Consider the following 72,089-nt stretch of genomic DNA (forward strand, 5'->3'; position numbering starts at 1 on the left):
CAAGTAAGGGGATTACTGTACTGGCTGGGGTGATTGATTCTGACTATCAAGGGGAAATAGCACTGCAACTACACAATGGAAGTAAAGAAGAGTTTTCCTGGCATACAGGAGATCCCCTGGGGCGTCTCTTAGTACTACCATGCCCCGTGATTCAAGTCAATGGAAAACTGCAACAACCCAATTCAGGCAGGACTACCAATGGCCAAGAAACTTCAGGAATGAAGGTTTGGGTCACCCCACCAGGCAAAGAACCACGGCCAGCTGAAGTGCTTACTGAGGGTAAAGGGAACATGGAATGGGTAGTGGAAAAAGGTTGTGATAAATATGAACTACGGCCATGTGACCAGTTACAGAAATGAGGACTATGATGATATGAATATTTCCTCCTCGTTTTGTTATGATTATGTTTGTATTTGTCTGTGAAGAAAATATTTTTGCTTTCTTCTCTGTCTTATCCCCTTATCATATGGCATAAGCTGTAACGTTCATTTTGAAGATATGGTTTTAGGTGATGTGTACAACTGCCAAGTTGACAAGGGGTGGAGTGTGATGGTTGGGTTCATGTGTCAACTTGGCTAGGTGGCCTAGCTGTCTGGTCGAGCGGGCACTGGCCTGACGATTGCTGTGATGCTATTTGAGGCTGGTTAATAAACCAACAGGCTGGTTTGTCAGATCATCAGTCAATTGACTGCAGCTGACTGATGACTCATCAAGGGGCGTGCTTCCACAGTGAGAGAATGCAATTGGCTGGATTTGGTCCGGGTGATCAGTTGGAGGCTTATAAGCTGGACGGTTAGAGAAACCTTCACTTCTTCTTCAGCTGCTCAGTGAAGCTTTTCCTGGGGAGCTCGTCGAAGTTGCCAGTTCGTTTCCTGAGGAGTTTGTCAAAGTTGTCGGTTCGTTTCCTGAGGAGTTTGTCAAAGTTGCCGGTTCGTTTCCTGAGGAGTTCGTCAAAGTTGTCGGTTCATTTCCCGAGGAGTTCGTTGGACGTCTTCCTTGGAGTTGACAGCTTGTTGATGGCTCTGCAGAATTTGGACTCGTGCACTCCCGCAGTTGTGTGAGTCACTTTTACAATTTGGTAATAAGAGACATCTCTCATTGATTCTGTTTCCAAGGAGAACCCTAACTAATACAAAGGGTTTGAATGAGGCATATTCTATAAGAAAAATAACGACAGCGGAGTACACTGGGGTTTCTTAGCTTTTGTGTGTTTTAGAACAGTGTCACACAAGCTCTCTGCAAATCTCCCCTGCTCTGTTTTATTTTGAGCAATGAATCAAACTGACTTTTCCTCTTTGAATCAGCCACTCATGAGAGAAGCAAATGCATTTCTAATTGAATAAAACCAAGTTTTATGAACACAAATGAACTATACAACTCTGACAGTCACATGACTCCATCCCTAAAACATATTTTTTCTTTAATTATCTTAATAAAAAGTTGTTGACTCCAAGAAAAAAAAAAGAGTAGCTAATTTTTAATTCATATTGAAGAGGAAAGTTATGAAGGAATCCTAGGAGGAATTGAATCAAGACCCTTAAAGGAGAATTGGGAAAGAGGAGAACCAATTCTTTCCAGAGATAGGAGGTATAGAGGATTTTTGTTGCATGTTGACTTCATAGTATTCATTTTCCCTACTTCAGGGCACTCTGATTCCCTTTTGAGAGATATTGCTCCTCTGTTGGTTATAGTCCAATGGATCTGATTGGAGGTCCTTCTTCCACATAGCCCAGAAACAACTTCTGTAAACCAAGCTTAAGTCACTTAGTTACTCTCACCCAGGAAGTTTAATACTGGGCAGAGTGACAAGAGACTGAAAACAGCTTAATTCATCCCAGAGGTCAGGCCTGGAACACCAAGCTGTTTTTGCCATCAAAGAGACTGTTTTTATAATTTCTTCTGGGCTTCCTTGGTTCCTGCAAATTCCGAAGTCTGCATCTCCAGGATTCTTGTTGATTCTATGATCTCATAATATTCTTCTGATGAATTCCTATATTCTTACCCTGAGTCCATTTTTGTTGTCATAGCTACAGAACTTTTATACAGAGGGGAGAGAGAAAGATGATGAAGGAATATAATATGCTTGAAAGAGTAGATAGTGAAATTGGGGAAGTTCCTGCATGGTATACAAATTCAAGGTTATGGAAAAACTAGGTTATCATTTTTTGAGAACCAAAGTCTATGAATAGGATTGACAACTTGAGGAAAACCATAAAGATTATTATCTGTTTTATTTTTCTAACTGTCACTAAAAGGAAATGTGTAACAAAGTTACTAAGAATGATTAGAATAATTGATACCTCATTGAGGCTGAAAAACAAAATTTTAATGGAGCCTACCAACATCACTGTGCAATTTTCATTAATATTACTTACAAATCATGAAATGAGATTAGAGAATACAAATCATAGATCTAGATTTAGGGATTAGTGGAATCTACACTCCATTCAACAGTCGAGAGAGTGAAAGAATGAAGTGGGTAGTGAATATATACTTTACATGATGAGTCCTGGGATTCTGTCTAAGTAGCTATCCAGATCATATATAGGGGAGGGTGGAAAAGTAACAGCTTAACCTATAAAGAGTGTAGCAAGGAGAGGATTCAAGATTAAGCAATTCCAGTTTGGGTATTTACTTAGATGCCTATAGGCAGCACAGACCAAGGGAGAATCCAGTCTATGATCCTGGAGGGAAAAGAAAACTGCAATCCCAAACACAATGCTGAGCCACAAGCCCAGAGAGTAATACAATAAAATAAATGTGAAAGTTGGTGATGAAGTCAGAAATCTAGGAGAATTGGGGTAGGCTGAGGTCTAGTGTGATCCAGCTGACTTGTTGGAGGATGTTATGGCATCAAGGCACATGGCTTATTTAAAGGCGTCAGCCAAGGGTTTGGTAAGAAGCAAATGAAGCAGAGTCAGCTAATAAATTGGAAGATAAGGAAGGTCACAATAAGAGCAAAGAACAAACTTACTGAAACTGAGGAAATAGAAATGGAGGGAGGAGATCTCATTCAGAGAGAGCAATTCCAGGATTCAAGATACTAGAAGTACAGATAGCCCTGTGAGTAGGGTAGAAGTAAAGGCTATTACAGTAAAATAGATCAAGGAAATGGACCTAGAGTATTGAATCAGTCATAAACATAAAAATTGATTATGGTGCTTGGGATTTATTAAAAGGAAAGGTGAAAAGTGTCAACAGCTTCAATGAAAAATTTTTTAACAGATCAGTTATTCATGACGAGACAAGCTGACAGATAACTGAGAGGGAAATAATAGAAACCAACTAGAATGTAGACTCCTAAGGCAGAAGGATTTTACTGAGAAGAATCCTGGTTTTGTAGTAACTGTGTCTGTTCTCACTCTGTGTTTCCTTTCCTTCACTGGACCTTCGGGTCTGCTTTCTATTTCTGAAATAAAATGATTTCCTAGCTCATATGAGTCTCACATCATCAGGGTAAGAAACAGATCTCCTTTACATAGGTTCTTTTCCAGGGTTAATTTCATCATCACATTTTTCCCAAAGGGCCTAGGCCACGGAGGGGAGGACATTGAATTCTCTGACCTGAGATATGGTCATAAGCAGTAAAGTTCCTATGATAGGTGCAGCCAAGGTGTTGGGCACTCCAGCTGCATAAAGGGGACAAGAATCTTGAATGGGGTGCCTGGGACAATGATAAATCACATCTTGAGGGCATAACTCTGATGCTTCATGGGGAAAAGATTCATTGGAAAAATAAATTCTCAGAATGACTCATAATAGTCAAGAGAGTGGACTTTGGAGTCAGACAAATCTTGATTAAAATATTGGCTCTGCCAATAATTGTGTGACCTAGAGCAATTTCTTTACCTCTCTGATCCTGTTTCATCATCTTTAAAATTGCTAATACTTCCTAATTACACGAATTAATCTATGTATGTAAAATAAGTCTAATAGTTCTTCCTTCACTAAATATATCCAGTATGTAAGCAGACTGTTGAGCACATAGTGAGTACCCATTAAATGTTAGCTTAAAAAAAACTAACCAATTGGCTCTACATAGCTTTGGTTTACAATTCCTATCCCTTTATATCTCAACCTTGTCTTTTTCAAAATAACTTCTAATTTCTTATTGCAGTGTCTTATAGTATAGAGTATCATCTATAGTCATAACGTTTTCCTTAACAATGGAAATTCAATGGATATTATATATTATGTATTGAGAGAAAATTAAAGAAATAAACCATATAAAATCACTCACTTTCTCTCAACCCTCCAATGAATTCCTATCATACTAAGCTTGACATTGGAAGTTCCTACCGTATACTACAAGCCTCCCTTTGTTTGCCCTTTCTCTAATGTAGTTTCCTCCAATCCTTCCCACCACCATCTCCATTCCTGCCCCAGATTACACTGTTCCAGTCTTTGCTGTTTCTAGATCTTTCCATTCTTGTCTCAGAGTACTTGATCTTGCTTTTCTCTTTGCCTGGAATGCTCTCCTTCAGATCTTTGGATGGCCAGTTCCCTTCACTTGGGACCCTCCCAAAATGTCACACTCTTTCCATAACGGCCTTCTCTAATCAACCTATCTAAAGAAGCATGCCTGCCTCAATAGTCATTCCCTTCCCTTTTTATACCCTCTCAAATCTTACTCACTAACAGACATTATAGGTCAATTCATGCATTATCTATATTTCCCCTTAGAAGGTAAGCATTATGAGGGGTGGGACTTTTCTATTTTTACTGATCAATTTCGCAGTGCCTAGATCAACATTGTGCATAGCAGATACCCAATAAATATTTTTTCAAATGAATTATCCCTTTCTTCATTGTTCTAGGTAGATTAGATCAATTTCCACAAGCAAACAAACTAAAACATTCAGGAAATAAGCAGGTCTTAGAGATTAAAATAAATTCTCTTATTTATAACTTTATCACACTGTCTAGAAGATTCACTGCTTAATTCAATTAAAGTTCACTAGAGAAGTTGAAGAGAGTTGTATATACTCTGTGAAGATCAAATATAAGGAACCGATTTCAAAGTGCCTACAATTTTGAAATGTGACTTTAACATTTCTGATCCTTAAGATTGTAAAATATTTGGCACACCAATACTTCTCAGAGAGTTCTTGCTAACACAGTAATTTTCCACTGCAAAGTTTTAGAGTTTATCAAAAGTATTTATCTATATGGATATTTCAGACTTTTGGAAAATAAAATCAAGACACTTCCTGGATACCAGTTAACAAAGCAACATCATTACAAGAAAATACTGGACTCTGTTATTCACATAACTACTAATAAGCACTTATTCAGTGATTATTATGTGACAACCAGTATGCTGAGTACTTCATATACATTGTATTTATTTATATTCCAACAATTCATGAGATAGTATTATCTCCATGTCACTGTTCGGGCATAAAGAAGGTAGGTTACATGAAGTTAAGTTCAAACTCAATTGAAGGACTATCTTAAATCCGTATCTGTCTGAATTTAAAGGCTGAATTCTCACTCATCTTACTCCTTCAATCTCAGAATGTCTTGTATATATCTTTATTATATTACCAATCACCTTTTAAGGCAATTATTTGTAACCAATGTTAGGGAATATGTTTTATTCATCTTTTTACCCCCAGGCCTAGTATGATGACTGACACATAGCAGATACAATCAATAATGGGAAAAAAAAAAAAAGAAATGAATACTCTTTCCTTTAAATGGATGAACTCTCTCTTCCTATCTAGTTCTCCCTTTCTTTACATAAAACAAGTTAATATAAAAAAAAAACAATGAATAGGAGGCAGGAAAAGATGGTGGCATAGGGAGGTGTGGAATTTAATTAGTCCCCTAGAGCAACTGGTAAATAGCCAAGAACTAGAAAACAGTCTGGAACAACTGTTTGGAGGACATCCGTGACCAGAAATACAGTGTACACCAGTGGAATGGGTGGAATGGCTGAGATCATGGCATAAAACCTTAAGGAAAGCGCCCAAACTGCAGAGCCAGCACCCCTCCCCCATGTGCATGGTAGACTGCATTGGAACACTTCCCTGTGGGAAAAAGAAGCAATCTCTGCTGGGAGGAAGAACTGAGAGCATGGACATGAATGGACATTTACACACTGATGTTTATGGTGGCAGTATTCATGATTTTCAATGGATGGAGGTGGCCTAAGGGCACATTGAGCTCAATGAAGCTCTAATCACCATTTTAGTTTACAAATTTGGACTACTGAATACAAGCTAGGAGCACAGATAAACCCAGAGCAAGTAGGAAAGGAACCCTGAGGTTTCTCCCGACAGCAGAGTTCATGGAAAAAAGTAATAATAAATAAATACAGAGGCTTTTGGAGTCAGCTAAGCTCACTGGAAAAGGACTGTGTCCCAAGAAAAGGGGCACATAGAACCAAGTACCAACTCCAGTTAACCAGTGAAACTGGAGGGGCTGGGACTGGCTCTGAAAATGGGGTATCTTTCTTTTTTCTTTTTTTTCCTCTCATTCTAAGTAGCTCATTAGAGAAAGCCTCAGGCATTTTCAATTGTCAGCACTGACCAAGGCAAGGGTGGAGTTAAGATAGTTAGAGAGACAATGGAAGAAGTCAAGTGAAGGAAATAATTCCCTAAAAGGCTTATCTTCCATAAGAAAAGGGGGAAATGAGGCCAAGCTCAAGTGGCTGCCCTCCCTCAGAGAATTCAGACCCCAGGGCCTGGGGAAAAAGGAAAAAAAAAAAAAGCAAAACAAAACAGAAACAGCTTAAGTTTGGCTTCTGATTCACCCTCGGTCCCTGACAGGGACAGGGTCTGCTGAGAATAGAAGGCACTGCACTTCTTTATGCTGAAGGGGAGCTACGGGCTGACAATCACCACCTGCTGGGCAGGATAAGAAAAGCACAGCCTAGAGGCATTACAGGAAAGTCTGACAATCTGCTGGGTCTCACCTCAAGGAAACTTGATACTGATTACACTCTCCTCCTGAGACCTGGGCCTGTCTGGTCTGGGAAAATCTGATTGTGGTAATCAACAAAACTGATGCCTAGACCACCACCACAACAAAAAATTACAATTCACACTAGAAAAAATAAAGATATGGCCCAGTAAAAGGAACAAGCTTATACCTCAAGGATACAGGAGTTAAAACAACTAATTAAAGATGTTCAAACAAATCTTCTAAATCAAATCAATGAGCTGAAGTAAAATGTGGCAAAAGAGATGAAGGACATAAACAAGACACTGGTGACTAGAAGGAATAATTTGTAAACTTGAAAAAACAAATGGCGGAAATATGGAAATGAAAGGCAAAATAGAAGAGATGAAAAACACAATGAGGACATAAAACAGCAGATTTAAAGAGGCAGAAGAAAGGATTCATGAACTAGAGGACAGAATATCAGAAATCCCAAACACAAAAGAACAGATAGGGAAAAGAATGGAAAAATATGAGCAGGGTCTCAGGAAACTGAATGACAAAATGAAGTACACAGATATATGAGTCATGAGTGTCCCAGAAGGAGAAGAAAGGGAAAAGGGACAGAAAGAATAAAGGAGGAAATAATCACTGAAAATTTCCCATCTCTTATGAAAGAAATAAAATTTCAGATCCAAGAAGCGCAGAGTACCCAAAGCAGAATAGATCCAAATAGACCTATCCCACAACACTTAATAATCAGATTATCAAATGTCAAAGAGAAAGAGAGAATTCTGAAAGCAGCAAGAGAAAAGTGATCCATCATATACAAGGGAAGCTCGATAAGACTCTGTGCAGATTTCTCAGCAGAAACAATGGAGGCAAGAAGGCAGTGGTATGATATATTTAAGATACTGAAAGAGGAAAAACTACCAACCAAGAATTCTATATCTAGCAAAACTGTCCTTCAAGAATGAGGGGAAGTTTAAAATATTTTCAGACAAACAGATGCTGAGAGAGTTTGTGAACAAGATACCTGCTCTGTAAGAAATACTAAAGGGAGCACAACAGGCACAACAGATAGGAAAAATAAAGACAGAGAGGTTTGGAGAAGAGTATAGAAATGAATACTATTAATAAGGGTTAAAAAAGAGAGAGGAAAAGAAAAATAAAATAAGATATGACATATAAAATCCTAAAGATAAAATGGTAGACAGTAGAAATTATGTTGAGTGAAACTAGCCAGAAACAAAAGGACAAATATTGTATGGTCTCACTAATATGAACTAACATTGATGAGTGAACTTGGAGAGTTAAAGTTGAGAACACAGGTTATCAGGAGATAGAAAGAGGTTAGAGACTGGGCATTTGATGCTGAAGGAGTACAGAAAGTTCAGCAGGATTGAGTGTATAGATCCAGAAATGGATAGCACAATGCTGTGTGATGGTAGCACAATATTGTAAGTATTCTCAACAAAGATGAGTGTGAGGATGGTTGAAAGCAGAAAGCTAGGGCATGTTTGATACCAAAAGGAAAGATAGAAGATAAAGACAGGGACTGTATAACTTAGTGAAACCTAAAGTAGTCAATAATGGTGATTAAATGTACAAATAGAAGAATGTTTTTACATGAGGAAGAACAAATGAATGCCAACATTACAAGGTGTTAAAAATTGGATGGTATAGGTAAAAAAATACAATCAATGCAAATTAGAATCTATAGTTGACAGTAACATTGTAAGATGCTTCCATTAATTTTAACAAAGGCAATATACCAAAGCTAAATGTCTATAAGAGGGGAATATAAGGGAGTGGTGTGGGATTCTTGGTGCTGTTGTTGTCTGACCTTTTGATTGTATTTTATTTTATTTTTATTTTCCTTCTTTTTTTTTTAATTCTTCATTTTTTTCTGCTCCTCCTCTTTCTTTGCAGAAGAAATGGAAATATCCTCATATACATTGTGGTGGTGAATGCATAACTATGTGATTGTACTGGGAATCACTGACTGTTTACTTAGGATGGATTGTGTGGGGAGTGACTAAAACTGGTTAAAAATAAACAGAGGGACACAAGTGCTGGAGAATATGTTGAAAGAGGGATATACCTATTCCCTGTTGGTAGGGAATAGAATGGTGCAGCCCACCTGTAAAGCAGTGTGGTGGTTTCACAGGGGTTGCCATATGGCCTTGCAACCCTGTTACTCGGTTTATACTTGGAAGAACTGAGAGCATGGACATGAATGGACATTTACACACTGATGTTTATGGTGGCAGTATTCATGATTTTCAATGGATGGAGGTGACCTAAGGGTACACTGAGTGATAAATGGAATGGTGAAGTGTGGTGTATACATACAATGGAATCCTGAGCAGTGGCAAGAAGGAATAAAGTTGTGAGGTATACAGCTAGGTGAATGGACCTTGAAGACAATATGTGGAGTGAAATAAGCCAGAAATGAAAAGCAAACATTATAATGCCTCACTAATATGGACTAACTATAATGTGAAAACTCTGAGAACTGAATCTGAGAGCACAGGTTATCAGTGGAAGGCTTATTGTAAAGATCCCTAGACTGTAAGCTCTTACAGCTGTCACATCCATTCATGAGTTGTAATGGGTATTTCTAAATTCTGAGATGCTGAGCTGTTTGTGTATAACCTCATCGGTCCCCCTAACTTCAGGTATCTCTGTGACACCCGAGACTCAGAGCTAGAGTTCAGCAGCTATGAATATTAGCATTACCCCATATAGCAACTGTTAAAAAAGCTGAAAAAGAAATCAGAAGTCAATTAAAGATATGAGCAAAATTGACTTGGTTGGGACTAAGGTAAATCAGACTAAAGGGCAAAGGATAATATTGGCTATGTTTTAAAACTGCAACTTTTATGTGAGACCAAAGGAAGAGATGTTTATTTGGTGCGAAATCTGTGTTTTCTGTAACACACGATATAATTTACATCCCAGAGTAATTTGGGCAGAAAATAAAAAGTATTTGCAAAGTCCCCTTGAGGGGCTGGGGAAAAAATATGGTAATATTAAAGTTTCCCACCAGGGAATTCCTGATATTCTCATAAGCATTGGGGACTACTGATTTAGAATGCCAAGCCCTTGCTCTTGGGGCTTGCCATTATGAAGCTTGTTATTTCAAAGGAGAGGCTAAGTCTATTTAGAATTGTGCCTAAGAGTCACCCTCAGAGAACCTCTTTTGTTGCTCAGATGTGGCTTCTCTCTCTAAGCTAACTCAGCAGGTAAACTCATGGCCCGCCCCCCCGCCATGTGGGATATGACTCCCAGGGTGTAAATCTCCCTGGCAACATGGGACATAACTCCTGGATATGAGCCTGGACCCAGCATTGTAGAATTGATAAAGCCTTCTGGAACAAAAAGTGGCAGAGAAATGAAACAAAATGAAGTTTCAGCAGCTGAGAGATTTCAAACGGAGGCAAGAGGACATTCTGGAGGTTATTCTTCTGCATTATATATATATAGATATCTCTTTTTAGTTTTTAGTATATTAGAGTATCTAGAAGGAAATACCTGATACTGTTGAACTGCAATCCAGTATCCTTGATTCTTGAAGACAATCGTATGACTATACAGCTTACACGTTGTGACCATGTGATTGTGAAAACCTTGTGGCTCATACTCCCTCTATCCAGTGTATGGACAGATAAGTAGAAAATGGGGACAAAAAATAAATGAATAATGGGGAGTGGTATGAGATGTTTTGGGTGTTCTTCTTTACTTTTATTTTTATTCTTATTTTTATTTTTTGGAATAATGAAAATGTTCAAAAACTGATTGTGGTGATGAATGCACAACTCTATGATGATATTGTGAACAATAGATTTTACACTTTGGATGATTGTATGGTATGTGCATATCTCTCAATAAAATTGCATTTAAGGAAAGCAACGAAGAAATTACAAGTTTCATTATGTTGTTAAATACAGTTCTCTGGTATCTTAGCTCATTATTTTAAGGTAATTGCTCATTTTTTAAGTCATGCTCTGACAGTGAAAGAATTTATATTTGCATTTTTATTTCATTCTTCAGACCATGCCTCGTTATAGGAAAGATTTAAAGTGATTACTTCACAAAAATAATAAAATAAAATAAAATTGCTTATGAAAATAAGACAAAATACAGAATGAAAGAAAAGCTACGTGAAGTCAGGAGTGAGGTTTGAACAGAAACGTCTTGATTTTCTTAGAGATGGGCACAATTGTTCATTCAAGAATGCTAGAATAAGAAGACATGTTCAGAGTGGTCCCTGAGTTAAAATACATTGCTTTTTCATTTGGAGACCTGGAATGGATATTTCTCTCATGCCTCTACATAAAGAAAGGAATTTCATACCGAGGATCTTAGGCTGTGCTGTTTTTGTGGGGAATAGGATTCTGTCATCGTGTGAACACAGACTTCAGAGTTATACAAAACTGGATTAAAATCTTGGCTCTATCATTTACAAATTATATGATCTTAGAAAAATTCTTGAATTATTTCCTTTTTTGTTAACTGGGGATAAAAAACATTACCTCACAAGATTCTTATGAAGATTAAAAGACATTCTAAGAATTGTAAAATGCTCAGCAGGGGCACATGCTCCATAAACATTAGTTTCCTCCTCCTCTTCATAAATGATTAACTTCACTGTAGACCTCTAACCAATCCTTTGTGAATTTGTTTATCATCCTTTCCTGCTCCAGATCAAAATAAGTGTTCCTTTTTAGCAATCTACAAGTTATTGAGTTGTAATTTTAGACTTGCATAGTCATAAACACATTGTTTTATGTTTAGCTGCCATAGAAACATACTTAACTTATATGTATTTTATTAAAAAAGAATTTAAAAAGAAAGAAAAATTAATAGCAATTTCAAAAGTGAGAGCAGTTCCACTTACTATCCCACTCAGTGAGCACAGGCCTGTTTAATCCTTCAAATCTGCCTTGATTTCTACTTGTCCCATTGTATAAGTGTCTCACAGTGAGTGTGATTTGAGTGTTTAAAGATACATATTTGTCAACAATCATGGCCCTTAAAGAAAAGGCAACTGCTTCATCTAATGCTAATCTAAGAAATCAGAGGAAAAACTATCTGCATTGTACTTATTGGAAGACAGCTGATTTCTAGTAGATAGTGAATAGTAATTTGATTCTTTGTGTTCATAGGCAAAATCAAGAAGCAGATTTGAAAACCTAGCTTGCACAGAAGACAGGACTTCACTTAATTGTGCCAGGTAGAAAATAGGGGCTGAAAAAATATATTTGGAAGAAAGAAAGACGAGAGAGAGAAGAGAAGAGAAGAGAAGAGAAGAGAAGAGAAGAGAAGAGAAGAGAAGAGAAGAGAAGCTCAAGCTTAGAGTTTTAAAGTTCAGGGTTTTAATAGGCTTGCTGGTTACATACAACTAATTATTCAGGGATATATTATTTCTATCTTCATTCGTGATATCAGAATCATTCTGTTCTAGTTCTCTCTTCTTAGCTGGAAGTTTAGACTCTTGAGAAAATATCTCTCACTTCCTGTCTCTTCTCAGCAAGAATCAGGACAACTCTCTAGACGTTCCTTTTTCCAGCTTGTTGTACTGCCTCAGCCTTGGAAGGATTGAGATAAAAGAACACCAGATTTGGGGTCAGAAGATCTGAGAGATGGGCCTACCTCCCCTAACAATTGTGCAATCTGTGGAAGCATGCCTAATACTTTCTCTCTGGGACTCAGTTCTTTCATATTTGCAGAGAAGGAGCTGGACCAAATGATCTCTATAAAGTAATAGTGATGAATAATTCTTGGGTTTGTATCCTACGCATTTTAGGCTTTTCCCTGATTATGAAGCAGAAACAGTCTCCTCTCCTTAAAGATTTCATCTTTTCCATACAACAGAAAACTTTTCTTCCTTCCAAATTTAAAAGTTTATAATGCCAAACTGGAACTAATTTAATAGTTTTTAGCCCATCTTCAATAAAAGAGGATTCTGTGTGTTTTTGTTTTATTTTCACATCTGAACAGTTTGCTAACAATACACAAAAGCCTCTCTGTGTATTTTACAATTGCTTAAACATTAAACAAATTAGAACCATATTTTACCAGTGTGCCTTAGATTGATTTTTTTTCAGGAGATGGTGATAAAGTGATAAATTACATTTTGAAAAGGTTGGGATTTCATCTCTGAAGATTGGCAAAAATCCTATGGCTAATTATGACATAAAACTTCCACTGACTCCACATTTACATTCTCCTCCCCTTCTTCCCTTCAAATAGAACCCTGGTATGTTCAAATATCACTGACAATTACTCCATCTCTGGGAGAGTAGATTCTTATCCCAGTTCTGGAGGATGAATCATAAACAATCTGATCTAATTACTGTAATTTCACCCCTCCTTGGTCAGTGATTGATCTCTGAGGTCCGGTAGCTCAGTTCTGACCAAGGTGATGTTAGACAAGTTCTCACAAGTAGAGACTTCTAGGAAATTTTGCTATCTTGCTTTTTTCAAAAAAAAGAATTCATTTAATATGATCCTTTGGGGTGTTTGTACTCCTCTCATCTTCTGTCTGATGAGTAGATATAAAACCTTGAAGCACTATAACCCATCTTGTAACACTGAGGCAATAAAGGTAAAGATGAACGCTAACATGTCAAAGATGGGTCTTGGCTGACATTGTAGAACCACCTCTCCAGCCTTGGGGCTGCCTACTTTATGACTTCTTGTTATGTGAGACCAATGAATCTCTATTTGTTTCAGCCACTCTGATTTTTCATTATGTTTCTTGTAGCTGAATAGATTTCTAAATGATACAACCACCAATATCACATGAGATACCTACCCAATTATAATGAAAAGGCTGGAATTCTGGGAATCACCAGATATTTGAATGACTATATTAAGATAGTTAAGGGGCAAAATGCCACTAAATTCAAGTCTGAGATGCCTGGCACAGCTAGTTGCAACTATAAGAAAGAAAACAAGGATGTCTGTTTTTGGTAAACTAGTGTATGGAGGACAAATCTTACTGGTTTGCTAGATTCAAGAATTTTTAATCAGGCTCAAAGCATATCTCTGAGCTTCAGTTCTTATACAGAAGCAAAAGTTAAATCACTTTATTGATGTTAATAATGATAATTATATTAGTTAACTTTTATTAGCTCCTTACTAAATGCTAAGTAGTTTGCTAAGCTCTTTACAACCATTAACTCAATTATTCCTCACAAACCTATTAAACAGGTACTATTATTCCCATCTTATAGTCAAATGAACTGAGGTTGAGATGGGTTAAGCCATCTGCCCAAATTCACATGGCGAATAAGTGGTGGATTTCAAACCTAGATAATCTCACTCAAGTCTGTGCTCCTAACTGCTACACTAACTCAACAAAGCTTATTCTACTACTTTGTTTTTAATTTTTATAATTTTGAAACAGTCTCAAACTTACAGAAAAATTGCCTTGTTTGTAGGAATCGCACACTAAAGTATTTGAGGATGATCAGAACATCATATTGGCAACTTATTCTCAAATGTTTCAGGGAAAACAAAGCTGTTTGAAGGATATTGCCCTACAAAACCACAATACAGCCATCAAAATGAAGAAATTAATGTGGATACAACACTACAATCCAATCCATTCAAATTTCACCAAGCGTCCCAACATCATCCTTTATTTATAGCAAAGGATCCTGTTCAGAATCACACTTTGCATTTAAGTGTCATGTGCCTCTAGTCTCCTTCAGTCTGCAATAGTGCCTCAGCTTTTCCTTGAGTTTTATGACTCTGACATTTTTAAAAATTATCTACTAGGTATTTTGTAGATGGTCTCATATGAATTAGATTTAGGTTATGCATTTTTTGTGAGAATATCACAGAAAGGATGCTGTGCTCTTCTCATTGCATCCTATTAGGAAGTGTAAAATTCAGTTTGTTTTAAGATTATGCTGTTATTCTCTGATCACTCGGTTAAGATATCTGCCAGAATTCTCCACTTTAAAATTACTCATTGTTCTTTTGTGGTTAAAAGTACTCTGTGGAGTGTACTTTCAAGACTATAAATATTCTACTTTTCGTCAAAATACATGGGCTTATGGTTTCTCATTTTATCCAAACTTTATAATCCATTACTGTCATATAACCCATTACTGCATTTTATGATTAAATTGTCCCCCATTTGGCCAGTGTGAGACCCTTTAAACTGACTTCTCAGTCCTTTTGATGTGTTGGCATTACTCTTTTCTTCCTGTCACGACAAGATGTCCCAGAATCATCTTGTTTTTTCCTGTCCCCTTGGAATCATCCATGTATTCCATAGTATTTAAAAATCATGATCTGTATGCTTGTATCCCTGTGGCGATTGGAGTATAGTTATTCCTAGGCCCTCTAAACACACACACTTACACATACACTCACTTTAGTATCTTTATATTTATATATCTATTTAAATTGAAAACCATGAGTTCACACTGATATTTCTAATTCCCAAGAGCTCCTTCTAGTTTTCTCCCTTTCCATACTTGGAATTCCCTACTCCAATAATGAGAAGCCTGGCTCCCATTATCCCTAATGTATTTTCTTATTTGCTCAATCTCTTAGTAGGTAATTTATCTCCCATTAACACTGCCACCCACTTTACCACATGGATGCCCTCTTCACCCCACTCAAGCTGTACCAGATTCCCTTCCTGTGTGGATTCTGCCTCCCTGTGCTCATCTGACTGTGCTCCGACACCCCTCACTGGACTGCCTCGCCACAGAGAAGATTCCATGCCTTGCCCTCCTCACCTTGCTGGAGTTCGACTGCTGTCTTGTAAGGATTCCCTCCTCACTCTGCTTGGGCCTTGGCACCCCTGCTGGCCTGTCTCTGACCCCCTTGCATAGACACCCTTGATGCAATGAACTGACTCCAACACCCTACACAGAATTGCTTCCATGTGTGGACACCCTCTTCAGCCCACCCAGGCTTTGACACCCCTCTGCTGGGTTGACCCACCTTGTGGATGCTTTTTTCACCCCACATGGGCTCTGACTACCTGCACAGGGTCTTACACTCCCTTCTGGTCTCTGGCACTGCATTCCAGCCCACCCTCTGTGTGGACACCCTTCCCACACTGCTTAGTTTTGTGAGAACCTGTTTTGATAACCTGTTCTGGGCTGTCCCGTTGTGTGGCACCCACCCACATTGGCTCTGACCACCCACCCCAGGTCCTACACTCCTACTTGAGCTCTGGCACGTTGCATCAGACCACCATTCCATGTGACACACTTCTCATCCCACGTGGACTCTGAGATGTTGAGAGTCACATCACAGAGTCACATCACAGCTCCCCCAACAATGGCCTAAACATCTATCTTGCTTAATCTCACTTTATGTCTTTAGGACCAATTTTTTTCAGGAAGTGGGTAGGAAGACGAAGAGGAAGAAGAGTTTACTCGTTTATTATAAAAGTTAAAAATCCTACGTGAAATCCAATTTGTAATACTAAGATAGCCTAATAAATCTGAAAGGTGATCATTTGAAGCCTCTATCCTGGTACTGAATCTGGGATGTGAGGGGAGTTTGGGGAACACTTGGGATCCTACATGCTGTTTCCCTTATCATTATTTCAGTGTAATTTTTTGAGAGGGTTCTCAACATATTTTTAGTACCTTTGATTTATATTTTAATGATCAGAATAATCAGAGATAACTGCCTTGTAAAGCTCTTACTCTGGCTACCACATGAGCTATTTTAGACAGCTCTACCATTTTCACTTTCCTATTGCCACAGGTGGTGGGGATTGCTGACCAGTTTTCAATGGTGCACCATATTGAGCTTCAACTTTACTGTCCTTTTAGTTCACTTTTCCATATTCAGCTGTGGTGAATTGAATTGTGTGACCCAATTTGGACATGTTCTTGGTCTTGGTCTACATTCTGGTGGGTATGAACCATTCAAGATGTTACTTCAGTTATGGTGTGGACCCACTGAATCAGTTTGTGATTCAATCTGGATTACTGGAGTCTATATAGGCAGAGTGACAGTCAGATGGAGAGAGAAGCCAGTAGAGATGCCCATGTCCATTGCCATGTGACAGAAAAGCCAAGGACCAAAGATTGCTGGCAGCTAGCCCCAGAATGTCACAGTCTTTGGGAAAAAAAGTATCGCCTTGCTGCTGTCTGGATTTTGGACTTTTCCTAGCTTCAAAACTGTGAGCCAGTGATTCCTATTGTTTAAACAAACCCATTGCATGGTATTTGTTTTAGCAGCTGGGGAACTAAAGCAACAGCCATCGTTACTCAAATCACAACCACTGAGCCAGGGTGGCTGAAATCAAAAAAACTTCCAGCATTAGCTGTATGTTATGTCAATTTGAATTTAGGGAGATTTGTTGGGGTAGACAAAGGCAATTTGGGGCCAATTGTAACCCAGTTGCAGAAAGGAGAATACGGATTCAGAAATTTTTAAAAAAAGCAACAAGTGAAAATAAATACATTCACATAGTCACACACTCACACACTAAACTTCGGAAAATGGAGAGCATAGGCAAACGACCCAGACTCAAAACAGAAGCCTGCATATTCCCAACCAAATAAAAAAGAACATACAGAAAGTTAGTAGTTCTTCTCTAAATCAAGTGTTTTCCAATGTTCTGGAAATTTTAAGTACCTCAACTGTGCCTCAGCATTACCCCTAAATAGCCATGAATTTGTCAAGTTTATAGTCTATATTTCATATTGCATTTTACTTTTCAAAATATAAAATTAAACTACATAGTGAGTCTGATTTTTCTAAGCTTCCTGGAGATTCAAAGACTTCTGCCTCACCCCATGCCCACTCAAAGGTCTAGTACTGTTTTTCCATCTGTTGAGAATCAATGCTGTGATTATCAAATGAAAAGCAGAATTACTTCCATTCTTCAGCAGCCAAATCTATTTGTTAATTGAAAGTAGAGTATGACCATTTAAGAAAGAAGTTTAAGAATTTGAGATGCAACTGTTCAATACACAAGTGAATTCACAAAGAATAAGTACATATATTTAAATTAATGGTGCTTACTCAGATCAGCAAGTGTAACAGTTACATGGCTCCTAGTTATCCATGACTTGCTAAAAGATGGTGCCTAACCCTCACTCAATCCCTTATCCACCACAGGGTTGTTGGTGTTTTTAAAATCATTCTTCATTTACTCCTACTTTCACTCCTCACCATACCTATTCTGATTCTTACTCTTTCCTTCAATCCTTCAATTCTGCCACTGCTTATCTCACTCTCACCTAATGATCTAATTTCTTATTTCATCATGAAAACAAGCTATTAGACATAAACACTGAGGTTAGCAAAATAACGGCCTTCCAAGGATTTCCAGAACCTGTGAATATGTTAGCATAAGGAGTAAAAGGGATTTTGTAGATGTGATTGAGGGTACAGACCTTGAGATGAGGGAGATTATTCTGGATTATCTGTGTGGATCCAATCTAATAACTTCAGTCCTTAAAAGAAGAGAACATTTCCTGGCTGCAGTCAGAGAGATGTGATGGCAGAAGATGCTGGAGAGATTTGAAGCTTGAAAAGGATACTCCCCATGTTGCTGGCACTGAAGATGGAGGAAGGTGGCCATGAGCCAAGGAATGGTGTCCTCAAGAAGCTGGGAGTAGCTCTTGCCTGACGGTCAGTAGGAAAATGGGTACATCATTCCTGCAACTGCCAGGAACTGAATTATCCCAACTACCTGAATGAACACATAAAGGGATCTCCCCTAAAGACTCCAAAAAGGAAAACGTTCTTGCCGATAGTCTGATTTCAAACTTGTATCACCAGAGCAGAGGAACCAAATGAGCCCATCAGACTTCTGTCCTACAGAGCTATGAGATAATAAATTCATATTGTTTAAGCTGCCAAATTAGCACTAATTTGTTATCACAGTAGTAGAAAACTAATACAAACACTTAATTCTATTCCCTATGCTTTTGGTTTCATGCTTGAATATTTCTGGACAATACTGAGAATGAGAAATATTGATCATTTGATATCCACTATTCTTATAGTTAACAATAAGCACAGAATTCTCTCTCCAATCTCCAATGACACTTTTCAGATCCAATGTTCTGTAGAATAGTTTATATGAGGTTCTAAACCTCAAAGAGGCTTTCTTAAAGTTAATTTTCTTCATCTCTTCTTGACGTTCTTTGTGATAAGGAATATTGTAATGTTTGAGAGACTGATTTTTTGATAACCAAAGTGTTGCCAGCGCTCTTCCCTCTAAATCCATATGATTTTAACTAGTTTATTGAGCTACACTCAGTAGGGTTCAAACAAAAGACAACTTTATTGTTTTTCAACATTTTCCTATTAGGCTTATTCTATTAGCTCATTCTTTCTCATTCCTGGATAAAATCTTCAGAAGGTGCCATAGATTTTTAAAACACTAGCAGGTATGAAAAAACATAGTCTTCTTTTTCATGTTAAGCCACAATCAAAACTTACATTTCTCATTCTTATCCATTTAAATCTTTTCCCTTTCCTCAGGGCAGACCCACCCTAGGCTGCAGAGAAAGAAATGATAGGCTTCTTCATTAAATCCCTACTTGCTCTTCTACCCTTGTTCTTTAATACAGACTCCTTCAGAGCTGGAGCAGGTAGAAGGAGGAGATATGAGGAGGTGGACAATTTCTTATTTGACTGGTTCAATTGTAATGAGATGTTAGTGTCTTCTGGATGTGTGAGATTATCAAATGTTTCTTTCAAGGGATGCCTCTGTGAGTACCTGGGTCTCTTGGAGACCGTCTTGCTGGAAAGTTCAATTGCTGTTGCCTGGTACTAGTGATATTTCTCCCAGCCAGTCAGGTACAACTGCCCTCAAGCCTCTGGCTTTTGGCAATCCAACCTCCTTCTGCTGATGCTCAGCCTTCCAGCAGAGCATGGAAAGGGATTCTCCCCTAGAGCCTCCAGAACGGAATACAGTCTTGTGTTCCTTCCAGGTGGTTTTTTTGGAAGATACTGTCAAAGGGCCTCACAGTAGTCTACCTACCATGGGTCCAACTCTGATCCGTGGAAAAGACATACCTTTGCTCCATGGAGGTACACCCTGTTCTCACACAAATTCTCTTCTCTTGGCTATTGGCAAAACTTGCCAGTACTTGGATTTTCTAGATGTGAGCCAGGTTCTAGTCTCTCTGTTTTCGTGAATTTCAGAGCACAAAGACCAAACAATTGAGGGGCTTTCTTGAGATCTGCCTCTTTTGACCGTTTAAGAGTCTGAATTCAGAGAAGCCCAGGACAATCTCTTTTTAAATTGTCATTATTCAATCATTTACCACCTACTCAAATATTAGCCTTCATTGATATAGTCTGGGCCAATGCTGGCAGAACTGTTTTTTGCCTCTTCCTTTATAAACCCTGCCTGGTCTACCTTGCTTTAACTCTAGAAATGCTTGGTACTTGCTGTTCTCAGCTTTTAGGCATTGGCCTAAACTCCCAGACAGGAAGAATCATATTTTGATATCCTGTTACATTTCTCCAAAAGCTCTGTTTCTATGATAGTGCCTTGCAAAGTGAGAATTAAAGTTCATCCTGAAATCAGTGTAACTGCTAGCACCCTAAGAGTGCACATTAAGAAAGTGCCTAATCTTGCCATTTAGTTTTTTTTTTTTTTTTTTTTTTTTAAGTTTTAAAAATAACATTTATTTTTTTTTCAAACTTTTAATTGTGCAATATAGAAAACTGAAAAGCACAAGAAGCAAACACAAAAGTCATCCAGAATCACAAGCAGTTTACGGGTTGACATATCCTTCTAGGTGCTTTATGTGTATACATACAACTGAGCATACATTTTTATGTGTTTCATGCTTTTTCATGAATATTTACCAATTCAAAGTCCCAAAGCTGTGAGTACTGGGATATAACCAAGAATACATGACACCAACTCAATCAAGGGGGGAAAATGTATTCCTGCCTGCCTTTGGGACAATTTCATAAAAGACAAAAATGCAACAGGCCTCTATAGATATGGCAGAGTTAACAAATACTGCATTCCCTTAATGCTCAATTTAAAATTAGACATAAAGAATACAACAAGTATAATTCATCTAAGAGAATTCATGTTCAGATCTATATTGAAATAAGGTATGTTTCCACTGAATTACTTTTAGCAATGTCCTATGGTATAGCCAAGAGATGCCCAAGTACAATGGTTACATCAAAATGGAAATATGAACACAGTTGCATACATCCCTCCCCCCTGCACGTTCTTCCGCCCCTCTGCAGCCAACCTAATAAACAAGTTCTGATACCAACTGCTCAGAGGTCGTTTAACAATTCCATGTCAAAGATGCTTCTTTTCTATCAACAAAAAGATATTTATAAATTCGTTAATTCACTACTCTACTTTTTATCATACATTGTCACCTCAAGAAATCTAAAAAGCTTAGATATTGTGAAATAATGAATCTTATCCGCAATAAACACAGGTATTTTACAAAAAAAAAAATTCACATAGAACTATAGTTATAATCTAAAACTGTCTTCTAGATCTAGAGATACTAGCAAAGAGCCCTGCCTCTTCTTCCTCTTCCACTATTTCAATGACTAAGTACAGAAATGCATCTGGCTCCAAGAGGTGGATTAGCAAAGTCACTCCCAGAAGACAGGCCTTCCTTTAAACTAACACAAGGACATTTCTATAGGGATTATCTTTCTACTTCTATTTTTAGTATACTTTGGACATTAGGACTTGTCTTTTAATACACAGCAATAACTAAAATGCCTATACAGAACAATGGTCAAACAATCTGAACTTGTCTAACTCGCAGGCAAAGAACCCTTCCCTCTGCACTTCATTCCCTACCCCACCCCCACCCCCTCAGCACACTGCTCCAAGATATCCAGTTCAACAGTGCCATTCCCCAAATACAGCCATTCTTCTGTATTAACAGAAAAAATATTTAAAATGTTATTTTACACTCTGTACTTTTAACATATATTGTATCCTTGTAAGCATCTAGAAAAACTAGATGTTTCAAATAAGGACTTAAACTTGTCCACAATACACACAGTAGCTTTGAATAAACCATACACATGTAACAAAGGATATAATCTGAAAATGTCTTCTAAATAGGAATACTCTGGCCTAGAATCCTTCCTGTTCTCATCTCTATCAACCCAGTGGTTGCATGTGCAATGCTTAGAGGGTTTTTGTTTTTTCATTTTTTTTTAAATGATTTTGCTTTCACAAGTAAAATTCTGTCATTTTCAAAACAAGTCTTCCCTATAAATTTTAACACAAAATGTACAAAATGTGTTAGTTTACTAACTCTACTGTCATACACTGGTCTAGAAAGACTAGATAAAAAATGAGTACTCGTTTGTCCACTATATACACAGTGAAGTAAAACAAAATACACAGAATATATAGGATAATGGTTTATCTTGCCCAGCTACAGACTTACTGGCAAAGAGCCCTTGGCACTTCCTTCTCCCTCCTCCCTGAAACAGCACAAACAGAATATGTACTGCTCTGAAGGTGGTTTGATCATTCCATCTCCAAAAAATATTTCATATGACTTTTAACAAAACAATATCTACAAAATGTGTTATTTTACTACCTCTACTTTTAACATACTTTGTGCACTTCTAAACATCTAGAAAGACTAGATGTTTCAAATAGGACTTAAATTTGTCCACTATATAAACAGTAGTGTTCAATAAACTACACACACGTAACAACTGTTAAATCTGAAAGTGTCTTCTAAATAGAAACATTTTGGGGCTAGAGCCCGTCATTTCTCCTGATTCCTTTTCTCCACCACAAACCCAGTGGATGAGCTACAAGCACCTGTGTCACTTAGATGGGGTTTTCTAATTTCATTTCCAAAAGTCATTTTCAGAAGACAGCCTTTCTAGGAATTTTAACACAAAGTGTACAAAATGTGTTAGTTTACTAACTCTACTTTTGTCATACATTGGCAACCTCTTTAATATCTAGAGACTAGATATTATAAAATTAGGACTCATTTGTCCAGTATATACACAATATATACAGTACAGCAAAGTTAAATGAATACACATAACATACATGGCAATGGATGATAAGAAATGTTCTAGTACACACTAGCAAAACACCTTTTTCAATTTCTTCCCTCCCACCTCACTCAAACCAATGAACAAGTACAATGTTCAGAGGTGGTTTAACAATTCCATTCCCAAAGACAGTATTTCTCATCAATTTTTAAGAGCTATTTACAGTGCTATCCTACTACCTCTGTTTTTAAACACATCAAGTACTTCTAAACATTTAAAAAGACTAGCTATTTCAAATAAAAATTTACTTGTTCACTGCATATATAGTATTGTTCAATAAAACTGTACACACATAACAATGGTTATAATCTGAGGTGTCGCCTAAATGTGACCATCTTGTCCTTGAACCATACCCTCCTGACTTCCTTTTCTCCACCACCAGTTCAGTAGACAAGTACAGGCAAGTGTAATGGTTTGAGGTGGTTGAACAAATTCATACCCAAAAGTCATTTACAGAAGACAAGCTTTCCAATAAATTTCAACATAAAGTATACAAAACATACTAATTTTAATAACTACTGGCAACCTCTTTAACATCTACAGACTAGATGCTGCAAAATTAGGACTCATTTGTCCATTATATACACAGCCAAATGAAATGCACAGGACATACAGAAAAAGTTTTGTCTGAACACACTAACAAATTACATTTTGCTATTGCTTCTCTCCCACTTCCTCCAAACCACTGAACGAGTATATAGACAGTTGTATGCTGCTGAGAGATGGTTTAACAATCCCATTTTCCAAAAGACACTATTTCCTATGAATTTGAGCAAAACAGTATTTACAAAGTAATATTTTACTACTACTACTTTTAACATACATTGGGCACTTCTAAACATCTAGTCAGACTAGATGTTTCAAATAATGACTTAGTTCATCCACTATATACATAACAGTCTTGAATAAACTGCACACATCTAACAACAGTTAATCAGAAAGTGTCTTCTAAATATGCACATTCTACTCTAGAACCCTTCCCTTTTATCCTTCCTCCACCAACCCTGGGGGCTATACTGCTCAAAATTTCAGAAGACAATCTTTCTTAGGAATTTTAACACAAAATGTACAAGATGTATTAGTTTACTATGTTTTTGTCATACACTGGCAACCTCTTAACATCTAGAAGACTAGATGCAAATTAGGACATGTGCGTCCATTGTATACACTACATACATAGCAAAGTAAAACCAAATGCACAAACATAGGGACAATGGTTAATCTTGTCTCATTATAAACATACTGGCATAGAGCCCTTTGCACTTCCTTCTCCCTCCTCCCCCAAACCAGTGTACAAAATGTGTACTATTTAGAGAGGTGGTTTGGCCATTCCAAAAAACTCCGTACTATTTCACATGAATTTTAACAAAAAGATAACTACAAAATGTGTTCTACTACCTCTACTTTTACCATATGTCAGGCACTTCAGAACATATAGGAAGAGGAGATATTTCAAAAAGTACTTAGCATTGCCAATTATATATACAGTAGTGAAGAATAAATTGCACACACAAAATAATGGTTATAATATGAAAATATCTTCTAAATATGACCAGTCTGGCATACAACCTTCTCTTCCTCTTCTTAGCCTTCTGCTTCTTGGCCTCCAACCCACAGAAAGCGTGGTTGTGTCTCTCTCCCGCTGTCGCTTCCAGAGGCAGTCTAAATTCCATTTCAAAGTCAATTCCAGAAGACATTCCTAAGATTTTTTTTTTCCCCCTAACAAATGGACAATACAAGACATGTGATTTCCTACCTCTACTTTATCATACATCGGCAACCTCTTTACATCTAGTAAGCCTAGATGTGGCACAAGTCTTCTTTAAAAAGGTTGGGGGGAAATTTGAGAGCAGCTTTTTCATATTATATACAAAGGCCTTCTTCTATAAACGGCCAGTAAATCTTCCCAAAAGGTGGTGGGCACTTCTTATTGGACAAATGTTGCAGGTTAGTCTACCATTTCTCTCTTTCAATGTCAAGCAAGGTCTGGCAGAACGAAGACTAACCGCCCTAAGGCCCGCTAACCGTTCCACCCGTCGTCGTCCCGGGTTCCGCTCACCTTCCAGGCCCGTTAAGGCCTTTGTCCGTCGTTGTTGGGACGAGGTGGCATCTCGTCCAATTGGAATGGGGTGGTCACCCCAGGTCCCGGATCTGTGAGGCTCCGTGGCCCAAGCCGAAGAGAGGACCGAGCCTGAGTCTACACAACCCGCCTTCTGGGCGCTCGAGTCCCCTAACGGCCCTCCGCGGCATTCGGGAAGCCGCCATTTTCCTCTCCCTGCCACGCCCGCCGCCGGGCAGGTCTGGGCAGGGAAACCCGGCGGCCGGCGGGGTCCAGGCTCCGAGAGGCCGCCGCCGTCAAGACATCATGGGGGAAAGGGAGGACCGGGTCCTGCCGCTGCCCCAGGGCCTGGACCAAGACGGTGGACAGTCGCGGTGAAGACTCTGAGTCTCCGCAGGCAGAGACCGCAGGGCGCCCCCGGGCCCCCAGCTCACCCGCCGGCCCGGGGCCGGAGGGGTCCGAGGGCCTGGAGGAGCTGGAGAACACAGGCCGCGCTCCGCTTTCCGACGCACTCTTTCCAGCGCGCTCTCGACCGGAACTCGCCATTTAGTTTTATTAAAAGGAAAGGAGAGGTCATGGTGAAGATGGCGGCAGAGAGAGGAGTGGAAGCTAAGTAGTTCCCCTGGAACAACTAAAAAAAACCAGAAACAACTAGTAAATAATTGGAATAACTGTGGGGGGGGACAAATGTGACCATCCACTCATCATACACCAACCTGAATTGAGAGGAATGCCCGAGATCACAGCACAAAATCTGTAAGTAAACACTGCAGTTCCAAGTTGGGAGACCCCTCCCTCCACAGCCCGAGCTGCAAAGCCTCGTGGTGCCAGAGAGGAGCTCTCTCCCAGTAAGCGAATATAGCTCAGCTGAGGTCCAACTGGGGTTTTAATTAGCAAGTGTGAACTGCTCACTATGAGGTATGAATCCCCAACAAGCAGAGTCTTTGGGTGATGACTGACCTTGGAGAGCCGGAGGGTCACCTTGGACTAGCTTTGAAGGGGACTTTCTGTTCCTTTTTTGGCTCAGTGGAGAAAGCCTCAGCCATTTTCAGTTCCCAGTGCTGAGAACCAGACAAGGCAGAGAGAGACCATTGAGATGCTAATGACCTCCCCCTAGGGGGTCTATCTTCTCTAAAAGAAAAGGGTCCAGCCCAGCTCTACTACCCGCCTTCATTCTGAGCCAGGCCCTGGGGCCTCGCAGGTGCCACTTGCTGGGCAGAAAAGCAGTAACCCGAGTTATCACAGGGTGTATCAACTTTCTAAGACATACCCTCATGGAAACCGGATACTGAATGTTTCTTCCTTCTGGGACCTGAGCCCATTCTGGTCTGGGAAAACCTGATTAGGGTAACCAAGGAAACCATGCCTAGACAACAGCAAACTACAAACTACACTAAGAATTTTATGGCCCAAAGGAAAAAACTTAAACTTCAACCGAGATACAGGAATTGAAACAACTAATAATAAGTCAATTCAAAAAGTTTAGGGAAGATATGGAGAAAGAGCTGAACTGCATAATGAAAACACAGGACATATATAAGGTAGAAATTGAAAATTCAAAAAACCAACTGGCAGAATCTATGAAAATGAAAGTCACAACACAACAGATGAAAGACACAATGGAAGCATTCAACAGCAGATCTCAAGAGGCAGAAGAAAACACTCAGGAACTGGAGAACAAGGCAGCTGAAAGCCTGCACACAAAAGAACAAATAGAGAAAAGAACGGAAAAATATGAGCAACATCTCCAGGAACTTAAAGACAAAATGAAGAGCAAGGATTTGCATGTCATTGGTGTCCCAGAAGGAGAAGAGAAGGGAAAAGGGGCAGAAGCAATAATAAAGGAAATAATCAATGAAAATTTCCCATCTCTTAAGAAAGACATAAAATTGCAGATCCAAGAAATGCAGCATACCCCAAACAGAATAGATCTGAATAGGCCTATGACAAGACACTTAATAATCAGATTAGCAAACATCAAAGGTAAAGAGAGAATCCTGAAAGCAACAAGAGAAAAGCGATCTATCACATTCAAAGGAAGCCTGATAAAACTATGTGTGGATTTCTCAATAGAAACCATGGAGGCAAGAAGGAAGTAGGATGATATATTTAAGATACTAAAAGAGAAACACCACCAACCAAAAATCCTGTATCCAGCAAAACTATCCTTCAGATATGAGGGAGAGCTTAAAATATTCTCTGACAAACAGACAATGACAGAGTTTGTGAACAAGATACCTGCTCTACAGGAAACACTAAAGGAAGGACTGCAGACAGAAAGGAAAAGACAGGAGTGAGAGGTTTGGAAAACAGTTTTGGGGGATAATAGCACAGCAATGTAAGTACACTGAACAAAGATGACTGTGAATATGGTTGAAAGAGGAAGGCTGGGACCATGTGGGACAACAGAACAAAAAACAAATAATAAAAACTGGGACTGTGTAACTCAGGGAAACCTAGGGTGCTCAACGATTGTAATAAAAGGTACAAATATGTTTTTACATGAGGTAGAACAAATGAATGTCAACATTGCAAGGTGTTAAGAATAGGGTGGGTTTGGGGGGGAAATACAATCAATGAAAACTAGAGGCTAGAATTAACAGAAACATTGTATTATGCTTCCTTTAATGTAACAAAAGCAATATACCAAAGCTAAATGCATACGGTGGGGTGGGGAATAGGGGAAGGGTATGGGACTCCTGGCATTGATGATGCTGTCTGACTCTTTATTCTACTTTAGGTTAATGCTGTCTTTCCTTTTGTTGCTTTATAGCTGTCATGTTTTGTTTTTCTATGTTTCTCTCTCTCTCTCTCTCTCTCTCTCTCTCTCTCTCTCTCTCTCTCTCTCTCTCTCTCTCTCTCTCTCTTTCTCTCTCTTCTTTTTCTTTTGCCTCTCCACCTTCTTTGACTCTTCCTCTGTCTTTGTGGAAGAAATGGAGATGTCCTTATATAGAGAGTGGTGATGGTGCTCAATACATCAATACGTGACTATACAGGGAACTAATGACTGTTTACTTAGGATGGAATGTATAGTGTGTGAACAAAACCATCTTAAAAGAAATGGGTTGACGAAGAAACCTTGAGGGCACTATATTGAGTGAAATAAGACAGACACATAAAGGCAAATATTGCAGGATCTCACTGATATGGACTAATTATAATATGTAAACTCATAGACATGAAATATAAGTTACCAGGATATAGAAATGAGGCTAAAGAATGGGGAGCAGTTGCTTATTATGAGCAGAATGTTCAACTAGGGTGAACTTAAACATTTGGAAATGGACAGGGGTGATGGTAGCATGTAATGAGAATAACTAAGAGTGCTGAAAGGTGTGTGAAGGTGGTGGAAAGTGTAAGCTCAGAGTCATGCATGTCATCAGAAGGAAAGTTGGAGGTTAAAAGATGGGAATGTATAAAACAGTGAATCTTGTGGTAGACAGTATCCATGATTAATGATAAAAATATTAGAAATCTCTCTCATGAACTAAAATAAATGTATGTCACTATAACTAGAAGTTAATAATAGAGAGGCATATAGGGAAAAATATATACCTATTGCAAACTATATACTACAGTTAGTAGTATTTTAACATTTGTTCATCAACAGTAACAAATGTACTATACCAAAACTATGAATCAATAATGGAGGGGGGCATGGTTAGGGATATGGGAGGATCTGAGTTACCTTTTTTTTTTGTCTTTATTTCTTTTCTGAAGTAGTGAAAATGTTCTAAAGATTGGAAAAAAAAAAATTGTGTTGATGGATGCACAGATGTATGGTGGTGTCCCGGGTAACTGATTGTACACTTTGGATATTTGGATAGTTGTATGGTATCTGAACAATCTCAATAAAAAAAAAGCAAAGGAAAGGAATCACAAGACTGATCAGAAAAATTGACTGTGGTGATGGATGCACAACTATATGATGATACTGTAAACAATTGTTTTACACTTAGGGTGATTGTATGGTATGTGACTATAATTCAGTTAAAAAAAGTAAATGAAGGGGAGAGGAGGGGTATGAGATGCTTTGAGGGTTCTCTTTTACTTTCATTTTTATTCTTATTTTCATTTTTATTTTTTGGAGTGATGAAAGTGTTCAAAAATTGATTGTTGTGTTGAATGCACAACTATATGATGAAACTGTGAACAATTGTACACTTTGGATGATTGTACGGTATGTGAATATATTTCAATAAAATGACATTAAAAAAATCAAAAGACTGATTAGAATAATTCCTGAGTGATGCCTCCAGAGAAGGTCTTTTTTTATGCTTCCAGAGAAAGCTCTGACACTTCTGTGACTATGAATTGTTTTACAAACAACTGGATTAGGGAAATACTTGATAAACACCATGTTTCCAAACACACAGAATTTGCTACTGTTGACTTAAGAATTTTCTATTTTCCATGTCATCCAAATTAAGGAGGCTTACATTTTCAGTAGTTCTTTTTCCAGACTTACGATTCTTAGGACCAGTGATCTGCTAATAAAAATAGATGATTTGTGTGTCTAATACACACTGTGGAACCTCAACCCATTGATAGATGGGTTTACTGATTGAAAAGTTAAAAAGATCAAAATGGATCACAAAAGTTGCTATATATTTTTATAAAAAATTTAACATGAGGTCCCATACATGAAAGATTATTAAAAAATCACATAAAGTGTTCTTTATTTGAAGCTTAAAAGGTGCAAGGTTAGTAGCCACTAATTGAGAATTAGAGTTTATCACCCAGAAATACCTACCTCAAAGGCTATGTCTTGAAGCATATTTTGATTCTTACAGGAGCACCTCAGTACATGGAGAAACTTTGATGTTAATAAAAATAATTGCTAAAGCAAAATTCTATATAATAAACTCAGTTTTCCTACTGGACTCTGTAATGGTTAATTTTATGTGTCAACTTGACTAACTTATAGTATCCAGGTGTTTGGTCAAACACTGGCCTAGGTGTGCCTACAGAGGTATTTAGTAGATGTGATTAACATCAACATCAGTTTTTGACTTAAAATTAAATGGGATTACCCTTGATAATGTGGGTGGGCCTCATAAATCAGTTGGGAAGTCTTAAGAGCAAAGAACTGAGGGTTTCAGAAAAAGAAGCAATTCTGCCTTAAGACTATATATGTCTAATCGAAACTGGTGGCCTCCCCTACAGATTTCAGCCTCCAGATTGAAGCATCACTCTTATGGGAATTTCCAGACTGCCAGCCTGCCCTAAGGATTTTGGACTTACCAGTCCCCACAACCATGTGAAAAAATTCCTTAAAATAAATATATGTATATGTATAAGTATATGCACATATATGTACACTAACATATATCATGTTGGTTCTGCTTCTCTGAAGAACCCTAAAACAAACTCATACTATAAAATTGGAGAGTGTCTTCCAAGTAAGATAAATCTGTCTAAATTATACTTACTGAAAATACTTCTTAAAATATGTAGCTAGGGCTAGAGGAAAAATTGCTGGTCCCAACAGCATGATTCAAAGTAAGTTATATGATCTAAAATAAAATGAACAGACTCAAAATTAGGCACCATCAGGTGAGACAGAAGTAGCCAAGGAGCATAGAATACTTTGGTAGTAGCAAATTTGACTACTTTTAATTTGTCCTAAGTTTGCATCTATGTTTACCCTCTTTTCTTCAAAATCCTATGGAGTGGGGGAGATCTAAGATGGCAGCATAGAGAGGAGTGGAAGCTAGTTAGTCCCCCTGGAACAACTAATAAACAACCAGGAACAACTAGTAAACAATCCAGAATAACTGCGTGGGACAAACGTGACCGTCCACTCATCATACACCAACCTGAATTAGAAGGAATGCCTGAGATTGCAGCACAAAATCTGTAAGTAAAAACTACAGATCCAAGCTGGGAGCCTCCTACCACCACAGCCCAAACCACAAAGCCTTGAGGAGCTAGAGAGCAGTTCTCTCTGAGCAAGCAAATATAGCTCAGCTGAGCTCCAACTGGGGTTTTAATTAACAAGCATGGACTGCTCCATGTGAATCCACAACAAGCAGACAGAGGCTGTGGGTGAAGACCAACCTTGGAGAGCCAGAGGGTGGCTGTGGACTGGCCCTGAATGGGGCTTTCTGTCCCTTTTTCGGCTCAGTGGAGAAAGCCTCAGCCATTTTCAGTTCCCAGTGCTCTGACCCAGACAAGGGAGGAGATAGCATAGGCAGAGAGACCATTGAAATGATAATGACCTCTCCCTAGGAGGTCTATCTTCCCTAAGAGGAAAGGAGGGAGCCCAGCTCTACTACCCACCTTGCATTCAGAACCAGACCCCAGACAGAACCTGGGAGGAAACAGCCATGGGCCAAACCTCCTTATACCAATCTGGAGTTACAAGCTGACAGGCACCACCTGCTGGGCAGAAAAGCACAGTGACCCAAGGCCTCACAGAGTGTACCAATTTTCTAAGACACACCCTCAGGGAAACCAGATACTGAATAGTTCTTCCTTCTGGGACCGGAGCCCGTTTTGCCTGGGAAAACCTGATTGGGGTAACCAAGGAAATCATGCCTAGACAACAGAAAACTACAACCTACACTAAGAAAAATGAAGTTATGGCCAAGCCAGAGGAACAAACTTATACTTCATCTGAGATACAGGAATTGCAACAACTAATACTAAGTCAATTCAAAAAGTTTAGGGAGATATGGCAAGAGAGATGAACCATACAATGAAAACACTGGGCGTACATGAGGTAGAAATTGAAAGTTCAAAAAAACAACTGGCAGAATCTGTGGAAATGAAAGGCATAACACAAGAGATGAAAGACACAATGGAAACTTACAATAGCAGCTCTCAAGAGGCAGAAGAAAACACTCAGGAAATGGAGAACAAGATACCTGAAAGCCTACACACAAAAGAACAGATAGAGAAAAGAATGGAAAAATATGAGCAATGTCTCCTGTAACTTAAGGACAAAATGAAAATTAGAAATGTACGTGTCATTGGTGTGCCAGAAGGAGAAGAGAAAGGAAAAGGAGCAGAAGCAATAATAGAGGAAATAATCAATGAAAATTTCCCATCTCTTATGAAAGACATAAAATTATGGATCCAAGAAGCCCAGCATACCTCAAACAGAATAGATCTGAATAGGCCTATGCCAAGACACTTAATAATCAGATTATCAAATGTCAAAGATAAAAAGAGAATCCTGAAAGCAGCAGGAGAAAAGTGATCCATCACATACAAAGGAAGCTCGATAAGACTATGTGTGGATTTCTCAATAGAAACCATGGAGGTAAGAAGGAAGTAGGGTGATATATTTAAGATACTGAAAGAGAAAAACCACCAACCAAGGTTCCTATATCTGGCAAAACTGTCCTTCAAATATGAGGGAGAGCTTAAAATATTCTCTGACAAACAGACAATGACAGAGTTTGTGAACAAGATACCTGCTCTACAGGAAACACTAAAGGAAGCACTGCAGACAGAAAGGAAAAGACAAGAGAGAGGTTTGGAAAACAATTTTGGGAGATAGTAGCACAGCAAAGTAAGTACATTGAACAAAGATGACTGTATATCATTGAAAGATGAAGCTTAGGACCATGTGGGACACCAGAACAACAGATGAAGGATAAAGACTGGGACTGTAACTCAAGGAAACCTAGGGTGTGCAATGATTGTAATAAAAGGTACAAATATGTTTTTACATGAGGTAGAACAAATGAATGTCAATATTGCAAGGTGTTAAAAATAGGGTGGGATTGGGGGGAAAGTACAATCAATACAAACTAGAAACATTGTATTATGTTTCCTTTAATATAATAAAGGCAATATACCAAGTAAAGGCATATGGGGGTGAAATAGGGGAAGGATATGGGACTCCTGGTATTGATGATGTTGTCTTACTCTCTATTCTACTTTAGGTTAATGTTATCTTTCCTTTTGTTGCTTTCTAGCTGTAATGTTTTGTTGTTGTTGTTTTTGTTGTTTTTTCTTTCTCTCTTTCTCTTTTCTTTTTCTTTTATCTCTCTGCCTCCTTTGACTCTTCTTCCTTCTTTGTGGAAGAAATGGAGATATCCTTATATAGATAGTGGAGATAGTGCTGACTACAGAAATACGTGACTATACAGGGAACCAATGACTGTTTACTTAGGATGGAATGTATGGTGTGTGAAAAAAACCGTCTTAAAAGAAAGGGGTTGATGAAGAAATCTTGAGGGCACTATATTGAGTGAAATAAGACAGACACATAAGGGCAAATATTGCAGGGTCTCACTGATATGAACTAATTATAATATGGAAACTCATAGACATGAAATATAAGTTACCAGGATATAGAATGAGGCTAAAGAATGGGGAGAAGTTGCTTATTATGAGCAGAATGTTCAACTAGGGTGAACTTAAATGTTTGGAAATGGACAGAGGTAATGGTAGCATGTTGTGAGAATAACTAACACTACTGAATGATGTGTGAATGTGGTGGAAAGCGTAAGCTCAGAGTCACATATGTCACCAGAAGGAAAGTTGGAGGTTAAAAGATGGGAATGTATAAAACAGTGAATCTTGTGGTGGACAATGCCCACGATTAACTGTATAAATATTAGAAATCTCTCTCACAAACTAGAAAAAATGTATGACACTGTAACTAGAAGTTAATAATAGAGAGTCATATAGGAAAAAAATATATATACCTATTGCAAACTATATACTACAGTTAGTATTTTAACATTCTTTTATCAACAGTAACAAATGTACTATACCAAAACTATGAATCAATATGGGGGGGGTGGTGGTGGTTAGGGGTATGGGAGGATTTGAGTTTCCTTTTTTTGTCTTTATTTCTTTTCTGGAGTAATGAAAATGTTCTAAAAATTGAAAAAAAATAATTGTGGTGATGGATGCACAGCTATATGATGGTATGGGCAATTGATTGTACACTTTGGATCTTTGGACAGTTGTATGGTAGGTGAACAATCTCAATAAAAATATATATATATATCCTATGGAATAACCACCAACTTGGTCTTACTTTCTTAAACTTTCAACATCTTGAGATTCAGTATCCTCTCTAACATCTCAAAACTCAACTTACTGTTCAAGTCCTATTTCCTCAGGAGTCTTGTCAGGGATCAATTATGTTTATCTGACAAATTATTTCATGGTAAAATATTGATGGCTGGTTAGTGTTATGTCATTTTGCCCCATATGACACATTGGTGATTTTTTTTTTTCAGTTCTTCAGGTATTTTCTATAAAGATTACTATTAAATAAAAATTTCAGCTACTTACCATGCAAGCTGGTAAGGAAGATGTTTGGGCAAATGGCCCTTTGGGTAGAATACAGAATGCATTTTTTATGGAGAACCAATTCTGTTTGTGGGACTTGGGTGATAAACAGTATGGTGTGAGGGGTTAAGAATAGAGATTCTGGAGAACCTAAGTTCAAGTCCTCACTCTGCTATTCACTTGCTGTGAGAAGGCAGAAGCTGTCTCACCTCTCTATGTCTCTATTAGTATAAAAAAGTGCCCATCTCATAGAGTTCTTTTGAAGATAAATGACATAGTAAAGTGATACCTGACACATTCTGTATTCTATCTGCATTTATATGAGGCAATACCATGTAAAAGGCTTAGAACAGAGACTGATACTTTGTAAGCACTTGATGAGCTATCGGGCTCCTCTTTTGTATGCATGTTTACATGTATTTGTGTACAGACAGTCCCAGTTCCAACTTAAGAATATTTAATGAACAGCTATATTTTCTAGTGGTTATCATGATTTTTAATCACTTTCTATTTGACTATTCTATTTATTTAATCAAAGATTTAAAAAAAACATAGTATATGCCAGGGACTGTGCTAGTGACTGAAGATACAAAGATATTTCATAAAAGCAATATGAAATGGTGTAAAGAGGAAAGGAGCAATTGACAGAATGCCAAAAAAGTGTAAACAAGGGGAAAGTAGTGAGCGAGGAGCCCAGAAGGTGAAGAAGAATTTGAAAGCCCAGATGGTTCAATAAATTCCATTTAAAACATTGCTAGTGTAGATCATATGAAGACAGAAGAGGCCTAGGTATATTTATAAGCAGGAAGTAACTGTCTGAGAGCAAATATAGATGCCTAAAGAAGAGAATAAAGAGGGAATTTTCTTTAGGATTTGAGAAATGATAAAGTTAAGAGAATAGGCAGAGAAAAGAAGAAGAAAGGACATTTAATTTTTTTTTTTAATTCTGGAAAGATATTGAGATAACAACCAAAAGAAATCCAAAGCTTTCAGACAACCTGAAAGATCTCAGCTAAATGCTGGGTAAGTGCATGCTATGGAGTTAGGATTGAAGTTTGGGTAGCAGAAAGGAGTCTGAAATGGCCTTTCTAGGAAGCTTAGTTTAGTGAAAAAGGTGATGGATCAAGAGTCAGGGTACCTTAGTTTCCCAGCTGCTAAAACAAATAGCATCCAATGTGTCAGCTTAAACAACAGGAATTTATTGGCTCACAGATTTGAAGCTAGAAGTCTAAATTTGAGACGTCAGCCGGGTGATGATTTCTCCCTAAGACTGTGGTGTTCTGGGGCTGGCTGCTGGTGATCCTTGGGTTCATGGCTTTTCTGCCACATTACAATGCACATCACAATGTCCTCTCCTTTCTCTTCCAGGTTCTGTTGACTTCCAGCTTCTTCCCACGGCTTTCTCCCTCTGTGTTTAAATTTCATTCTGTTTATAAAGAACTCCAGTAATCCAAATTGAAGCCCAACCTGATTCAGTTGGGTCATACATTAACTGAAGTAATATCTTCAAGAGATCCCATTTACAATGGGTCCACACACACCAGAATATGGACCAAGACCATGAACATGTCCAAACAGGTGTACACAATTCAATGCACCATACAGGGGCTCTTGGTTCTACCCTGAGATTACCTGTGTGGCTCTTGAGTAATTTCTGCTTACTGAAGCTTATTCTCTTCCAATGTAAAATCAAGTTATTGAACTCTGTAAGTACTAAATCCCTTTCCAAATGCAGAATTCTACTGAAGCTAATGAGAAGCATGTAACAAAACAGTAAAGTTTTATTTGAAGTTGAGCAGCAACAAGTAAATGAGTACTCAAAATAAATGAATTTATCAGCTAGTTCTAGTTCAATGTTCCTGTATGAAATGCTTATGGATACTTGGTTCTGAGTAAGGTAGACAATACTTTACAAATTCCATCTATCTTGACAGAATGCTGAGCTAGTAAAGTGGTTTTAGAAAATATCGAGTATCATTTTAGAAGACTAGCTGACACATTGGGGCTCATGTTCCACTCCTGGTGGGTATGTAGCCTATGAGACCTGCATTATCACATCTATATTAGAGCCATAGTACACACAATCATCTGGTTTTATCTTATTTATTTGCAAGTGAGGAAACAAGCCCAGATTTATGAAGCAAATTGCCCAAATTGGTACAGCTAGTTAGTGGCAAAGCCTTGATTTGTAAGTAATTAGGTCTCTGTGGTGGTTTGGAGTGATGTACCCCAGAAAAACGTGTTCTTAAACTTGATCCATTCCTGTGAACTCATTATAAGTAGGAAATTTTGATGGGGTTTCTTCAGTTAAGGTGTGGCTCAACCCAAGCAGGATGGGTTTTAATTCTATTACTGGAGTCCTTTATAAGCAGTATGAAATTCACACATATAGCAAGAAAACCATGGGAAGCAAGAAGCTGAAGGTTAAAAGAACCTAGAAGACAAAGGAAAAGTCAGAGAAGCCACCATGTGCACTGCTGTGTGAGAGAGGAGCCCAGAATCAAGGATCTCCGGCAGCCAGCCCCGGAACACCAGTGTTCAAGAAGAAAGCATGGCCTTGATGACACCTTGACTTGGATGTTTTCCTAGTCTCAACACTGTGAGCTAACAAATTCCCATTGTTAAAGCCAACCCATTGCATGGTACTTGCTTGAGCATTCAAGGAAACTAAAACAGTCTCCTGACAACAGATATAATCATGCCCTGTGGGAGTGTATAAATATCAGAGAAGAGGAAGTTCAATGTTAGGAAATAAAGATCTGAAAAATGTTTATTTATCATTCATATAAAAGAAATCTGGGGGAAGGCTTTTCAGAGAGGTATAGAAGCATCACATTATTAGGAACCCAGGATCCTTCTGTCTTTTTGCTCCACTCAGTGTGTCTTACGTCTTAAAAGTATTTTCACAGACCAAGTGAGCTTCCAGGCACTAGTCATTACATCGGTATTCCAAGAGGCTGTGGGAAGACAGGAAAAAAGATGAGAACATCCTTGTCTTCTAAGGATGCTGAATAGAAATAAAATATAATTCCCACCTACACATCTTGGCTAAAACTTAATATAATCCTTATACCTAACTACAGAGGAAACTGGAAGTTTTAGTCTTTTAGCTGTGACTGACTAAAAATGGGTGGTCTTATACAACGGAATCAGTGGAGAACAAATAGTGGAAGATAACTAGCATCCTGCTAGTCTCCTTTCTGCCAGACCAAATGTCCATGCATAGCCTTCTTCCCCTTTAAAAGAATAGTCTTACCTTTTCCCAAGAGAGACAGCCCCAAGCCCCTGCTTTGCATCCAGTTTCACGCCTAGGATCTCTAGGTAAAGAGTAGTCCTCTCCATTAAGTTCAACTACAATTCCTAATGTCCCAGTGACCTGTGCCTTAAAAGACAAGTTTATGATCTCAACATGCTTGATTTATAATGGCAGAGTAAGAATACAGAAATAAAAACTTCTATTTTGCAAAAGTGAGAATGGGAAGCCCGGGGCAAATACTTGTTCAATTATCAGAGCTCACTGGTATAGCAAAGACTTTCTTCCCAAGTCAATAAATGATTAGCCCCTTTTTCTGTTCACTGGAAGGAACTCCCTTCTTTATTGTTCTCTGTGTTGCTGGCTATGCCTTGAGAGCTTCTTCCTTGCTCATTATCCTCCAGGACCATATCTGAGGCAGACAGTGTACACCTTCTGGGGGCTGCATGGCTTTGCAGGCCCAAGGATCTCATTCATAGTGCTTGCTACAGACCAGTCTTGGGGATGTCTTTCGCACAATGCAACAGCTTAATAAGACTTGGTAGACTTTCCATCTATTTCTCCTAGTCAGTTTCATGTTCATTTATCTATATATAATTACTTCTCCTAAACAGATCTCTTACCTTTTATTTTCTAGCCTCTTTTATTTACCCATTCCCAACTGTACTTAAAGGTCTCTGTCTTGAAGTCATCAGAAATCATGATTTAGGTATAAAGTCAATGCCCTTAATCCCATCTTCACTGACAAACTCCAGGCATTTGAATGGCAGGACCATAAGCTGCCTTTGACACATGTTCTCTCCACAACACTACGGTCAGTCATTACCAACTTAATTTTTTTCTCATCCACATTGCTTTCCATCAGTAACTTTTTTTTCTTCAAATTGACTTACTTCTCTTATATAAATTTAGTCTTGCCCAAAAGAATAACATCTGTGAAATCACTGGATTGACACTTTAGTGCTATTTTTCTGATACATATTAATGTAATTATATGTGTTAAAATTTGTAAAAAGTTAACTAAATGAAGTGAATGAACATAGCTGGTAGAGAATAGACAAGCTAATATTTGCTGAATGAATGATTACACAAGAGAAAAACATGAATGAGGTTTTTTTTTTTTTTAATAATCTGGAAAAAATGGAAAAGTAGTAAAGTAGCATAGAAATAATAATTTTAAGTACCTTCATCAACAATGTGTGACCTAACCTATGAAGAGTTTTAAGGACACAACTACAGCTACCAGAAAATAACAAAACTTCATATATATATTATATAATTGTTAACATATATTCTTAAGTTTACAAGTGATGAAAGCAATAAAATTTGTTTAAAAATTAAAAAAATAGCAACCAAATACTTATTTCATGTTAGGATGAAGTCAAATCTCTGAAATTCATAACAATAAGAGAAAGGAGGAAATAATAAAGAAATTATATACTATAAGAATTATAAATCTTGAAGAAACAAAATCAAGTATTGCATTAATAAACATAGTACTAATTTTAAGACATTCTTTGGCATCTGACAAAAGATCAATATATACATACAATAGAAGTGGTGTATCTATCAGGTTATGCTAGGTTCTGTTATATTAACAAACTCAAATCCTCAGTGGTTTAAAATAAGAAAGATATATTCATATCTATTATGGAGGACTGGGGAACGCTGCTCCATCTCATTTTCAGGCAGGAATGCAGGTTGTCAAAGCCCCCACCATCTGGATAGATCTGAAGTGTTCCTGGGGCCAGGGTAGGAAGCACCCATCACTTACACTCACTTTCATTGGTCAACGGCACTCACGTGACCATTCTTGACTTCAACGGGGCAAAGCAATGCAATCCACCGAAACTATTGGTAGAGAAGAACCAGAATACCTGTGAAAGTCTTAATGACTACCACAGGAGCTCTCCTCAGAGAACCAGTTACATTTGAGATTCTGGATCATGATCTTGTAGGAGCATATAAATGACTATCCAGGGAATATTAACTACAGCAAAAGCACAGGAACTCTCCTAAAGGCAAATTTTGGTGATCTTTAGAATCACAATTAGGTGCTGGTTTAAAATGCAGATTTCTTGACACTTCCCCTACTGAGTTTGATTCTGCAGGTTTGGGATGGGGTCTGGAACTCTGTATTTAGGGAACACAGAAGATCCTCAGGCACATAACCGCACTATAAGACTGTGTAATAGATATTAGAAGAGCCAAAGTGAAATAAATTAACTTCAAAATGCAGTCCAAAATCAAATATTAATTCAAGGCATTTTTAGTATGATGATGATTGAGTTGCTTTCAAGATTGGGAGATGATAAAGTATTCAATACATCCAACCCTATCATAAATTAAAACAGCAAAATAATTTTGGTCCATTCTAGACTTGAGAGGTTTGTTAAAAACAATTATTCTTTATCCCTTATTGCTGGTTTTTTTTTTTTTTTTTTTTTTTTTTTAAATTGTTGTTGATGTTTTTCTGGCCAAACTTCCAACTCTAAAAGATAGAACGTAGATATCTAGCTTTGGTGTCAGACCTATTTTGAATCCTGGATCCATCAGTTAATTCTTGTGTGAACTTGAACAAATTTATACCTTATGTGAGGCTCCAAAAAATGGATAATACTGCTTTCCTTACAATTTTTCTAAAAAGAATTAAATGATATATATGAAAGACTAAACAAGAGAAAGAATTAGAGATACAAACCTTATTCCGTGGTCACTGGAATAAGCTAAAGATTCTCTGAGTGATAGTAAGAAGTTCTAGAAAAGATATTCATGTTATTTAATCCAGGATTGGCAATTTAAATGAATGTCAGCACAGCATGTAAAAGTTTGATATTTATAATTTAGAATAACAAACTACTCTTCAAGCTGAAAAGAGGGAGATACTCAGCATAGTATACCATTAGACTGCAAAAAAAATTGTTCATTAGGTAAATATTTTCTTTATGCAACTATTTTTCTGATCTAAGTGCTTGCAAAAGCATCAGTATATATCCTATTGATAGGCAAGTCTACATTACAGAAATAAAAGCTCTGAGTACTTTTTCAAGGTGTAAAATAGACAAGAGTCAGCACAAGAAAAAAAGTAGTTCCTGCAGTTCCTGTCTGGACAAGTGATGAATTGAATCAAGATAATCAGAGTGAAGACTAAAATACTGCTGTTGTATGTGTATTCATAGAAGCTCCACCCTACCACCGGTATCAAATCTACAACAAATGGCAAGAGAAAACCGTTAAGGTCTTGAAGCATAGCCAGCTTTGCTGCATCAAAGCTTAATGGCTGTCTCCCAACCATGCTCAGCTGGTTGTTCCCCAACAATGGACGATAACAAAAACCCAGATAACACAACAGCTGCCGCCCACTCAGCTAAAATGGGCCCTCCTTGGGGTAAGGCAGATGAAATTCTATAAAAAGTCAGTGGAGGAGAAAGTTAAATAGAGCCACACAGATTGTTATTGATGGGAGGAAGACAATTGCAGCTAACAAAGGTACCAACCATAAGAGTGGGCAGTGTTTTGACAGTAATCAGAAGAGATCACTTCCAGGAAAAGCACAATGTAACGGGGGAGGCAAAGGAGAAAACAGAGGTGAATTTTCACAGAAGCAAATGAAGCTTCTTTCAAGGCACTGGAATGGGACATAGCACATGTGTTCATATCATCATTTATTTTGTAAAATTTTCAAAGCATGCCATTTAAACAGCAGTTGGTTGAGTCTTTCCACCCCACTTACCCTCCATCTCACTTCTTGTGTGGAGTGGTTGTGGGCTTAGAGGGATGTATTTATCTCTTCTGACAATATTTAAATTATTGCTAGATATTCTGGTGCAGGAAAACCAGGAATATTCCTACTGCCTATTGGGTAGATTCATCCAGAATATTAACACAGAGATGTTTGCATTATAAATATCTCCCGTGCATGGGTTCTGGAAGAATATATGCAGTGAGTCAGAACAGGCCAGTCTGTGGAAAATACTTCCTGGGTGTCAGACATAAAATTATAAGCAGATGTTTCACCTCTTATAAATTCCTAGTGAAAAATGGAAGTTCTTTACTGTTGGGGATATGCTAGGTATATAATCATAAAAGCACCACACATTCTTAGAGGAATTAAAAGAATTTATCAGAATCCCTGTGTTTGCAGAGCCTAAGTTTGCAGTAATACAACAAAGAGTAAATATGCCCCTGTATGAAAGCTGGTATTTTTTTAATTAAAAAAATTGATCAATAATATGAGATGAAAAAATTCTTTCTATTCTTTTATGTCATATAGAAGACCATCAAAGAATATGCAGCTATAACATAGGAAAATAAGTGTTACAAGAAGTTAATAAAAATGTTTTATTATATTTTGTTATTTCATTTTTTAATCTAAATAAAGACTCGTTTTGTGCCTAATTTTGCATTTATAATTTGCTTTCTTTTATTTAAAGAGTTCTCCCCTAAAAAGTTATGCCTATTGCTGTCAGTGTTTTTCAATCTTTTTAAATTTCCATTCTTTCTATCAGTCTATTAAAGAGCTATTAAGAAACTGGTCTCCATATTGCAGAAAGAGTACGCCAGTTTTAAGAAGAACGTTCATGTATACATAAAATTATGTATTATATATCATTATATCTTTGAAATTTTATAGAAATACAACATATCTATCAGAAGGTGCAGAGATTGTAAGGATAGGGCATGATGAATTTCCCCAAAATTTACACACTGGACATAACCATTTAACCAGCATCTAGAAGAAAATTAGTAGAATACCAGATTCTCCCACTGTTTTCAGTTTAAGATTCTCTACTCTCCCCAAAGGGTAGCCATTATCCATGACTTCTAATGCCTCTTTTTGAACTTTATATAGGTAGTCAATCATGTCCATCTTCTTTCCCTGAATATTGTGAGAGTCACCCATATTATTGTGTTTAGTTACAGTTTGTTTATTCTCATGTTGTACAGAGTTTCATTGTTGCCAAAAACTGCAGATTCACTGACTGATGTGCAATGAAATCATTATAGTGACACTGGTACTTCAGAGAGAGAGAAAGGGCTTTATTTCCTGGCCATCAAGAAAGGAGACAGGAGTAAAAAGAATCTCAAATCTGTCTACCCAAGTCTAAAGAGTTTAGGGTTTTTGTGGATTCAAAGAAGGGGAGATGGAGTTGCTACCATTACAATAACAAGTATAAACACTGAGTCAGTGGTGACATTCCCCCCTTATTTTTGTTCATTCCTTAATCTTGAGGGATTTTTGGACAATGACCACTCTGGTTTCTTCAAGCTAAAAAGGGGCAAAGTTATCAGGGAGTAGATGAATGAAACATTTTTGTTTACATGTGGAGATATTCATGAGTTCCTGGTTGTCATTCCTGGAGACACTGGTACCCCTGGGTTTCAGGGCTTAACTGACATAGGAACAATCTGGAGGCTTTAAGTCTCTGAGAAACAAACTTAACAAGTAAATTGAAAATTACAGGTTTAAAAAAAAAGAGTAGAAAGCTAATTAGGGGACTTACAAGTGAATATAACTATGTCACATTGGGGAAATAGTTTTTCATAGATTTCCAGATAGAGCCCAGGGTGTTAATCTGATGTAGCCATGTGGCTCGTTTGTGATGAGATGTCCTTAGGTTTTTTAGGAACACTCTTGCTTTAGGTTTTGCATACTGTAGCAGTTTGTGATATCTGGCTGAGACCTGAATAAGAGTAACCTTCAGAATAATGTCCCGATTCCATTTGAAATCATTTAGCCACAGAAATCATTTTGTTTTATTTCTTTTAACATTTTCCCTCTAATCAAGATCTTTCTCTGAAAACACTGCTGATCAACACTTGGTATTAGACCCTCGGTGCCAGGGAGGCTCATCCCTGGGTGTCATTGTCCCACTTGGTGGGGAAAGTAGTAAGTTTATTTGCATAGTTTGGCTTGGAGAGAGGAGGGAGCCACATATGAGCAACAAGGAAGTTTTCAGGGGGTGACTCAAACATTATTTATAATTAGGCATAAGTGCATGCATCAAGATCAAGGGCTTGGCTTATTAGCATATTTCCCATTTATGAGGCAAAGTTCATATATGTTCCAGAGTTTATTTTCATAGGTCTCCCCATCATAAGTTTAGACGGGGATAGTTTATGCTTCCCAAAAGGAGTGGATTACAGATTGGGGCCCCTTATCACTTGGGAGAAGACCATGACTTCCCCAAGTGAGAGATTTAATAGTTCCATGCTTTCCTTCCCTGGTCCCTCAAGGAACTTTACAAATATTTTCTCATTTTATGCCCAAAACACTCTGAAAAGCATCAGGGTATTACCTCAACCTGTACAGAATATCAAGATCTCATCTTATATTCTAGGCTCCATGTCAAATAAAGCTGTTAGGTTGTCCAAAAACTGATCAGGCAGATTAAATCAGATAGTGTGCCACAAAAAAAATTAAAATTTGGACAAAATAAATCTTTCCTCCTTTGGTCTCACACAGGAATTAAAGTCCCAAAATACTCAATATCACCCTCCACCTTGTATTCCTATTCACCTTAGTCCTAACCAGATCAGCCCCATTCATATCCCCAATTGAACTCTGATTCCTTTTTCATCTTCTTCAACAGCTGCTCCTTTGGTACCTCCAGAGCTGGAGGACTCCAATTCTGAGTCTCAGGTGTCACACAGATACCTGAAGTTCTAGGGAGCTAGCAGGTCACACCCAAAGAGCAAAGCAGTTCAAACTTTAGAAATAACAACCAAGTTCCAGGATCAAACGTTAACTACTGCAAAAACTTACAGTCTAATTCCTTACATTGAGGTCATGAACTACAGACTATAGCAGAAGTTTTTTCTGTCTCAACTTTATACTTTTACCAGGGTTCTGTTAACAGGTAGAACACAATTTACAGACTTGCTTTGCTTCTCTTTTGAAGTCCCTTTTGGTTGAAGATGAAGTTCTGACCTGTCACACAGTATGAACTTTCAGAGAAGCATCAGAGTAAAACAATGTAACTGACAAGGAAATTTGGATGTTTCTGTGACATATAACATTTTTTTTTTTAATCATCATTTTATTGAGATATATTCACATACCACGCAGTCATACAAAACAAATTGTACTTTCGATTGTTTACAGTACCATTACATAGTTGTACATTCATCACCTAAATCAATCCCTGACACCTTCATTAGCACACACACAAAAATAACAAGAATAATAATTAGAGTGAAAAAGAGCAATTGAAGTAAAAAAGAACACTGGGTACCTTTGTCTGTTTGTTTGCTTCCCCTACTTTTCTACACATCCATCCATAAACTAGACAAAGTGGAGTTTGGTCCTTATGGCATTCCCAATCCCACTGTCACCCCTCATAAGCTACATTTTTATACAACTGTCTTCGAGATTCATGGGTTCTGGGTTGTAGTTTAATAGTTTCAGGTATCCACCACCAGCTACCCCAATTCTTTAGAACCTAAAAAAGGTTGTCTAAAGTGTGCGTAAGAGTGCCCACCAGAGTGATCTCTCGGCTCGTTTTGGAATCTCTCTGCCACTGAAGCTTATTTCATTTCCTTTCACATCCCCCTTTTGGTCAAGAAGATGTTCTCCATCCCACGATGCCGGGTCTACATTCCTCCCCGGGAGTCATATTCCACGTTGCCAGGGAGATTCACTTCCCTGGGTGTCTGATCCCACGTAGGGGGGAGGGCAGTGATTTCACCTTTCAAGTTGGCTTAGCCAGAGAGAGAGGGCCACATCTGAGCAACAAAGAGGCATTCAGGAGGAGACTCTTAGGCACAAATACAGGGAGGCCTAGCCTCTCCTTTGCAGCAACCGTCTTCCCAAGGGTAAAACTTATGGTAGAGGGCTGAACCCATCAAACCACCAGTCCCCTATGTCTGTGGTCATGTTAGCAACCATGGAGGTGGGGTAGGCGAATACCCCTGCATTCTCCACAGGCTCCTCAAGGGGGCACTACATCTTTTTTTTTTTTTTTTCCTTGTTTGTCTTTTTTCTTTTTTTTTTTTTTTTTAACTTTCCCTTCTTTTTTAAATCAACTGTATGAAAAAAAAAGTTAAAAAGAAAACAAACATACAATAAAAGAACATTTCAAAGAGACCATAACAAGGGAGTAAGAAAAAGACAACTAACCTAAGATAACTGCTTAACTTCCAACATGTTCCTACTTTACCCCAAGAAAGTTACATAATATAGCAACATTTCAGTGAACTTGTTCCTACTACATCCATCAGAAATTAACAGACCATAGTCATTTCTGGGCATCCCCAGAACGTTAAATAGCTTATCTGTTCTTCTTGGATTATTGTTCCCCCTTCCTTAATTGCTCTCTACTGCTAGTTCCCCTACATTCTACATTATAAACCATTTGTTTTACATTTTTCAAAGTTCACATTAGTGGTAGCATATAATATTTCTCTTTTTGTGCCTGGCTTATTTCGCTCAGCATTATGTCTTCAAGGTTCATCCATGTTGTCATATGTTTCACCAGATCGTTCCTTCTTACTGCCGCGTAGTATTCCATCGTGTGTATATACCACATTTTATTTATCCACTCATCTGTTGAAGGACATTTGGGTTGTTTCCATCTCTTGGCAATTGTGAATAATGCTGCTATGAACATTGGCGTGCAGATATCTGTTCGTGTCACTGCTTTCCGATCTTCCGGGTATATACCGAGAAGTGCAATCGCTGGATCGAATGGTAGCTCTATATCTAGTTTTCTAAGGAACTGCCAGACTGACTTCCAGAGTGGCTGAACCATTATACAGTCCCACCAACAATGAATAAGAGTTCCAATTTCTCCACATCCCCTCCAGCATTTGTAGTTTCCTGTTTGTTTAATGGCAGCCATTCTAACCGGTGTTAGATGGTATCTCATTGTGGTCTTAATTTGCATCTCTCTAATAGCTAGTGAAGCTGAACATTTTTTCATGTGTTTCTTGGCCATTTGTATTTCCTCTTCAGAGAACTGTCTTTTCATATCTTTTGCCCATTTTATAATTGGGCTGTCTGTACTATTGTCATTGAGTTGTAGGATTTCTTTGTATATGCAAGATATCAGTCTTTTGTCAGATACATGGTTTCCAAAAATTTTTTCCCATTGAGTTGGCTGCCTCTTTACCTTTTTGAGAAATTCCTTTGAGGTGCAGAAACTTCTAAGCTTGAGGAGTTCCCATTTATCTATTTTCTCTTTTGTTGCTTGTGCTTTGGGTGTAAAGTCTAGGAAGTGGCCTCCTAATACAAGGTCTTGAAGATGTTTTCCTACATTATCTTCTAGGAGTTTTATGGTACTTTCTTTTATATTGAGATCTTTGGTCCATTTTGAGTTAATTTTTGTGTAGGGGGTGAGGTAGGGGTCCTCTTTCATTCTTTTGGATATGGATATCCAACTCTCCCAGCCCCATTTGTTGAAAAGACCATTATGGCTCAGTTCGGTGACTTTGGGGGCCTTATCAAAGATCAGTCGGCCATAGATCTGAGGGTCTATCTCTGAATTCTCAATTCGATTCCATTGATCTATATGTCTATCTTTGTGCCAGTACCATGCTGTTTTGGCAACTGTGGCTTTATAATAAGCTTCAAAGTCAGGGAGTGTAAGTCCTCCCACTTCGTTTTTCTTTTTTAGAGTGTCTTTAGCAATTCGAGGCATCTTCCCTTTCCAAATAAATTTGATAACTAGCTTTTCCAAGTCTGCAAAGTAGGTTGTTGGAATTTTGATTGGGATTGCATTGAATCTGTAGATGAGTTTGGGTAGAATTGACATCTTAATGACATTTAGCCTTCCTATCCATGAACATGGAATATTTTTCCATCTTTTAAGGTCCCCTTCTATTTCTTTTAGTAGAGTTATGTAGTTTTCTTTGTATAGGTCTTTTACATCTTTGGTTAAGTTTATTCCTAGGTACTTGATTTTTTAGTTGCTATTGAAAATGGTATCTTTTTCTTGAGTGTCTCTTCAGTTTGTTCATTTCTAGCATATAGAAACATTACTGACTTATGTGCATTAATCTTGTATCCCGCTACTTTGCTAAATTTGTTTATTAGCTCTAGTAGGTGTATCGTTGATTTCTCAGGGTTTTCCAGATATAAGATCATATCATCTGCAAACAATGACAGTTTTACTTCTTCTTTTCCAATTTGGATGCCTTTTATTTCTTTGTCTTGCCGGATTGCCCTGGCTAGCACTTCCAGCACAATGTTGAATAACAGTGGTGACAGCGGGCATCCTTGTCTTGTTCCTGATCTTAGAGGGAAGGCTTTCAGTCTCTCACCATTGAGTACTATGCTGGCTGTGGGTTTTTCATATCTGCTCTTTATCATGTTGAGGAAGTTTCCTTCAATTCCTACCTTTTGAAGTGTTTTTATCAAAAAGGGATGTTGGATTTTGTCAAATGCTTTTTCAGCATCTATTGAGATGATCAATTGATTTTTCCCTTTCGAGTTTTTAATGTGTTGTAATACATTGATTGTTTTTCTTATGTTGAACCATCCTTGCATGCCTGGAATGAACCCCACTTGGTCATGGTGTATGATTTTTTTAATGTGTCTTTGGATTCGATTTGCAAGTATTTTGTTGAGGATTTTTGCATCTATATTCATTAGGGAGATTGGCCGGTAGTTTTCCTTTTTTGTAGCATCTTTGCCTGGTTTTGGTATTAGATTGATGTTAGCTTCATAAAATGAGTTAGGTAGTGTTCCATTTTTTTCAATGTTTTGAAAGAGTTTGAGTAAGATTGGTGTCAGTTCTTTCTGGAAAGTTTGGTAGAATTCACCTGTGAAGCCATCTGGCCCTGGGCATTTATTTGTGGGAAGATTTTTGATGACTGATTGGATCTCTTTGCTTGTGATGGGTTGGTTGAGGTCTTCTATTTCTTCTCTGGTCAGTCTAGGTTGTTCATATGTTTCCAGGAAATTGTCCATTTCTTCTACATTATCCAGTTTGTTGCCATACAGTTGTTCATAATATCCTCTTATAATTTTTTTAATTTCTTCAGGATCTGCAGTTATGTCACCTTTTTCATTCATTATTTTGTTTATATGGGTCTTCTCTCTTTTTGATTTTGTCAGTCTAGCTAGGGGCTTGTCAATCTTGTTGATCTTCTCAAAGAACCAACTTTTGGTGATATTTATCCTTTCTATTGTTTTTTTGTTCTCTATGTCATTTATTTCTGCTTTAATCCTTGTTATTTCTTTTCTTGTACTTGGTTTAGGATTGGTTTGCTGTTCATTTTCTAGCTTCTTCAGTTGATCCATTAGTTCTTTGATTTTGGCTCTTTCTTCCTTTTTAATATATGCGTTTAGTGCTATAAATTTCCCCCTTAGCACTGCTTTTGCTGCATCCCATAGGTTTTGGTATGTTGTGTTCTCATTTTCATTCGTCTCTATATATTTAGCAATTTCTCTTGCTATTTCTTCTTTAACCCACTGATTGTTTAGGAGTGTGTTGTTTAACCTCCAGGTATTTGTGAATTTTCTAAGTCTCTGATGGTTATTGACTTCTAATTGTATTCCATTGTGGTCAGAGAATGTGCTTTGAATAATTTCAATCTTTTTAAATTTATTGAGGCTTGTTTTATGTCCCAGCATATGATCTATTCTGTAGAAAGTTCCGTGAGCACTAGAAAAGTATGTGTATCCTGGTGATTTGGGATGTAATGTCCTGTATATGTCTGTTAAATCTAATTCATTTATCAGATTGTTTAGGTTTTCAGTTTCCTTATTGGTCTTCTGTCTGGTTGATCTATCTATAGGAGAGAGTGATGTGTTGAAGTCTCCCACAATTATTGTGGAAACATCAATTGCTTCCTTTAGTTTTGCCAATGTTTCTCTCATGTATTTTGTGGCACCTTGATTGGGTGCATAGACATTTACGATTGTTATTTCTTCTTGCTGAATTGCCCCTTTTATTAGTATGTAGTGGCCTTCTTTGTCTCTCAAAACATCCCTGCATTTGAAGTCTATTTTATCTGAGATTAATATTGCTACACCTGCTTTCTTTTGGCTGTAGCTTGCATGAAATATTTTTTTCCATCCTTTCACGTTCAGTTTCTTTGTGTCCCTGTGTCTAAGATGAGTCTCTTGTATGCAACATATTGATGGTTCATTTTTTTTGATCCATTCTGCGAATCACCAGTCTGCCATCTTGCCCCGCCTCAACATATAACATTTTAAAAAATAACTAAAACCATGACTAATAGTGTTATACTGTTGTCTAATATGAGATCAGCGTCAGGATATAACATGGACCATGAGATCTTTGTCAGGTCTCTAGGAATTGTATACTGTCTCAATATTCATATGAATAACATTTCACCCACATAAATCTAACAAATAGAAGGCTAGAAAATCCCTTTCAATTTTTATAATAGTTCCTATTCAAGTCATAACATATAAAGTGAACCTAACTATTTCTAGCACCTCTCTTTTTACAAGGTGAAAGAATAAATCCTTTGCAACAGTTTGAAATAAAAAGATATCCTTGAGAGTTTGATTTTGGGATGGCAAAAAGTCAAATGTTGTCAGGTTTGAACATTATGTTAAACAGTAAATGGTTCACCTTGAAACAGTATTTGGTTCCCTATTTAACCTAAGTGATAATAAAAGAGCAAAATAGGAGTTAATATGATTGTATGAAAAAGACATAGTAACTTTAAAAGTGAGAAGGCTTATCTTCCAAAACAATAGAGGATGATAATGTCAATCAAAACCTCAATGAGGTTATTATTCTGATATGACATGGAACCTCTGTCATTTAGGCAGAATTCTCAGATGGTTAAGAAAAACTTTTTATCACCTCCTATTAAGAGCAGACCAATAATCTGAGAAAATTTCATTATTTTAACAGATAGAAAACCAAATTCCAGGTTTGGAATATATATCTGTATATGAATATACAATTTGATATGAAACTGTATATGCATATATAGTTTGATATGAAAGCTCTTAAAAATATAAATAAGCTTATCAAACTCTGGTCAGCATCAACCATGACAAAATTCATTTCCACAAACCCTTCACAACGTTCCATATTCATCTAGGCTTTGTTCTATACATTCTTGCTTTTCATTCTATGAAAACCAGTCATTTTACTTTAGGGCAAAACTACAATCCTTTCCTTAACAAAGCACATTCTATATACTTTACATACTTGCATATCTTAAGTTAACAAAAAGATCTTTGAAACTGTCTTCAAACATCCTATGAAAACTAATTACTCTTAAAAGTTTTTCAAAATAATAACTTAATTTCATCAAACACAAACTTACAGTTTCCATCATCTTAAAGATGCCTAGGGGTTACCAGTGTTTTCCTCCAAAGTTGCATAAGATTGACTAGGAATGTCAATTATAACCAAAACCTTTGGTCATCCAGCAATTTCTTAACATAAGAAAAGTTTTATTTTCCTCCATTGGAGATTAAAATTTTTTTTGTTTTCATAATATCCTAAAATTATGAACAACTTCAAAAGCATACTATCAAGCTCTGGAAAATATGCTACAATTTTTAAATTTGTCCCAAGCATAATCCAGGAAAAATTTTCCATAGCTCTCAAGGACATTTTCCTTTACCTACTAGACTTTCTGAAATTTGGCATAGATTTTATTCAACTACTCCCATTCCAAGGCTATAAATGTTTTAACAATGTTTTTGCCTACTGTGGCTACTGCTGCAATGGTATTATTAGGAAAAAGAAATTTAATTGGGGAAGCCCCTCAGAACAAACATGGCCTATTCTGTAACATTTCCACTATGCCTATCATTCCTAATCTCCAGGTCCAGTAGGCAGAATTTTAAACCATACTCAGACCTCCCCCATCTTTTCATACCCAACCCTTCCCCCATGCTGCCCTAACTGGCTCATCCATATTTGGCCAAGGTTTAAGAGGCTGTGGGAGTAAGAATAGGTGAGACAGAAAAAATGAGGCCTGGTTTGTTGAAATTGGTTTTAAAGGTTCCAAATGAGGGTGGTGGGATTTAAGACAGATAAGATGGCCCTAGTATTGATCAGTGTTCATGTACCCTTATTTTATTTCCAATTATCAGATCCATTTCACCTAAAGATGTAACCTGGACTATTGGAAAAGTCTTTGCCATTTCCTGAGTTAGTCCTAGCAGTTAAACACAGCCAGCGTTTTTCCATTCTTTTAAAATATTTCCAGTACAGTTGTCTGGTGGTAATGCTTCCTTCAGGAAGTTCCAGGCAGTTTCCTTCCAATGTCCAGGTTGTTTACCATAATTTTAAGGACTAACACCCTGAACTCTGGGGCCTAGAGGGTTTATGGGGGCTTATTTAGCTCAGGAGGATTTCTCTTTCTCGTTTTTTTTTCCCCAAATAGTTTTGTCTATCCAGATTTTGGCATGACCATCACCAGCAGTCCTGTAAATTAACTGGTAAAAGTCTGAGCATCCAGGCTCATAAATCTGAGCTAGGCCAAGGCAGGACACAGAGGGGGAAGACAGGAGGAGTTCAAAGAGCACAGGAGCTTAGATTTCCTAATTTCTGGGACTCTAGGAGTACTGATATACATATATTTAACCAATTTGAATAGAGCTCATCTAAGAATTTTTATTTGTTAATTTGTCATTACTATCCAGAAGTAGGAAAATACACAGACAGACACAAATATAAATCAGACACAAAATCACAGAAACACAGAAACATGAAACTCACTAGCTTGAACCATAATGTTACACCTTTTCTGCAAATTCTTATTCTGATACAAAGACATGAGCAATTGGATATATGGGATTTTGTCTCATTTCTCTTCCCTTTTATAACATAAATCTAATTGTAGGATAGTATTGTAATTTAAAATTCATTTTCAGGCCAGTATTTACCAGATTTTAATTTATATTAGAGCCAGGCTGTGTTTCAAAATAGTATTATCCTTTTCTTTTTCATTGAACTAAACATAGACTGATTATCTAGAATGCATTTTAAAGGATGTACTATGAACATTTCTTTTGATTATCTAAAACTAACAATTAATTTTACAATATTAAATATTATTACAAACACAGTATTAGTACTTTACAGAGTTCTAAATAATCCAATACCAGGAATGGAGTGGTCAAAGAAATGATGATTGTTCTGGGAGGGGATCTCAGGCCCAGACCCCGGTCTAGGGGACTTGAGCCCTTTCTCTCTCCCTGACCAACTTCTGCGTTGATGACCTACTCACCCAGTCCAGCAGTCAGGTCCAGATACCATTTCTCCCTCCGAAGTCTCGCTATGTGCCCAAGGCTCTGGGGCACCAGGAGGGTGAAGGGAACCTGACGGTTGAGTCTCCAGACAAAAGAGGTCTGGGTGGCCACACAGACTTCGTTCAGATACTCACTGGCCATTGGAGTCCCAGTGTCTTTGGACAGTGGCTTCCTAGGGATGCTCTGGTGCCACCAGAGTCACCAGAATTATTTGTCCCAAACTGCAGGTTCACTGCCTGATGAACACTGAAATCAGTATGGTGACACCGGTGCTTCCGAGAGACAAAGGGCTTTATTTCATGGCTGCCAAGAAAGGAGACAGGAGCAAAACAATAAAATAAAAAAATCTCAAATCTGTCTCCCTGAGTCAAAAGAAATTAGTTTTTATGGATTCAAACAAGGGGAGTTGGAGTTGCTACCATTACAATAACAAGTACAAACACCATAGTCAGCAGTTACACCATTGTGTGAATATATATAATTTATTTATTTGTTCTACTCCTGATGGACATTTGACTAGTCTCTAGTTTGGGACTTTTATAGATGATGCTGTGATGGATGTATTTATATGTCTTTGGTAAACACATGTACACATTTCAGTTGGGTAAATGAGTATATAGCAGCAGTGAACTGCTAGCTTATAAATACTAAATTTTAAAAACAAAATTAATTTCTGTGCATTAATTTTAGTACCATGCCTTTAAAGCTCAAACCAAATTTAAAATTCTCTGAGTTATTGAATATTATAGTGGTTCTGTTGAATTTAAATTTTGTGACTGTAACTGTAAGATATAAATATATATTTGATATACTGAAAATATTAAAAGGTACAAACAGCCAAGAGAAATGGGAGAGAGGCAGAAACTGAACAAATAGTCCTTTATCTCAAGTATTATAGCCTTCTCTACTGATGGCCGGGGAGATTTGGGTACTATATAGGTGACCCAAGCCCCATTTACATCTATGGCCCAGTATAATTAGTAGTAACATTTCACTTGAAAGTTACCCAGAATAAGAGAAACATTTGAGCATCCAACTTACTTCCAAAATAACAAAAGGCAAGCAGTGAATACTTAGCTGATTTGGTCAGCAGGAGACACTTTGGGGTTGAAGACTAACACATTTTTGGCAATTGTTATGCCAATTGTGCAATCCATCTAGTCTGCTGCTTCATTTTATGGATGGTTTGTAAACTCTCATTGAGACCCACAGTGTTCAGCAAGGGAGAAAGCAATGAAACAGTGCCCACACATGGTGAACAGATGTGGGAGTTGAGAGGAGGAGAGGAAGTGAGAAAGAGTTAGATTTGGAGCATAAAATTATTAATTTGCAGTGAAAAAGATGAGTCATGAGGATACAGAAAGCAGATATATGAAAGCAAACAAATAGTAAACAGAATCAACTTTTGCTTCAATTTGGGATTTTGATTGTCTGTAGGAGAGTAAATATGAGAAAAATTAATTTAGAATTATTTTCCTTATCAGAGTTTAAGCCCATGCAACAGTATAGTTTACAAAATAAAAAGTAGTTTGTGGGGCTCAAAAAGTTAAAATGACAAGATTAAGTGTTCAGTATCTTGATCTCACACAAGCGTGGTTTACAGTTCCATAATATTTTATTTGGGTCCAATGTCACTTAAATCATCCTTAAAAATATTTAGAGCTTCCCACACAATAGTTTCCAGTTTCTGAAGATAATACTGCATACTGAGAGAGTATCTGAAAAGTTAAATGTTGATATTAAAAGCCCTAAACTAATGAAAGAAAAATAAATATTATATTCCATGTTGTGTTAACTGCCAAAAGTCAAAGTGGTTCAAAGTGCTTTACATAAAGTAACTCAATGTTGTAGGTACTATTATAACTCTTATTTTACAAAAAAAAAATAAGCTGAGGAAAAAGAAATTTCATTAACTGCACAGAGTTTGTAACTGGAAGATTATAAACTTTGATTCATACGTATCTGGCTGGGCCCCATAGCCTGGATGCTCAGCCTCTGTGCTGTAACCCCGTGAACCAAGCTGTGGCACGTGAGGATTCAGGTAGTTCCCAAGGCCACCAAGTGCTTAAAGACAACTTAAAGCAGGGATGTAATGGAAAGGATGTGTGCTTCAGAGTCAGACAAACCTTGATCTGAATCTAGTTCTCCACTTACTAATTACCTGACCTTGAGCACTTTACTAACCTCTGGGAACCTGTTTCCTCATCTATTAATAGGGACTACTTATAAGGTTTCCATGAGGAATTAATTACATAAGCTGGGGCTACTGCAGTGCACGTTTTTATGCTCCTTAAAGGTTAATGCTCTTTCCCCTTCACCATCTCTAGGCCAGGAGAGAGCCTTGAGGCATCACTGGAGTAAGCTCGTGATTTCAGGCTGGGGAAAGCTATGCACCCAGACCAGGGGTTTGTCCACACTCCTAAAAGTTCTCTAGGAACAGAGGTGGTCCCGACTGCCTTCACCTGACAGCCCAGCCTTCCTTAAGGTTAATCAACTTTTCTCATTAAGTTTAAGCCTGTTTTCTCTTATCCATTTTTACCTAACAGAAAAAATAGGCAATAGTTCTCTGATAGAGCTTTTTCTCCTTAAGCTTTACCAATTTGAGCTATGGAACCTATTTTCATTCAACAAATAGATATAGTTTTGTTTTTTCTTATGTTTTTACCTAGTTAAACTTTATATAACCTACATTTGTATTTGGTCCTTTGAATCCATATATGACAATCTGTTACAGATTCTTCTAGGCCTAGCTCAAGTATCATTTCAAATTTGTAGTTTTCTGTGGTCTCCCCCAGGCAGATCTTGTGTGTTTCCCCATGGGCAGTTGGTGCGTTGTAGAATGTGTTTCACTATAGCTTCCCCCACAGAATATTAATGGCTCAGAGAATATAGATGTTATTTCTCTCTCATGTCACAGTCCAGGAAGGGTGTCCCAGGACTTTTCCTGAAGCCAGGCAGGAACTCAGGCTGACATAGGATCTGCCATATTCAGCCCCCTGTTTTCCAAGGTTGCACTCTTTATTGCCCTTTAAGTCACCAGGAGAGGTAATGGACAAGGAGAGTGTGGGCAATTTTATATGAGACTGACTGGAAATGGCACTCTTCACTTCTGTCCACATTCCACAGGTGAGATCTTAGTCAAATGTGCACCACTACCTGCAAGGGAGGCTGGGAAACATAGTCCATGCTGGGTAGCTATGTTCTAGCTACAACTCTATTACTAAGGAAGCAGGGCAGATTTGGAGGAACAACCAGCAGTGTCTGTCACATTATGTGAACTATGAATTGATTACTATACTATCCCTGAATTCAGTTTGCATTTAAAAACAAATTATTCAAAGTCCTTTAAAAATAGACACGTCATTACTTGTGTCCCTGCCCCAATCCCCCATCAGTCAGCAGTCTTTTTAAAACATAAGTTAGAGTCTCGCTTTTCTGTGTAAAATCTTACAATGACTTCCCATTTCATTCAACACAAAAGCAAATGTCCTTCTTGTGTCTTACAATAACCAGTATGGTCTGGCCCTCTACCAACTATAAGCTTGGCTTTTGTGATGCTTCTCCTCATTCATTTTGCCCCAGGGACATGGATCTATCAAGAATTCTCCCTGCTCCAGGCCTTTTGACTTGCTGTTTTCCTTTTAGGAATGGTCTTTCCCATGACAGCCACACAACTCATTTTTTAACTCACTTTGAGCCTCTGTTTAAAAGCCATTTTATTAGAGAGAACTTCCCCAACTATCTATGTAAAACAGGAAAGTTCTCCCATGTCTTTGTAGCACTATTTTTTTTAATATTCATTTTATTGAGATATATTCACATACCACACAGTCATACAAAACATACATTCGATTGTTCACAGTACCATTACATAGTTGTACATTCATCACCAAAATCAATCCCTGACACCTTCATTACCACACACACAAAAATAACAAGAATAATAATTAAAGTGAAAAAGAGCAATTATAGTAAAAAAGAACACTGGGTGCCTTTGTCTGTTTGTTTGTTTGTTTCCTTCCCCCATTTTTCTAAACATCCATCCATAAACTAGACAAAGGGGAGTGTGGTCCTTATGACGTTCCAAATCCCATTGTCACCCCTCATAAGCTACATTTTTATACAATTGTCTTGAAGATTCATGGGTTCTGGGTTGTAGTTTGATAGTTTCAGGTATCTACCACCAGCTACCCCAATTCATTAGAACCTAAAAAGGGTTGTCTATATTGTGAGTAAGAGTGCCCCCCAGAGTGAACTCTCAGCTCCTTTTGGAATCTCTCTGTCACTGAAGCTTATTTCATTTCCTTTCATTTCCCCCTTTTGGTCAAGAAGATGTTCTCCATCCCATGATGCCGGGTCTACATTCCTCCCTAGGAGTCATATTCCATGTTTTTGCAGCACTATTGTAACCTTTATTCTGCTTTATTCTTCTCCATGGCACTTATCACTGCCTAGAAAATCACTTATGTATTTATTTGTGTATTGTCTGTCCTGTCCTGTTGTAACAGCCCAAGGGGGCTTTTGCAACCGAGAGGCCAAAGAAGATGCCAGACATGGTCTGAGACATGAGCTTTTATTCAGGGCTTACTTACAGGGAAATGGAGCATGAAGTCAGTGAAGCTGCTCTGAATGGTGGCTGGTTCAGAGCTCATTATGAAGGTACTCCACATTTTGGGTGGGACTCGTCAAGCCGGTTATAGGGGCTTGAGATAAAGATATCCCAATGGGTATGAGAGCATAAGCGTGGGAACTGGGGATCTTGTGACATAGGCAAGGATCGATTGTATTCAACAGGAAAGAGGGGAGGATTATAGGTTACCTTGTAGAGGTAAGCTATAGATCACATTTAGCACGAGGCCTGGTTTTACAAGGGTAGGTTAAACCCTAACTGACCTAGGTCATGCAAGTTGCTGTGTGCACAGTCTTCAAGGCCCTTAGGAAGGCCCTGGGCCTGAGCTCTCACAATCCACTATCACACAACAATTTGCATTGACCACAGGACAGATGCTGCATCCATAATCCACAACAACAATATGGTAAACATCAGAGTATAAGTAAATCAGTACATACAGACAGTAATCCTATTAATAAGTGGAGCCATGGCCAAGTTAAAGAACTAACCATTTGGACAAAGAATCATCAGATAAATGTTCAATATTTTGTATATAATTTTGCATGTGATTAAAAGCTTCAGTTACATTTTGTGAGTTATCAGGTATATATACACAACATTGAATATTAATTAAAGCACAGGTACTGCCTTTGGCAGCAGTTAAAATATCCAGAGCCATTCTATTTTGTAAGACTACTTTCCTAAATTGTGTAGTCTCATCATTAAGCAGTGATACAAGTGATGTAACTAGTTTTGACTCATTGAGTGCTTGTGTGATGTGGTTAGCTAAAGCAGCTACATGCTTTTCAGTTACTATGGTGGCACAAACTGGGGCTAAAATAGTTAACAGATAAAACCACCAGGCAGTGCACTTTATTTTATACCTAGTTTTTACCATTTCTGAACTTCTACCACAGAAATAAATTTTCTTTTAATAAAAATATCTTTTATACTTTTTTTATTGAGATTCTTCACATAACATACAATTATCCAAAGATCCAAAGTGTACAACCAATTGCCCTTGCTACCATTATACAGCTGTGCAACCATCATCACAATTATTCTTTTATAAATTTTTAGAACATTTTCATTACTCCAGAAAAGAAATAAAGGCATAAAAAGGAAACTCAAATCCTCCCATACCCCTAAGCACCGCCCCTTCATTATTGATTCATAGTTTTGGTATAGTACATTTGTTACTGTTGATGAAAGAATGTTAAAATACTAACTGTAGTATATAGTTTGCAATAGGTATATTTTTTCCCTTTATGCCCCTTATTCTAGTTTGCTAATGCTGCCAGGATGCAAAATACCAGAAATGGATTGACTTTTATAAAAGGGGGTTTATTTGGTTACAGAGTTACAGTCTTAAGGGCATAAAATGTCCATCAGCAATTGGGTACCTTCACTGGAGGATGGCCAGCGGTGTCCAGAAAATCTCTGGTAGTTGGGAAGTCACGTGGCTGGCGTCCGCTCCAAAGTTCTGGTTTCAAAATGACTTTCTCCCAGGACATTCCTCTCTAGGCTACATTTCCTCAGAAATATCACTCTTGGTTGCTCTTGGGGTATTTGTCCTCTCTTAACTTCTCTGGAGCAAGAGTCTACTTTCAATGGCTGTCTTCAAACTGTCTCTCATCTGCAGCTACTCTCTCAGCTTCTGTGCATTCTTCAAAGTGTCCCTCTTGGCTGTAGCAAGCCCACTCTTTCTGTCTGAGCTTATATGGTGCTCCAGTAAACTAATCAAGGACCATGCTGAATGGGCAGGGCCACACCTCCATGAAAATTACTCAATCAGAGTTACCACCCACAGTTGGGTGGGGCACATTTCCATGGAAACAACCTAATCCAAACATTCCAACTTAATCCCCACTAATATGTCTGCCCCCACAAGATTGCATCAAAGAACATGGCTTTTTCTGGGGGACATAATATATACAAACTGGTACACCCCTCTATTATTAACTTCTAGTTGTAATGTCATACATTTGTTCTAGTTTATGAGAGAGATTTCTAATATTTGTACAGTTAATCATGGACATTGTCCACCACAAGATTCACTGTTCTATACATTTCCGTCTTTTAACCTCCAACTTTCCTTCTGGTGACATATGTGACTCTAAGCTTACCCTTTCCACCACCTTCACACACCATTCAGCACTGTTAGTCATTCTCACAACATGCCACCATCATCTCTGTCCATTTCCAAATGTTTAGGTTCACCTTAGTTGAACATTCTGCACTTAATAAGCAACTGCTCCCTATTTTTTAGCCTTGTTCTATATGCTGGTAAGTTATATTTTATGTTTATGAGTTTACATATTATAATTAGTTCATGTCAGTGAGACCCTCCAATACTTGTCCTTATGTGTCTGTTTTATTTCACTCAATATAGTGCTCTCAAGGTTTCTTCATCCACTCATTTTTTTAAAGACTGTTTTGTTCACATACTATACATTCTGTCCTAAGTAAACAATCAGTGGTTCCCTGTATAGTCACATATTTATGTATTCACCATCGTCTATATCTATATAAGGACATCTCCATTTCTTCCACAAAGAACGAGGAAGAGTCAAAGGTAGAGAGACAAAAGAAACAGAAAAAAGGAAGAGAGAAAAAACAAAACAAAACAAAACATGACAGGAAGCAATAAAAGGAAAGATAGCATTAAACTAAAGTAGAATAAAGAGTCAGACAACATTACCAATGCCAGGAGTCCCATATCCTTCACCTATGTCCCTCCCCATATACATTTAGCTATGGTATATTGCATTTGTTATACTAAAGGAAGCATAATGCAATGTTTCTGTTAATTCTAGCCTCTAGTTTGCATTGATTGTATTTCCCCCCAATCCCACCCTATTGTTAACACCTTGCAATGTTGGCATTCATTTGTTCTACCTCATGAAAAAAAATTTGTACCTTTTATTACAATCATTGAGCACCCTAGGTTTCACTGAGTTATAGAGTCCCAGTCTTCATCTTTCCTCTTTCCTTCTGATGTCCTACATGCACCTAACCTTCCTCTTTCAACCATACTCACAGTCATCTCTGTTCAGTGTACTTACATTGCTGTGATACTATCTCCCAAAATTGTTTTTCAGACCTCTCACTCCTGTCTTTTCCTTTCTGTCTGTAGTGCTCTCTTTAGCATTTCCTGTAAAGCAGGTATCTTGTTCACAAACTCTGCCATTGTCTGTTTGTCAGAGAATATTTTAAGCTCTCCCTCATATTTGAAGGACAGTTTTGCCAGATATAGGATTCTTGGTTGGTGGTTTCTCTTTCAGTATCTTAAATATTTCACCCCACTTCCTTCTTGCCTCCACGATTTCTATTGAGAAATCCACACATAGTCTTATCAAGCTTCCTTTGTATGTGATGGATTGTTTTTCTCTTGCTGCTTTCAGGATTCTCTCTGTATCTTTGATGTTTGATAATCTGATTATTAAGTATCTTGGCATAGGCCTATTCAGTTCTATTCTATTTGGGGTATGCTGTACGTTCTAGTTTGCTAATGCTGCTGGAATGCAAAACACCAGAAATGGATTGGCTTTTATAAAGGGGGTTTATTTGGTTACAAAGTTACAGTCTTCAGGCCACAAACTGTCCAAGGTAAGTCATCAACAATCAGGTATCTTCACTGGAGGATGGCCAATGGCATCTGGAAAACCTCTGTTAACTGGGAAGGCATGTGGCTGGCATCTGCTCCAAGTTCTGGTTTCAAAATGGCTTTCTCCCAGGACGTTCCTCTCTAGGCTGCAGTTCCTCAAAAATATCACTCTTAGTTGCTCTTGGGGTGTTTGTCCTCTCTTAGCTTCTCCGGAGCAAGAGTCTGCTTTCAATGGCCGTCTTCAAACTGTCTGTCATCTGCAGCTCCTGTGCTTTCTTCAAAGTGTCCCTCTTAGCTGTAGCTCCTCTTCAAAACATCACTCACAGCTGCACTGAGTTCCCTCTGCCCATCAGCTCATTTATATGGCTCCAATGATCAAGGCCCACCATGAATGGGTGGGGCCATGCCTCCATGGAAATATCTCATCAGAGTTATCAACTACAGTTGGGTGGGGTGCATTTCCATGCAAATCTAATCAGCACCAACATGTCTGCCTCACAAGACTGCATCAAAGAATATGCCTTTTCTGGGAGACATAATACATTCGAACCAGCACACTGTGCTTCTTGGATCCAGAATTTTATGTCTTTCATTAGAGATGGAAAATTTTCATTGATTATTTCCTCTATTATTGCTTCTACCATTTTTCCCTCTTCTTCTCCTTCTGAAACACCCATGACACATACATTCCTGCATTTCATGTTGTCATTCAATACCTGGAGGTGTTGCTCATATTTTTCCATTTCTTTTCTCTATCTGTTCTTTTGTGTGTAGGCTTTCAGGAGCCTTGTTCTCCAGTTCCTGAGTGTTTTCTTCTGCCTCTTGAGACCTGATGTTGTATGTCTCCATTGTGTTTTTCATCTCTTGTCTTGTGCCTTTCATTTCCATAGATTTTGCCAGTTGTTTTTTCAAAGTTTTGATTTCTACCTTATGTTTGTCCAGTGTTTTCTTTATATCCTTCACCTCTTTTGCCAGTTGTTTTTTCAAAGTTTTGATTTCTACCTTATGTTTGCCCAGTGTTTTCTTTATATCCTTCATCTCTTTTGCCATATCTTCTCTAAACATTTTGAGTTGATTTAGCATTAGTTGTTTAAATTCCTGTATCTCAGTTGAAGTGTAAGTTTGTTCTTTGACTGGGCCATAACTTTGTTTTTCTTAGTGTAGGTTGTAGTTTTCTGTTGTCTAGGCATCTGGTTTTTTTGCTTACCCCAATCAGGTTTCCCCAGACTAGAGCAGGTTCAGGTCTTGGAAGGAGGCAATAGTATCCAGTTTCTCTGAGGGTGTCTTAGAAGATTGATACACCATTTGAGGTCTCAAGTCACTGTGCCATTCCTCCCAGCAGGTGGTGCCTGTCAGCCTGTGGCTCCAGACTGGTTTAAGGAGGTATGGCCCATAGCTATTTTCCCCCAGGGTTTGGGGTCTAGTTCTGAATGGAAGGTGGGTAGTAGAGGTGGGCCCCACCTCTTTTCTCTTAGGGAAGATACTATACCCTCTCAGGAGATATATTGCATTTGAATAGTCTCTCTGACTCTGCTATCTCCACACTTGTCAGGGTCAGAGCACTGGGAACTGAGAATGACTGAGGCTGTCTCCACTGAGCCTAAAAAGGGACAGAAAGCCCCCCTTCAGGGCCAGTCTGTGGCCTCCCTCAGTTTGACCCATTGGCCAGAGATAGCACCTGGTCCTCTGGGCTCCCCTTCCCTCCCAGAGAGGTCCTCCAGCTCTCCAAGGTCAGTCATCACCAAAAGCCTCTGCCTGCTTGTTGGGGATTTGTAGCTTGTATTAAGCCATTGACATTTGTTAATTAAAACCTCAGTTGGAGCTGTGCTGAGCTATATTTGCTTGCTCAGAGAGTGCTGCTCTCTATCACAGCGAGGCTTTGCAGTTCAGGCTGCCAGGTGGGGGATGGAGCACTTGGCTTGGATTCACAGTTTTTACTTACAGATTTTGTGCTGCAATCTTGGGCATTCCTCCCAATTCTGGTAGGTGTATGATGAGTGGACAGTCATGTTTGTCCCCCTGCAGTTATTCCAGATTATTTATTAATTGTTCCTGGTTGTTTATTAGTTGTTCCAGGGGAACTAACTAGCTTCCTCTCCTCTCTATGCTGCCACCTCCTTCTGCCTTCCCCCTTTTATACTTTTTATACTTAAGTTACCAAAATAATTTTGGAAACTGTTTTCAAGCAAACATTCTACAACATACAATTACCATTAAAATTAAAGTTGTTAGAATAATGCTAAATGTTCAAAACACTTTAGTTAATGCATTATTGAAACAGCAATATACATTTTTTGACAAGAATTAATGGCACATATAGACATTAAACTGGATGGCTGAGTGGTTTAACAATATATAAGCCAAGTTTTTATTAGTAGATAGAAGATGCCAGGTGAGGGGGTTTTAAATACCATATTTTCTCCCTCTGCATTGGTAGGGAGTCTTTCAGGGCCAGATCTGTAGTCAGTTTGGGGCATAATGAGTGTTTACGAAGTTATGCATACAGTTCCCTGGGGGATGCGGGTCTTGGATTGGTAATACAAATAACTATTGGCATTTTATGTAATTCTCATACCCTATGGGCTTAGGATTTTCAAACAGCATGACTGCATGGACCAGAACCAGAGCCAATTGACGTTATTTTCCCCAATATCTAGTGCTTGTGGCAAAGGCAAGAGTAAACTGTTATCATTACCTTGCTGCAGTTGTAAGGTTGCTGGCCCCTTTATCTGAATTCACAAAGCTTTCATGGGTCCAGCAGTTGCCATCATGACAGGAGTGGAGATAGCCACCCTAAGCCTGGGGTTGATACTGATTAGTGTTGAATACAGTTGTTGAGTCCATTGCTATAGGGAATTTTTATCATCTTTTAAGTGTTCTTTTAAAATGCCATTCATTCTCTCAATCAATCCTGCTGCAGTGGCATTTTAGGGCAGGTAGAATGTCCAGAGGACATCACATTTGGCAGCCCAGGCTTGGGTTAGCCGCCTGGTAAAGGGAGTCCCTCAGTCACTGTATATGCATGGGGACCCCAAAGAAGACACTTAATTTTTCTAGGCTACTTATTATAGGCTGTTGGTTGGCCTTCCCACTAGGAAGGACAGCAGCAGTCCTGAAGCCATATCTACAGCAGTGAAGGCCTATTTTGCCCTTTCGGACAGAGTAGGGGGTCCAATATAGTCTACTTGCCACCAGGTGACAGGGATCTGTTCTCAGCTGATGTGCCCAAGTTGGTGAGGAAGTATTCTGGGCCATCACAGTGAGCAGGAGGGGAAAGTGACAACTATTCCTTTTAACTGGTGTTGGGGAATGGGTAATTGAAACTGCTGTGCCAGACTCCACCAGGTCTGATTTCCTCAGTGCCCTATTTTTCAATGCAGCCACTCAGCACCTTCAAGCTTTGTTGGTGCTAAGCTGTGGATCTTTGCCAGGCATCCGTTTCTATGTTACCTGGTAATGAATTGGTGTTATGGGCAGAAACATAGAAAAATGGTTACCTTGCTTTTGTGGCAGGCAGTCCAGATGTCTTCCCACATTTCTTTTCCCCACAGGGACAGCTTGCTACTGTCCTCTGTTCTTGCTTCCAGGTAGCACAGCTGAAGGAATAGCTTTAGTTTTACCCAACCAGACAATACCCAAGAACATGACAGAATGTCCAGGCTCTTGTAATTTGCTTTGATTTATTGCCCATCCTCCACTTTCAAGGTGGGTCATCAATGTACTAGCAGTGATTTCTAGTTCTGGAAGAGAATTACTGGTTAGCATGACATCATCGATAGAGTGAAACATAGTGACATTTTTGGGGGTTGTCCATTTCTTCAAATCAATCCATGGCAGATGGTGGGACTATAAAAGTATCCTTGTGGAAGCAAAGCAAATGTCCATTGTTATTTTTCCCACATGAAAGTGGACACAGGCTGGCTGGAGTGATCTAAAGAAATACTAAATAAAGCTTTAGCAAGGTTTAACACAAAGTAAAATTAGCTTAACTGAGTACTTATATCCTGCAACAAGGTAGCTATTTTCGGCACAGTTGCCAACAAAGGAGGAGTTATTATATTAAGTTCTCTATAATTAATAGCCATTTGCCAGGTACCATCAGGCTTTTTCACTGGCCAGAGAGAACTATTAAGTGGACGGTGAGTGGACTGTAAGAGATTATAATGCCAACTCTCTCAAATCTTCGATGGTGGCAGTTATAGCTTGATGGCCTCCTGGTGGTTTATACTGATATATTGCCATAGTTCATCTGGGGGAAGGTACCTTTTGACCAGGAGCTGCTGCTAGGGCAGTAGCAGCTGCCACACCATCTTCCCTCCTTGGGGGATCAGGGTGTTGAATTTGCTCTGTCTTAACCTTTTGTTGGATCAGAGGATGAACATGCTTACTTTCCTCAGTTTTAATTTCCCAGTCAGACTGGGGTACATCATCTTTTGATGAGGAATCAACAAGGTCCCACACTTTAGGGTCCCAGTGAGGGGAAGCTAGGATATGCCTAACTTGCCCTTTGGGCAGCTTATGCTCTCTTACTCTAGTGTACTGGCATACCAGTATTTCTAAACTTTTACCCAGAGCATCTTTTAATTCTGCCTGGGCCAATCACATATCCTTTCCTAACTTCAATTCTTCTCCTAAGCAGCAGACTGCCACATTTGCCATTAAGGTCTTTTCTGTAGCTTCACACACAGCCTCCAAGAGTAGCCAGGGTACTGCTGCAGCAGCCTGGCAGCTTTCCTTTATCTCATGAAATCCTAACAGTCCTGAGGCCTGTTGCAGGAGGGCTATTTGTCAAGCCAGAGAGTTATAAACATTTCCATACTCCCTCAGCAGATTCCATTCATCTAGGAGGGTAGCCACCCCTCCCCACATAGACATCCATTCATTTAGGAGGGTAGGCAGCCCTCCCCACATAGATGTCACAGGCCACCCTGGTTTCCCATCCAGGGACTTCCCCTATCCCTTCCCCAAGTTCATGTAGTCAGTGTCTGGGATTTCTTTTGTCTCTGGGCTGGTGGCTCACCAAATTTCAGGGTCCAAAATTGAAACCAAGAAACCAAAGAAGATGCCAGACACAGTCTGAGACATGAGCTTTTATTCAGAGCTAGCTTACAGTGAAATGGATCGGCAAGTCATTGGAGCTGCTCTGAATGGCAGCTGGTTCAGAGCTCAGTATGAAGGTACTCCACGTTTTGGGGGGTACTGCTCAAGCCAGTTACAGGGGCTTGAGACAAAGATATCCCAATGTGTATGACAGCATAAGTGCAGAAACGGGGGGGGGGTGGGGGGGGGTCTTATGACATAGGGAAGGATCAGTTGTATTCAACAGGAAAGAAGGGAGGATTATAGGTTACCTTGTAGGTATAGTATCTCAGGGAGTTCAGGATGGAGGTAAACTATAGATTACATTTAGCACAGGAGGCCTGGTTTTACAAGGGTAGGTTAAACCTTAACTGACCTAAGTCATTCAAGCTGCTGTGTGAACAGTCTTCAAGGCCCTTAGGGAAGGCCCTAGGCCCAGGCTCCCACACCTGTAATATGTTGCATTAACTCACAAACTTTGTTTTTTTTTCACTATTGTATCCTCAGCATCTAGAAGAGCTCAATTGGAGCTCCATGTACCCAGAAAAACATGTTCTTAAATCTAATCCATTTCTCTGGGTGTGAACCCTTTGTAAATAGGACCTTTATGATGAGGTTACTTCAGTTAAGAAGGTGCAGCACACCTCAGTCAGGATGGGTCCTAATGTAATTACTGGAGCCCTTTATAAGCATAATGAAATTCAGACAGAGAGAAAGCTACAGGAAGCAAGAAGCTGAACATTAATAGAACCTGGAAGAGAAGGGAGAGACCAGAAGACGCCAAGTGCCTTGCCAGGTAACAAGCTAAGGAACAAAATCACCAGCAGCCAGTCCTAGAACGCCAGTCTTTGGGCTGAAAGCATTGCCTTGATGACACCTTGATTTGGGCTTTTTCCTGGCCTCAAACTGTGAGAGAATAAATTCCCACTTCATGGTTTTGCTTGAGCAGTCCAAAAACCTAAAACACTTTGTTTTCTGGCACAGAAAAACCTGTTTTGTGAGCCAGAGAATGAAAAATCTTAAAGACATACTAAGAGGAGTCAAAGGAAAATGGAGATGATTATGGTAGGAATATTACTCCTAGGGCTTCCAAACAAATAGCATCTCTTTTCAGATCCTTCTATCCACACTATAAATCAAACAAAAAGCTTCAGAAGGGTGAGTGTCATTTAATCTATCTTACATAGGATGTGCTCAATATATGTTTGCAGAATAAATGAATAGCATCCCATTTCTTTCTAATGCCTCCAAACTTCAGGATTAAAACATGCTTTGGATCAGAATCTCTGCTTGCATATTTCATGTCCCCCCCGTTCTGAAAGAGTTTTCTTTCTTGCATTTTTCTGTTTCTGTGGCTTCCCCTTTATTTCCCCACTTTAAGGTTTGTCTTTATCCCAAGTTCATTTTTTATCTTTGGTTCATCTTTCTGGGTTGTCTTTTTCTGTTTCAGATCATCTATAAGTTAGCCTAGGTTGCCTCTCAGTGATAGCTTTCAAATCTATAGTTACTGTCTGACCCCTCTCTTTCTATACCTCTGTACTAAGTACTAAACTACTCACTGGATATTTACACTTGGAAGTCCTGTGGTCACTTCAACTGATTCTTTTTATGTATGTATGTATGTATATATGTATGTATTTATTTATTTTCCAACTGACTCTTTACTTCCCCCTAAAACTTGTTGCCCTTTTAAATTCCCTATTGTAGACCTGTGTATCATTCTAGTCCCAGAAACCAGGCTCTAAAAATCAGGCTCCAAACCTTGGAAACCTCTTACCTTGACCTTTGTTAGCCAAGATATAAGAATTATTTTGCATCTTGGCCGGTGGGTTTAGTTTAATTTTTTCTTCTTCTTATGATATGCAGGGAAGGAGTATTCCCCATGCAAAATGTCTATAAGAAGTTGAGAGTTTATCCAAACATACCAGCTAAATCATATATTCACCAATCCTAGTGGCTTATTCTATACCCACCAAAGACTACTTCTTATACCTTTTAGGAGTGAAAGTCCTTGGAATGATCCCATGTCAATCACTGAAAATAGTATCTTCCACCCATATTCTCTTTGGAAATGTGGCAAAGACTACAGATCTCTAACCTGACCTTGGAACTCAGTCAATCTCCACACTGAAAGCAACTTCTTATCAGAGTTTTGTAGGGAAACTTGTAGCCAACTCATTAAACCACATCTCAAATTCTTAGTCATAGCCCCCTGAGTAATTCCTTCTTTTCCTTCTTACACCGATCCTTTTATCACTGCACCCTCGGACCTCTCTCTCCCCATCCACGCATTCCTTAGAGAAACCTAACTTGGCCCTGTGTATTATTCTTATTTTTAAATCATTTTTTTATTAGAGAAGTTGTATGTTTATCATGTATTATTTTTAAATTACTTTTGTGTTTAATTTGTCAGTATTTCACTTATGTTTTTCAAATAATAACAATAAGTTTGTGTTATAAAACTTTTTGTACCATCCTTGTGGTAGACTGAATTATTTATCTTAATGTAGACATGTTTTTAATCTTACTCTTACATTCCGATGGCTGGGAACCCATTATGAATAGGGCCTTTGGAAGATGATATTTTTAGCTAAGGTGTGGCCAACTGAAACAGGGTGGATCCTACCCTGGATTACTAGAAGCCTCAAAAAGGCCTTATATAAAAGCTGGAAGTCAATGGAATGGAACCCAGAAGAGAAAGGAGAGGACCACCACCATATGAAGGGAGGCAGAGATGCAAGACAAGGAACCTCCGAATGCTATTTTAATTCTTTTCAATGTATATCTTAAATTCAAAACAAATGCAAACTTTTATTTTTCAGTGGATATGGAAAAATAATAATACTTTCACAAAGGACCTTCATTAACATGCCTTTATTTATTCTCTTCCTTCCATCTCCCATGTGTCATTTGAAAAATCATTTGGAGTTACATATACTCATTTATTATATGTAAAGCATTTACTATTTTAGGAAAAAATTTTTGTAATGTGCTACAGTACTGAAATTTATGGCCAAATTGTCAATAATTTCTTGGGCTTAATGATAATGATACACTTTTTTTTTCCATATAGTTTTTTATTATATTCTTTATCTTCTTTCTTGGGTTGATTTTAGTTTTGCTGAATTATATCTTGAGCAGTTTCTCTTTCCTGAAAATGAACATGAATGGTGTGCTGAGACTTAGTATGCCCAAAAAATCTTTATGTTTCCCAAATAATTGCAAAACAATTGACTGGATATAGAATTCTAATTATAAATCCTTTTTCTTTCAGGACATTGAGGCCATTGCTGCATAAGCTTTCTAGTATTTAGTGTAATGGCTGGGAAGTCCTATAGCAGTTTGATTCTCAGTTATTTGCTTGGTTTGTTTCTTTCCTTGTGAAAACTTAAAATTTTCTCTTTATTCTTGGAATTCAAAAATTTCATCAGAATGTATTTGCACATGCGTGTGTTTCCTTATTCCTGCTTACTGCATCAAAGACTTCTCCATTTAAATACTCAGCTCTTTCTTCAGTTCAGGACATTTTTCTTCTATTAATTATATTTCTTCTCTATCTGTAGTATTCTTTCCTTCTTTCTTTCCATTCTTTTAGATGCTTTATGATCTTCTGGCACCATCCTCAATGGCTCTTATGTTATCTATCTTTAATATTTTCTATTGCTTTGTCTTCTTTATGTTCTGGAATATTTCCTTATCACCCACAATTTAGCCTTTGGCTCTATCAGTTTTGTTATTTCACTCACGCGCGCGCGCACACATGCACACACACACACACACACACACACACACACATGCATTTGTTTGCATGTTTTTGCAATCATATTTCTATTTCCTAAGAACTCTTTTTAATTTTATGATTGTACCTTTTTTCTAGCAGATAGTACTTGAATACTTCAACAGCCTCTTCAGTCTTTCTGAGGATGAAATAAAATGTTTAAATTTCCTCTGGTGAGCTGTTCTGTTGGTTTATCTTAGTACTTCTCTTTTATGCTGTTGGCTTTCCTTAATGGCTTGGAGATTCTTTCCTTACAGATTTGCAAATGAAGGACTGGGGTGATAAGCATAAATTGCTAGTATGAGTTTTCTCAGAAGTGGTATGCATCTGATTCTTCACCAGTCTCTTCCTCCAAATAATGGGAAATTGGCTTAGACTCCATATTTGAAAGGCAAGGTTATGCTAATGATCCATGGATAGAAAGCTGATAAGCAAGGCAAGAACTCTTCCAAATACTAAAGAGATAGATCACTTGAAGGCATTTCACTGCTGTACTGAGCCATTTATTCCCTCCCAGCCTTATCCCAACTCTTTTGTAGGGGTTTATGTTTCCTAGACTTTGCATCAATTTGCTTTTCAGCATCAAGACCATTTGGGATTTTACTATCCTTTCTTGCCAACCATATTGGGCTGGCAGATTCTCCACTTTAGTCTGAAAGCTGTTTTCATTAGGTTTATTCCAGAGGCAAACACTTCAGCCAGCTAATTATAAAAATCTGATCCGGCTCTTTGACAATCCTTCAAATTAATTACCACACTGGTCACTTCATGGCATGTTTCTACTCTGAGGCTAGTTTATTCTGACTTGAATACTACCACCTCCCCTGTGCTTGTTTCAGATTTCTCGGCTTTGACTTCTTTATCAATCAGATCCTAAAGTTTTCTCAAGTCTGCTCATTCAGACCTTCTCTTTACCAGGGCTATCATGGATTTAAAAAGCTAATTCTATTATTTCAAGAAATCTTGGCACACAAAGAAAGTAAATGCATATATTTGTTCACCATCTTGAACCAGAAAGCTTACATTTTATGTACCTAATTGTGTTAATAATCCCATAGTCCACCAAACACATGTACATACAAAGGCAGTTACCAACTTTTGTGAGCTTTTTATTTATAATATCTTTGTTTTTCTTTGCACTGTCAGGCCACAAACTTAGTCAAAGCCTGTATTATCTCAAGCATAATGATTTTAGTAGTCCCCAACTGTTTTTTTTGCTTACTCACTCCCTCCTCCAGATGAGTCAGCATAATATTCATGGCTGCAGTATGACTTTTGTGGACTGTAGGCATTTTTGTCCTCATGGGCCCTGTCCTTCATTAAAAAAAAGAAAAAACAAAAAATGACACTTTTTGACTATGTTGCTTTAAAGATGAATATAATACGGGCTGGATTCATTATTACATATTCATTATTTCTATGGGCCCCTTAAAGTACTGTAGGCACTAGATCCTAAGCCTATTGTGCCTAATGGATAAACAGCCCCTGATAATATTCCTGCCTTAATCTTTAGGAAAATTTTCCTTTTCCTTCCATTTGTGTGTGTGTGTGAGTGTGTGTGAGCATGTGTATGTGTATGTAAAAACAGATTATTCTCCAATACATACAGGATACAGCTTAAATTCCTTTAACATGCTTCCTGGTCAATATTCAAAATCCTATGAAGTTCTTCTAAATTATTTTTCTAGCCATGCCTCCTACAGCTTTTTAACCCAAGTCCTCTCTACCCCAGTTAACTTCCTGACCCCTTGAACAAGATTGGAACTTTATCACCTCTGTACACTGCCCCTGTTGCTCCCTAGATCTAGAGTGTAGAATGTGGTGAAGAGTACGGGCTCTGGAATCAGTGACTGAGGTCTCACTTGCTAGTTGTGTGTACTGCACAAGTTACATAACCTTGATGAGACTCACTTTTCTCAACCATAAAATGGGGGAAAATAGCTCCTATTGAAAAGGTCTGGGCAGATTAATACAATAACAAGATCAGTAAGTACCACTTATTAAGGATTTACCACATACCACTCACTGGTCTAAGTATTTACATATATTGTATGTCTAAAGAGTTTAACACAGTACCCAGCACAAAGTAAGTAGTTAATAAAAGGATTTTATTATTTTCCTAAGATATTACTCAACAGGGCAAATACTGCTTCTCAAAATAGATATTGCTTTCTCAGCATCAGCCACAGAGATTGCTTTCTCCCCTGACTCCTGCAACATGTTTTATGCACATTCTTTATTTGATAATTATAATATACTACTTAAAAACAAGGATGTTGCCTCGTAAATCATATTTGCTTCCCTTATACAGTTTGCCACAGAACCTT

The 72,089-nt window shown here is 38.2% G+C and overlaps 1 long non-coding RNA gene across 1 annotated transcript; it reads right to left on the reverse strand.

The window, feature by feature from the left end:
• Positions 1–20,617: 20,617 nt before the first annotated feature.
• Positions 20,618–25,277, reverse strand: LOC119543100. The gene is made up of 2 exons (XR_005218523.1): positions 24,983–25,277; positions 20,618–24,642 (listed from the first exon to the last, which is right to left on the reverse strand). It is a non-coding gene; the product is annotated as an uncharacterized LOC119543100 (long non-coding RNA).
• Between the last annotated feature and the right edge of the window lie 46,812 nt (positions 25,278–72,089).

Source organism: Choloepus didactylus, chromosome 8, assembly GCF_015220235.1.
Source record: "Choloepus didactylus isolate mChoDid1 chromosome 8, mChoDid1.pri, whole genome shotgun sequence".
Taxonomy (NCBI): Eukaryota; Metazoa; Chordata; class Mammalia; order Pilosa; family Megalonychidae; genus Choloepus; species Choloepus didactylus.